This window comes from Benincasa hispida, chromosome 11 (genome assembly GCF_027475165.1).
Source record: "Benincasa hispida cultivar pf3 chromosome 11, pf3_genome.v1.1, whole genome shotgun sequence".
NCBI lineage: Eukaryota > Viridiplantae > Streptophyta > Magnoliopsida > Cucurbitales > Cucurbitaceae > Benincasa > Benincasa hispida.
In genome coordinates this window covers 10,531,846-10,603,934 of record NC_143488.1, presented here as the reverse complement: position 1 = coordinate 10,603,934, position 72,089 = coordinate 10,531,846, and the positions used below count along the sequence as shown (strand labels likewise).

General features: G+C 35.1%; 3 protein-coding genes and 2 long non-coding RNA genes across 6 annotated transcripts; 2 read left to right on the top strand and 3 right to left on the bottom strand.

The window, feature by feature from the left end:
• The first annotated feature begins 1,197 nt into the window (after window positions 1-1,197).
• On the top strand, window positions 1,198-10,149 carry LOC120091603 (protein PIN-LIKES 7-like). Its single transcript, XM_039049705.2, has 9 exons — window positions 1,198-1,259; window positions 8,005-8,162; window positions 8,271-8,350; window positions 8,486-8,610; window positions 8,684-8,805; window positions 8,886-9,077; window positions 9,167-9,301; window positions 9,365-9,465; window positions 9,549-10,149. The coding sequence occupies exons 2-9, from the start codon at window positions 8,028-8,030 to the stop codon at window positions 9,913-9,915; spliced, it is 1,257 nt and encodes a 418-aa protein (XP_038905633.1). The 5' UTR covers window positions 1,198-1,259; window positions 8,005-8,027; the 3' UTR covers window positions 9,916-10,149.
• Window positions 10,150-24,948: 14,799 nt separating this feature from the next.
• On the bottom strand, window positions 24,949-60,182 carry LOC150032379 (uncharacterized). Its single transcript, XR_016524367.1, has 2 exons — window positions 59,627-60,182; window positions 24,949-25,196 (listed from the first exon to the last, which is right to left on the bottom strand). It is a non-coding gene; the product is annotated as an uncharacterized LOC150032379 (long non-coding RNA).
• On the bottom strand, window positions 36,198-36,967 carry LOC150032380 (uncharacterized). The gene is made up of 2 exons (XR_016524366.1): window positions 36,518-36,967; window positions 36,198-36,435 (listed from the first exon to the last, which is right to left on the bottom strand). It is a non-coding gene; the product is annotated as an uncharacterized LOC150032380 (long non-coding RNA).
• Window positions 60,183-60,401: 219 nt separating the features above from the next.
• On the top strand, window positions 60,402-62,571 carry LOC120092152 (protein PIN-LIKES 7-like). 2 transcript variants are annotated; one of them, XM_039050376.2, is made up of 8 exons: window positions 60,402-60,683; window positions 60,782-60,861; window positions 60,947-61,071; window positions 61,156-61,277; window positions 61,352-61,498; window positions 61,586-61,696; window positions 61,792-61,892; window positions 61,969-62,571. In XM_039050376.2, exons 1-8 carry the CDS (start codon window positions 60,549-60,551, stop codon window positions 62,330-62,332), a joined length of 1,185 nt encoding a protein of 394 aa, XP_038906304.2. In that variant the 5' UTR covers window positions 60,402-60,548; the 3' UTR covers window positions 62,333-62,571. The 2 variants fall into 2 exon arrangements, with proteins under 2 accessions (XP_038906304.2, XP_038906303.2); XM_039050375.2 differs by having other exon boundaries at window positions 61,352-61,696.
• A 556-nt stretch (window positions 62,572-63,127) lies between these two features.
• LOC120090985 (uncharacterized) lies at window positions 63,128-68,519 on the bottom strand. Its single transcript, XM_039048732.2, has 2 exons — window positions 67,954-68,519; window positions 63,128-65,022 (listed from the first exon to the last, which is right to left on the bottom strand). The coding sequence occupies exon 2, from the start codon at window positions 64,935-64,937 to the stop codon at window positions 63,816-63,818; it is 1,122 nt and encodes a 373-aa protein (XP_038904660.1). The 5' UTR covers window positions 64,938-65,022; window positions 67,954-68,519; the 3' UTR covers window positions 63,128-63,815.
• Between the last annotated feature and the right edge of the window lie 3,570 nt (window positions 68,520-72,089).

Below are 72,089 nucleotides of genomic sequence, written 5' to 3'. Positions count from 1 at the left end.
CCTTAAGTGGGATATCTCTCTAAATGGGATTCAAGAAATATATCGGAGACCATAGCCCTAAGGTCTCTTTATATACTAGTTCCATTAGGGTTCCATTAAACCCTAATTAACTAGGAATAGGCTTCTACCCATTAAGTCCATACTCAATTAGGAATCCAGGGCCTTAATTAATTAGATCACATAATAGGGTCCAATCCAATAAAATAACGATAAATTATTAATCCACATACATAGCCCATACTTTAATTAAACATATTATTATTTAAATATGTCTAACATATATGACATCTTTGTTCCCAAAAATGAAAAAGAAAAAGAAAAAAGATAATCCGGTAATCTATTATCCATGATTGATGCTATCATGTCGGTCACGATTAGAGCACTTTTTACTTTACTACATTAGATGGTGGGGTGCACTCAAAAGTCTAGAAGTTTATCTCAAGAATATCAATTAGGTTTCTTCTTTTATGTCGTGAAATAAAATTGAAGCTATCATATCGGTCACGATTAGAGAAAATACTTTTTTCTCACTCTCTTCATTATAAAATTTATTGTGATTAACAAAATATAGATATAAACTTGTTAATTATTTTAATTTTTTTTAGCATATTATTTGGTGTTGATTTTTTGTGAGGAAGCACATTAATTAGTTGAATTCATACTTTTTTTTTTTTTTAAAAAGTACATTCTAGTAATCAAATATACGTATCAAAGTGAATAATGATTTGGAGTGATGAAAGTAACACAATTTTCATGTGTAACCCAATTCTTGGAAAGTAAGGAGCCTAGTAGCTAGGTTTGGAGAATTTGTTTTAAATGGAGATATATTTAATAGTAGATAATGATTTTTTTCAATACAATAAGTACAAGGTAAAAAAGAAGATGTCAATATCAGTGAACCGCAATGTATTAAAGAAAAGAACACATTACCCGTGAATTTATTCTCAATCCGAATAAAATTAAAAAATGGAAAGAAACTTTTTATATATATATATATTTGTTAAAAGAAAAGTGAGGATGTAATTATTGATTATAATAATAATGAATCCAAACCCTTAAAAATTCCAGACGTATTGGAGTGGAAGCCCCCCACAATAATTAATGGCATGGGGCCGTTTAGTGGTAAGTTGTCTTGTAGTGGGGAGGGTGTTAGCTTAGTAAGTTTTGTATATAATTGAAATGCAATTGGAAGAGTTTGGTCGTCAATTATCAGTGATCCATTTTGCAGTGAAGGCACGGCCTTCTCTCCGCCTCTTCAGGTTCGCCCCCTTGCCTTCTCATTTCCTCCTCCCCATTCTTTTTTATTTTATCTAATACTAATCCCACATTTATATCCTTAAATCTCATTTCAATAATTAACTATACTCCTAATTCACCCGCTTAATTCAACGATGATTTACATTTAGAGGTCGAAATCATGAATTTCTTTTAAAGGTTATTATAATTAAAGTGTGGGATGGGAAATAAACCCCAAACGTTGAGATCGATAGTATAAACATTACGTTGAAATTTACTATAATATAAATACTCTATCCTATATGTCTACTTCATTTAAGTCCAAAATCATAATCAAACACAATTTTTTATTTTCCTTTTATATTTATGTATAATCTTTTTATGACAGAAACTCATTCAATTTTAGAATTTTCCTTTTCTTTTTTAATTCTCTATTCTTTTCTTCTAAAATAGATCCATGCATAATCTTTCAAGGTCTTTTTTTTTTTTTTTGGACTATAACATGGGGATGGAAAATATAAGATCATACTTTTTAGTTGAAAGTATGTATTTTTATACTAATTAACCTTTTTTTTATATATAAAAACCACATGTCTATCATACAAGACATTGAAAGTTGAGAGTTTAAACACTTTTCAAAATTTAAGAATTCTTGGTCATCTAGATAAATTTATCACTCTTTTTCTAGTAATACTTGAGTGCCTTCTAAGATGTTTTTGAGTTGTTTGGAGTGCTAAGATGATATAGGATGTTTAGAGTTCTGATGTCTGGACAGTTTTGATGTCTGTGTTTGGGGAGCAGAGTTGTGTTGTCTGTGTTTGGTTGTGTTGTCTGTGTTTGGATGTGTAGAGTTGTTATGTCTAAGTCTATATGTATATGTTTGAGTGTGCAGAGTTCATATATCAATGCTATCTAGTTCAATTTTTTGTACTACAAAATAATTTGGCTATATGAACATTATTTTTTTAATCTTATCATTTAATTATTGTATCAATTTAGTTTTTTGTATTCAATTATTGTCTTTTAAATAATTCTTTATTGTTGTTGTTTAAAAAAACTCACTCAATATTTAAGATTAATCGTAAATAATCAACAAAATAACAAAATTTAAAAATATGAAATTTAATTCTATGTCAGGGATGAACATACCATTTTTCTTTTCTAAAACTTTTTTTTTCCACTTTTTAATACTATATATATATTTCAATCATGACTTGAATTTTGAAAAAAGTTTTTAAAAGTAAGACAAATAAAAAATAAAAATAAACGAGTGAAAGTAGTATTTATAAATTTAATTTTTAAAAACTATCGAGAACTAAAGGGTCATGAATGGTCAATTAAATATTTTAGTGAGGCATTTAAAAAAAAGGTTTTACTTCTGTTTGATTTTAGGGATTTCGTGAGTTTTTTCTCATATATATATATTCACTAATGAGTTTTCTATTGAGGTTTTATAATGGGCTTTTGAATAGTAGATTTTGAATATTGATGTTGTATATGAAGATATTTTTTTATTTTTTTATTTTTTTGAGAAATTGTGTACAAAGATTTAATCCAAAATATTGTGATTTCTGTAATGGGCATTATACAGATAAATAATTGATATACTAAGCAAATAAAAATGAAAACTTGAATGACATAATTTATAGATAATAAATTATTAATGTACTTTGTCACAAGACATTGGAGGAACGATGTATGTAAATTGAACGTAAAAAATAAGAAAAGAATAAAGAAATAAAAATGTAAGTGGGTCATAGAAAGGGATGAGAGAGTTACGATCAGGTATGAAAATGGAGGAGACATAGGAAGTGTGGGATGAAGAAGCTGGGAGAATTGTTAAATGTGGGTTACTGTGCACATGTTAATGAAGTGAAAATGGTAAAAGGTTTTGTTAAATGTGGAATACTGTGCACATGTTAATGAAGTGAAAATCACATGTTATGAAGTGGGATTTTGTTAAATGTGGGTTACTGTGCACATGTTAATGAAGTGAAAATGGTAAAAGGTTTATCGGTGGATCAAATGGTGATATAGGGGCTATATGATCTCTCCATATAGGATGTTGAGCCCCAAACAAGCTCATCATCACTCACCACTCATCAAAAAAGAAATAAGAAGAATTTACACGTAACAAATTATGATTGGACAATTTAGTAGGATGCACAAAAATAGGTAAGTGTTGTCCTAGATGCACCTATTATTTTTCTTCTTTTTCTAGAAAACAACAATTAGGTTTTATATCTCTCTCTTTTTTTTTAATTATTATTTTAGTTTTTTTTTCCTTTTTTATTTTTGACGAAAATGGTTCTTTTTATGTTTTTTTTCAATTACACTTTTATACTTTGAAGTTATAATTATTGAGCATTTAAACTTTTAAAAGAGTTTAATTAATTCATTGACTTTCAATTTTTGTATCTAATAAGTTCATAAATTTTAAGATTTAATAGATCTGGGACAATTTTGAATTGTCTTACAAACTAATTGATTTGTTGAATCTAAAAATTAAAATTTTATGTCTAATAATGTTACATTATTCTTTAATTTTTGTAACTAGTAGGTCTATAAATTTTATAAAATATCAAAATTTTAAAACTAATTTTGTAATTCAAAAGTTTACCAACTAAATAAATGAACATCCACATTGATAGCTACATTTGTAACTTAATCTAAGTTAGGAATGAAAGTTTTTTTCCACAAAAATAACTGAAAATGTCAAGTGGGATTGTGACCAATAACAATAACAATAGATGAATAGGACCACAAATTTTCACATGGTGCACTTTAATTTTGTGTAGTTGTGTACTTTTTGTCTAATACAATACATAATTTAACATGGGATGTGAAAGTTCTATTTGTTTTTCTCTTTACGCATTTAAGAAAGTATAAATCGTAAAATATGAGTGAATATAGCAGTGATCTAAAAGGGAATAGTGCCAACAGTAGTATTTAAGTTCTAGTTTGTATTCTGAGTCATTGCCACACTATTTTATGTCTTAACTTTTGTCCAATATTCTAACAAAATTTTATTTCGATATATGATAGTTTTGAAACGTTTATGAAAGATAATGGTAATATTACAATTTAAAAAAGAATATGAATAATTTTTAAATAAAAATATAAGTCTATCGACTTTTTTATGTGATTTAGCTAGCAACATAATTGGAATACAGTAATACTTGGTTGTATCCATCTCTTAAATTTTGCTAAACTTGATATTACTAAAATTAGTGAGTCTACACAGTTTTTTCTATTACTTTTTGTTAAAATTAGTGGCTGATGAATTAGCATAAATTAAATAGATGAACAAAATTAAAGAAATTATTACTATTGTTATTATTAACTAGATTCTTTTCTATTAAAGAAAAAGAAATGTATTTTTCATGCTGCAATCATTTAGAAAATGATAAATGAAGTATTTGAAATTAAAATTTCAATTTTAACATATTCATATTTAAATAATTGCAATTTCTTGAATTAAAAAAAATGTAATGCCTTATAGCATTAAAAAAAAAACTAGGGATAAAAATTATGTATAAACATTAAATTGGATGTTTTCAAAATTCATATACCATTTAAAAATAATTTTGTTCAACTCGGTTTTGTCTGGTCTTAGCCACAATTAGGAGTGCAACAAAAAATCAAAAAATTTTAAAACCAAATCAATTCAAATCGATTCATTGGTTTTGTTTGATTTTTTAGTATAAAATTGGATATCTTAATTTTTATTTGGAGAAAACTAAAAAATACTAGTTCGGATAAGTTTTTTATTGAAAAATCCAATCAAAATCGAACCAATCCGACGGTAGATACATAACTTTAAAAATAAATACTAACATTAGGTATCTTTTAATATTTTAATTGTTATGGTGCCTATATATTTATTTTTTGGGAAAAAGATCAATTATTACGGAGAGAAAAGTGTCAAGGAAAAAAAAGAAACAAAAATGTATAATTTCAATGTTTAGAAAATAATAGATTTAATTTTAATATAAAATAGCAAAAAGGATCCATTTGATACAAAAGTGTAAATAAAAATAAAGAATTAAAAGAAAAAAAGAAAGCGTAAAAAATCGAAAATAAAATCGACGATAAACCAAATCAATTAAAAATCAATTTATTGGTTTTATTAGAAAGCGTAAAAAATCAAAAACCAAATCGACGATAAACCAAATCAATTAAAAATCAATTTATTGGTTTTATTCTTTATTGGACAATGGTTTAGATTTTTTTTCTTTGTAAAATTGATTGGTTCAATCGGTTTTTTTGTTAATATCAAAATCGATCAAACCAAACTGACTATCACTCCAATTGTGGATCATATTTTTTTACATCATTAAGATTCAAGGGTCTAATCGATAGTCAATATCAACTGTCTCAAACTTCTAAAAATATCAATCTATATATAAACCTCTCAATACTTAAAATAAGTTAAAATGCCAATAATTTATAATATATTCACGTTAGTGATTTTTGGTTACTTCTTTTTTAAAATGTTCTATTGAACTTTTTAATCATATTATAAAAATGTCGGTTATCCCTTATGATGACGTTGAACGCATTATTATGTGAAAATACTAATAAAAATGTGAATTTGGACAACAAACATAAGTTTTAAAATGGTCAATAAAAAACCACTGTACCAAAATAAATTATTTGAATTACAAATTTAGACATCGAACGTTTAAAACTACAAATTGAATCCATGGACTAGGAGTATGCAACAAACCAAAAGTCGAGGAATTGAACCAAATCCACTGGTTTGGGGAAAAAAAAAAAAGAAAAGAAAATTTGAGATATTCGATTCAGTTCACAATTCGAGTTAGGGATAGTCATTCAAATCGTAAAAATCAAACCGTTTCTAAAAATCGAATCGAACTGAACTGAAAAACTCAATTAAACCGAAAAATACGGTTCGGTCCGATTGAAGAAATTTTGAAATTGAATTAATTCGGTTTGGTCCGGTTTTAATTTTGAAAACTGAATTTGAAATCGAATTGAACCATTTTCAATATATATATATATATTTAAAAAATGAGTAGAACCGAATTTAAACTTGCATTGTTTTTAAATTAAAGAAAAAATCGAATTTAAAATCAAGCCGAATTGAACCGTTTTTAATTAAAAAAAAATAAAACATATACTTTTTAAAATACCAAAACCAAAATTGAAACAGAACCGAACCACATATATGAAAATTCATATATCATTTATTCATATATGCGGTTCGATTGGATTTGGTTTGAACTAATAAATCGGTTTGATTCGATTTCACATATTAAAAAATTCGATTGGTTTGATTTGACCTCCAAATCGAATCGAATGTTTCTACCCCTAATTTGAGTTTTTTCCAAAGCTTGAAAATCGAACGAAAATTAAGACAAAAAGAATAATAAAACTCAAAGTCCAACTTAGCAAAGCCCAATCCACAAATGTAAAATCTAATTTTTTAGTATATAATTTATTTCTAGTCTTCATTTCTCTCTCTAATGAAATTTACCTTCAATCGACCACACTCCCTTCCTCTCAAGCCAGCAACGCTATCCGATCCTCATTAGCAAAAACTTTTTAAACATACAATTAAAAGCATCAAATTAAAATATTAGAGATTTAATTAACATTTTCACAAAATCAGAAATTAAGTGGACAAATTTGAAAGTTAGATGTACAAAACTTGTAATTAATCAAAAGAAAACTATCTTTGCAAAACAAATTATTTATCTGCACCCTAGTGGATGGCCGTGGGGCCACGATGCCAAATCATTCCATTTGCAGGTCTATTGTTGATTGACAACGGAGTCGGGATGGGACATATTCTCCATCTCCATCCCACCAATTAGAGATGGGACAGAAGACGGAGATTCTCTGTAAAAAAAATGGGTCCCTCTACAATTTTTTTTTTTTCGTTTTTGAACAAAGAGAAAGACAATACATATAATTATATATATATTAAAAAATAAAAAAATAAAAACTAATCGAGATCGAGATTGGAGTAGAGTCGGAGATGGGGTAGGATACCCTCCCATCCCTGCGGGATCCGATCTACGGAGATTTTTACCAACCTAGTCTCTCGTTTCATATCATCATTCTTTTAAATTACTTTTTTTTTTTTCCATTTCAAACATGGGCAACAGAATTAGGGTTATTTAGATTGGGGAGGTTCTTTTGAAATTTAATCGTGTATAAATTACTAAGCGATTGTGTATAATTTACTAAACGATCACATAGTGATTTACTAAACGATTACTGTTCAACGGACGCATTCTGACCGATTTAATTTATTTTTTTAATGCGGCGTAGGGAAAAAAATAATAAAATATTCCCGAAATGCGTTAAACAGACACATTCTAACCAGGTTTAATTTTTTTAATGTAGGGTATGGGAGAAAAAACAATAAAATATTCTCGAATGTGTCTCTAAGAGACGCATTCGGATGAGGACAAAAAAACTACCTCTTTTCCCCTAAATAAGTTGGAATCTCCCTCACCAATTAACTTTCAAAATAACTCCAATCTAAATAATCCATAGAATTATGTTGTTTAAACATTTTTTTTTCTTTACAGTATTGAGAATGAAGGTGGAGAGAGCTTAAAACATATCATTAAATAGAATATACCACGTGTTACAATATTAGTGGATGATAAATAAGCATAAATACAATAGAAAACACATATTAAAACTAAAAAATATAGTGTGACATTACATTATTAAAACATTTAAATTCTTTTATTCCAAAGTTAAAAGGAAATATTTGATGATATTGAATAGGTTAAAATAGAATTTGAAGGAAGATGGGGTTGTTGTCTCTATTGGAGGTGGCATCCATGCCCAATATACAAGTCCTCCTTATTTGTTTGTTGGGAGCTTTCTTAGCCACTGATTATTGCAACATTCTTCCTCCCCATGCTAGAACTTCTCTTAATAAGGTAATTCAACTTTCAAATATTAATTTATTGATATTACAATTAATTGCATGCATTAATTTTCTGCATTTCCTTGGCTTCATTATGCTTTAATTTTTATGTGTTGTGCAGATTGTGTTTGGTGTTTTCACTCCCTGTCTCATGTTTGCAAATTTGTCCAAGACTGTCACATTTGAAGACATTATTTCATGGTAACCCAACTCTTTTTCATCAAACATTATTAATTCCACTATTAAAATGAATTAATGTGATACATTTGATGAATGAAGATAATGAATTAATTAATTCAGTGTTTAAAGGAAAATGAATGAATTAATAATATATAGGTGGTTCATGCCGGTGAATATTGGTTTTACGTTTTTATTTGGAGGAATATTGGGATGGATGATTGTGAAAATCTTCAAACCAAAGCCATATCTTGAAGGCCTGATCGTGGCTTCCTCTGCTACTGGTGAGTTAATTAATAATTACTAATTTAATTGAACTAATAATGGGTTGGATAATATAATGAATAATAAATATAGGGAACTTGGGAAACCTTCTTCTGATCATAATCCCTGCCATCTGTGCGGAGAAGGGGAACCCTTTTGGCGATCATGACACGTGTTCTTCTCGTGGACTCTCTTACGCATCCTTTTCCATGGCGGTAATAACCCAAAAATAAATCAATTTTAATTTCCTGAATTTTGATTTATATATTAAAAAAAAAAAGGGGGGGAATTGCAGCTAGGGGGTTTTTACATATGGACTTACAGTTACCACCTGGTAAAAAAATCCTCCTTACGCCTCAAAGAATTTGAAGAATTGGCATCCCCCGAGCAGCGCGGCGATGATTATTTGCAGAGTCATCTTCTGCCTCAAAAAGCTGCAGGTGAAGACGACGTCGTTCCTTCTACCAATAAGCTCGCACTAAAAGAGGTATTTGATTAGTTAATTGATTGATTAATCAATCGGGTAGGTGATTATATGTGTTTTTAATTAATTATGAAACTGGATGGTGGTTGCAGATTGAATCCCAAGAAGCAGGCGTCCCCATTCTAGAGAAAGAGTCAGAGAAATTAGGCGTAATGGTATTGGGTAAATTACAACAAATGTTTCACGGTATCATGAAGGAGTTGATGGAACCACCCACATTAGGAGCTGTAAGTTGTATCTTTTTCTTTTTCTTTTTCTTTTTTTAATTTAATTTAATTTAATTTGTTTAGATTGTTGGATTTATCTTCGGAGCGGTGACGTGGCTGAGAGATCTACTAGTTGGGGAGAGTGCTCCATTGCGAGTAGTCCAGGATGCTGTGAAACTACTGGGGTATGCGTGAGATGGTGTATTTTAGTGGAAAATGATGATGATCGATTAATTATATTGATTAAAAAGGAAATGAATGAATACAGCGACGGAACAATCCCAAGCACGACGCTGATCCTAGGGGCGAACCTGACACAGGGGCTACGGTCGTCGCGAGTGAAGCCAGTGATCATCCTGGCGCTGGTTGTAGCGCGATACGTTGCTCTCCCTGCAATAGGAATAGTGATAGTGAAAGCGGCGAGAGGGTTGGGGTTTCTGCCGCCGGACCCCATGTACCAATTCTTGTTGATGGTTCAGTACACTCTCCCTCCAGCCATGTCCATCGGCATTATGACCCAGCTCTTTGGTGTGGCTCAAGAGGAATGCTCTGTTATTATGTTCTGGACCTATTCAGCTGCTGCCGTTGCGCTCGCTCTTTGGTATGCACTTTTCATGTGGATTTTGTCTACCTAATTTTCATTTTTACTACCTTTATACTGTTTATACCATTGTAATGCAACCCATATACTTTATGTGGGGCCTATTTGGAGATGATGTTTCCAGTGGCTGTGAGTTCAATTAGTTTTTGTGAGATCAAGTGAGTGCTTGTAATTAATTAGCTTTCTTCATTTATATTTGGTGGTAACTGCTGCACATATTATATTGTAAATATTGGATGGATAAAAATATACCTTCCTTGTCACATCACATCACATCTCTCTCCCTATCTTATTACTCTCTTATTTAATATTAATTCTGTTGTTAATTAATGCTCAAGCAGTAATGAATATCTTCAAAAGAGAAATGGAAGGAATGTAAGAGAAAAGGTAAGAATCCTTACTTAAAAAATACGGTTTTTATATATATTTTTTAAAAATATTGTTCGAAATTTTACAATAGAAAATGGGATCAAACAACATAGTAAAAACTACACTTTTGAGGTTTAGATTAAGTTGTATTTGGGTAAATTCAATTAACATTCGTTACACCGTTGTGTTTTAGTCATTTTTCGGTTCATTACTAACATAAAGTTGACTTGATACCTATTATTTCGATCATTAAAAAAATGTAAAAATATTTCTTAAATAAAAAAATAAATAGGCATGATATTTGCTTTTCGATAGTAATTAATGGAAAAACGGAAGGAGTGTCTAGTAAGAACCAAATGTAAACCTAAATAGTAAAATTGTTAGATTTAAAAATCTAAATGCAACCTAACAAAATTTTAGAGGGCCAAAAGTATACTTTTTTTAAAATTTTATTATGAAATTATGAAACAACACCAAAATAGTTTACCAATAGTTTATCAAGTTTTACCTGCTTTTAATTTGTATATGTATATATATACTACTTTTTATATACATAAAAATGATTGTATTTAGTGGGGTATATAGGTTATTTTTTAAGAAATGTGGTGTATAGATGTGAATTTTTTTACAAGAATTTGAGTTGGGTCAAGGAAGAAGATCATGTCAAATTATCATCGAGCTAAACTCACTTTAGCATATAGATGTAAACGTTAGACTTTCGACTTTTTAGTCAAAGATGTAATTATACGTCTTTTAATTGATTGAGAAATTTTGTTTGATTTTTTATTTACGCCTTCTTATAAATATTAAATTATTATAAAGTAGTTCTTCCTAAATTACTTTAAAACTGGAAGTCTGTGTAGTTCGAAGCGGAAGCGGGATCTGTCTCAATTTTAGTTTCTCACATAATGTAAATTACAAAAAGTACAAAATATACATTCAAGACAAAATTACAGCATGCTTAGAGAATTAGTAAAGAGAGGAATTACGGTTTCAGATTTTACTGACCTCTTGAAGAAAAATCTTCTTCATGCATTTCTCTCAAGGTGATCAACAAATCTCCTTAAATCACGATCTCAACAAACAGCAGTACTACCAAAATAAATCATTGGGTACCACCACAAGAAAGACCTCTATATTCTCTTTAGGATTTAAGAATTTTTCAGTTGATTCTTGAGGAAGAGGAGCAATCAATTGCAGACTCATACCTTCTATGTATTTTTGGCAAAGAAAAGATAAATATATTCCAACCACCACTCTCACGTATAACTAAAGAGAGAAAAAAGGGAGGAAAGTTATTTTAATAACTCTCTCATTTTAATTTAAATTCAAATTAAAAAATAAACAATAAATTAAAACTACTTTTAATTTATTTAATATAATAAGTAATCAACTTACTATATAATACATATATTATACCATATTTTATATCTAATATAACATATAACCTATAGTTTATATTATATCAAATATACCATGACCTATAATTTATAATTCTCTCATTAATATAGTATTTAATGTGAATCAAATCCATATTAAATTAATTATATGAATCCAATTCATGTAATTAATATTTGAATTATATTCAAATATTTATTTCCTCTCAAATAAACTTTATATTATAATGTATCAAATATATTATATTAATTATATCACATATAATTAATTCCTTCAATTAATTTGAACATTTCAAATTAAACCAAAATTAATTGATTCTCAATAATCCCAGTTGAGCTACAGAGGGGATCTTATGGACCTACATATTGAAGCTTCAATGGTACTTGAATAATTAATTAAACTCTTTTAATTAAATTACCCAACATCCATTAACTGTCGGTCACTCCACTAAAAACCAACAGATGCACTCTTCGCATTATAGATATATTTCTATGTCCATTGGATAAAACTAGTCAATAGTGTGATGACCCTTCACAAATTTCTCGTAAGTACAACTCGACCAAAATTACCGTTTTGCGTTTATAGTTACATCTAATTCCTTAAGTACCACTGATCCCTCTAATGAACAATAAGTCATAATCCAACTATGACCAAACCCTTCTCGGGCCAAGAGAGGGTGTGGCACCACATTGTTCAAGCCCCAAAATCAGCCTTTAAATGAGCAATTTATCTACTTACCCCGACATTAGAGAATAAGTGAATTTCTTCTTGTGAAGTGTTGGGATTGGTGTTCTAATTCTCCCGGAGTCTCATAGTTTGTAAACTTTGTACACATTGTTATTAATAAAATAAGAGTTATTTTATTTGCATTTACTCATATCCAATAAACAAAGTATGTATATGAGATATACAAGTGGATCAGGTCTTAAGTAATAACCTAAAAGGTCTATAGTATGCGGATTAAGGAGGGATACCTTATCCTGGTGAGACTACGGATACGACCCGCTTTGTAGAGGTTTACAAGTGTTGGGAACTATTATAGATGGTCTGATCCTGACCATTCATGTGGAGACATGCGAGTGGGGGTGTCCTATACAAAGAGTTTGTATAAACCGAGCCACGAGATGATTAGTCTCTTTATATAACGTCGTTGATAATTGAGACTTACATCTCAACTTAAACGACCATAGGTGACATGACCTTAATCCTGAGTGTTTGAGAACTTCTGCCTTTGAGGACGGTCCTTTGATTAGTATGGGTGAGAGTGACCAGATTGTTGGGGTTGGTGCCTAAAGTCTCGTGTCCTGTAATTTGTAAACCATTTGTACTAACGCTTGTGTTATATAATATATGATATTTACTTCACATCTTGTTTTTTTCTCATTTTCATGTTTTATTTACTTTACCACAAACCAATAAACATAAAATCCCTAGTTATCTGTATGGAACTTAAGCATGTATGTGGACCAAAATGGTCTGTAGTATATGGATATAAGAGGAAAACCTTATCCTGCTAAGGCTACGGATGTGGCCCGCTTTATGGAATGGTCACAAGTGTTGTGACTTGTCACAGATGGTCTGATTCTGATCATTTGTGTAAGGGGACATGCGAACGGGGGCGTCCTATACAAAGAGTTTGTATAAGACTTGACCACGAAATGTTAACGTCATGTTATATAACACCGTTCATGACAAAGACTTCATTTCACTAGGATGACCATAGATAACATGACCTCAATCCTGAGTGAGTTGGGAACTCTTGCCAATGAGAGCGGTCCTTTGATTTGTATGTGTGCGAGTGACAAGGTCGCCGATTCAAACCTATCATTTTGGGGATTTGTCTGATTTGGGAGTTAGGAACTCAGCTACGAATTCACTCTTTCCCTGAAGCAGGGGTCAGTAGATAGATAGCTCCCTTAAGGATTAATTCTAGGGCTTGAACAATGTGGTGTCACACGCCTTCTCTTGGCCTAAGAGGTGTTCACACATAGTTGGACTATGTTGTATTGTACATTAGAGGAATCAGTGGTACTTAAGAAGTGAGATGTAACTATAGGGGCAAAACGGTAAATTAGCTCAACTATTTTTACGAGCATCTGTGAAGGGTCATCGTACTCATGATTGGTTATATCCGATGGACACAGAAATATATCTGAGATAAGAAGAGTTCAACTGTTGGTCTTTAGTGGAATGCCTAACAGTTAACGAATGGTGGATCTCGTGGCTAAAGAGTTTAGTCAGCTATCACAAACTGTTGGAGCTTCGAGCCACAAGTCCATTAGGTCCCTTGGGTAACTTGGATAAAGTCGAGAATCAGTGTTTAGGTCAGTTTGAAATGTTCAAATTGACAAGAGTGAGTTCGATTATATAAGATATAATTGAATTGGTTGATTATATATGATATAATTAACTAAATGTATGAGATACATTATTTTGGAGGAATTTAGATATAAATATGATTTATATCAAGTAGAGGAGAAATTACTATAGTAGATATGTGATATCAAACTATAGGGTAAAAATATAATATGATTATATTTTTTAATTATTAAATTGGTTAATTATATGATAATTGGCCTAAAATTTCTCTCGGACGTGCGTTATATTGGGATTGGTGTCCTAATTCTTCCGGAGTCTCGTTTTTTTGTAAAGATACACATTGTTCAATTAATAAAATAAGTGTGATTTAATTCTAGCATTTACTCATATCCAATAAACAAAGCTCCTTGGTTATCTTATATGAACTTAAGCATGTATATGTGATATTCAAGTGGATCATGCCTTAAGTGATAACCTAAATAGGTCTGTAGTATAAGGATTAAGGTGGGATACATCGTCCTGGTGACACTATAGATACGAGCCGCTTTATAGAGGTTTGCAAGTGTTGTAAACTACTACAGATGGTAGATTCTGATCATTCATGTGGAGACATGCGAGTGGAGGTGTGATAACTTGTAGAAATACAAGTTATTTATGCCACTTTATCTAGATATTGCGGCCAAAAGTTAGTAAATATGCGCCGATTGTATGAAAATCAGCCTAGTATTACAATAATTATAAATGTTTGCAATTACACCCACTAACACCATAAAGATGGAAGACAAGTCAAATTTTACTCTGTTTTGCAGGAGACCAAGTCACCGCTCGCGCTCAAGGCTCACGAGAAACTGTTCAACGCATCTTCTGTCACATTGCGCTCGTCAATCAACAATGAAGAGACGATTACTGCAATAACGACGCAATGCGACAGTCGATCCAGAGTTGTGTTTCAATCGCATGCAGTAATAAAAACAACACTGCATGCGAATCCATGATCGAAAGATGCAGCTGAGCAACGCAAAAGCAGAGGGTTGAGATACGTGTACAACTAACGGTTGTGCAGAATTGACGGTCTGATTGCATAACAGAAGGAATAATATCCCTCCATCTTCAGAATTACCATGACAATCAAGTGGGGACCATAAGGCCAGAGTCAAAGACCTGCACCTATAAATACCCCATTGATTTCAAAGAAAAAGTATGCTACGAGATACGGGGTAAATATTGCAAAACTGTTGAGAGAAAAGGCTGAGCTGAGTGCTTAATTGAAGAATCCGGGAAAAAGACGAGATAAGGCCGAGAGGTGAATCTCAGATCTAACCTGCCAAACACCCGATTGAAAGTTCTGTGCAAAGAACTCTGCTATTGGTGGAGCAAGCCTGAGAGGGAAGCTCTTCCTACCATCAAATCCATCCTATCCGGCAAGCAAATTTGATGGTAGGAAATCCATCATAAATTGCGAGATAAGATCTGCTTGCCGGATAGGATGGATTTGATGGTAGGACTTGTTTGTATCTGTTTGTATCTGTTTTATCTCTTTCATCGTTGTATTTCACTTTCTCATTCTCTCTTCATTCACACACCATGTATCAAACACTTAATAGACTATTAAATGTTTCGATAGCTTTCATTTACCATTTTCTATCTATTTCCGTTCACCCATCAATCACTTTCTTCATGATGTCTTCTTAATTCCCTGATGAGCAATATGAATTAACTAAGTACTTAATCTGTGTTAAAGATATAAAATGCGTTTTGCTAAGGTATGCTAGACAGCATCTTCACCTGTGAGAGTAGAAGTGAAGATGCCATTCTGATCTATCGAGAGAAGATCAGAAGAATGTGTTGACTAAAGCGAGTAGTACTTCTAGACATGGAAACAACCTTGCGTTTATTACGTTAGTCTCTGTTTCACCACAAACATGTGGGAGCGCGTCCGATCACTGAAAGGTGTACGCCAAGAAAAGAGCGGAACAACATTTGTTGCTTCAACGTAATTGAGAGGTTGCGTTGTTTATATTATTTGTCTTTCTCTTTCTATTCTATTCATAAGACTTGCCACTGCATTCCACGTCTTTGAACAACTTTCACAGCCAGCCTTGACCCCAGCATCTTGTACATGAAGCTTGTATCTTGTATCATCTAGCTTAGGTTTATTGTATTTCATTTTATTATTGCATCTTTACCGCTTTACTTTATTTTATCGCAATTTATATACCTGTACAAACACATTTTTAAAGATTGAAAACCTGGTCGCATATATCATGAACATACCATAATTACCCAAACCAGTCCCCGTGTTCGACCTCGGATCACACTGAGAAACTTGCGGTAGAATTACACTTGGTTATATCGTATGGAAATTTGTGACAACGCATGGCATACTTATGTGAACACCCATCATTAACGCATATCTAGTGGTAGTATCGCATCATTTCGAGCATATAACATCATTAATCATACCTATCAAAACATGCGTTACAAGTTTATCTTAATTTTATGCGTTACAGGGTGTCCTATATAAAGAGTTTGTATAAGACTTGAACCATGAGATGACTAGAATTTGTATATAACGTCGTTGATACTAGAGACTTGCATCTCACCTAAACGACCATAGGTGACACGACCTCAATCCTGAGTGTTTTGGAAACTCCTGCCTTTGAGAGCGATCCTTTAATTAGTATGGGTGAGAGTGGCCAGATTGCCAACTCAACATGCCTACCTTTTTGGGGACTTGTCTAATCTGGGAGCTGGGAACTCAATCCACAAGATGGAAATCACTTCTTTCCCAAAGCAAGGATAAGTAAAGAGATTTCTCCCTTAAAGACTGATTCCGGGGCTTAAACATAGTGGCCACAACTTCTCTTTGGAAGAGAAGACTCAGTCATAGTAGAACTATGACTTATGTTTATTAAAAGGAACAGTGGTACTTAAGGAGACAGATGTAACTATAGGGGCATAACGATTATTGGCCCAACTGTACTTACGAGTGATCTATGAAGGGTTGTCGCCCTACTGATTGGTTAAGATGGACATATAATATATCTGTGGTAAGGCGAGTTCAGTTGTCGGTTCTTAATGGAGTTCCTGGCAGTTAACGGATGGTGGATCCCGTGACTACAGAGTTTAGTCAGTTATTCACGTACCGTTGGAGCTTCGAGCTACAGGTCCATAAGGTCCCCTTGGTAGCTCTATGGATTCAGTTGAGGATCGGTTCTTAGTATTGATTTGAAATGTTCAAATTGACTAGAGGAGTGGAGAATTAATGTAAATGAGATTTACATTAAGTACCATGGAATAGAAAAAGAACTATGGTTTATATGTTTCATAAGATGAAATATTAAAATTATAAGTTATAAATATAGTATGATAAGTTGGTTATCATTTATATTTAATTATTGGATAATTAATTCTTTTTCTTTAATAACCAATTGAGTGGGTGATTATTGTTTTCATGGTAACCATGAGATAAAAGAAAAATGGTTTTCGTAATTTTAGTAACTTTTGGTAAAAATATTTTTGAATTTTTCTCTCGGTAAAAAGAATCTCATGGTAGTCATCAAGTAAATATAGATTTACTAAACGACATCTTTGGTGAGTTAAACGATTGCACAATATTTATCAAACGATCGCACAGCTTTTGCTAGACAATCACTGGCCCAAAGTAAACGATCGTGTAGTGTCTATAGGTGACAAACCGAGCTACACGATGAGCTAAATGATCGCATAGCTTTAGATAAACGATTGGTCATCGACCTATACGATAGGTCTCCGCCTTCTTCCATTTTCCTAGTCGTGTACACGATCGGTGTTTCCTCCTTCGCTATCTCATACCAAGTTCGAATAGAGCCCACCCTCTGGATTCTCACACCGAGAATACCAAGGTAGCCTTGTTGGTGGTGTCAAACTCAACTCGACACTGTCGAGGTTTTGTGGAGGCCGTTCGTGTTGCTAAGGAGTTCGTGGCCGAGGCGATCGTTGTGGACGAGTGCAAAGTGTTCGTGCTATGTTGCGGTCGTGTTGATCGAGCGTTCGAAGTTGCTGTTGTTCAAGCGGTCGTGCGCAAAGGAGCATGGAGACGCATCTTCAAATGTTCGTAGAGTTTCTCTTTGTTCATTTGAGTTTTCATGCTGTAATTTCTATATCAGTTGCATAACCGTTTGTTTTGTATACGACTGTAATATATGTTGTTTATTCATGATTGTGATTTGGAATGTTCTTAATTCCGCTGCTCATGGAAATCTCAAGTCTGATTTCCTTTAATTGGTATCAGAGCCAGGTTCTCTGATATTCCAAATTACAACTCTAAATTGAACTCATTTTACAGTCGCGGTGGGTTTCTGCATTTGTGGTTAATCGTTTTCTGCATCCATGGTTGCGTTGATGAATGTTTCGGGTTTAAATTTCCTTTTTGTTAAAGCTTTTGGTATTACAAAGTGTTAATTGTAAGGGCCCCTGTGTTTTTTTAACGAAATTAACATTGCAATCGAGTCTGTAATTCAAAAGGTTTGAATTAAGCTTTGACGCATGGCGATGCGGTTCTCAACGAAGAAGAAGACCAAGCGTTGGTCGGATCGTGTAACCCAAGATAAATGATCGTTGGGATTTAATTGAGCGATCCCTTAGATTTTTCTATACGATCGTGTAGTATTTTCTAAACGATCGTTTATTTGATGCTAAGCGATAGGGTAATCGTTTACTTTATCGGGTAGCATTGGTTATGCGATCACATAGGCACTAGAGGTAGACGATCGTAGTGGGAGCATGCGATGCTCGTTGGTTAGTAAAAGGTGCGCACTAGATGATCGTGTTGTTAGTAAGCTTCATCGCTTTGTTAATACCTATGTGATCACACGTATGCGATACGGAGGCACTAGCTAAGCGATCGCTTAGGCGATGGTGCTTCTCGGAATCGTAGTCGTTTAGACGATCGCAGAAGGTGAGCGTTGTCCGGAGTGCGCTAAGCGATCATGTACTTCAGCCTTCATCGCTTAGTAAAGGTACACGATCGTGTAGTAACAGCTAAACGATCGTTTAGATTTTTCTAGATGATCGTATAGTAAATGTTAAACAATTGTTTAGCTCTGGGAGCGCTGGTAAACGATAGAACGAAGTGTTTGTTTTATCGTGTAGACGATTGCGGGGTGCTTAGTACATGATGTTGGAGAAACGATGCTTTGCCCGAGCAGTTCAAGACTCAGTTCACTTGTTTGAACTGGAGACCCTTGTCTTTGTAATAGTTGGTTTTTTTGTGTTTTAAAGGCAATTTTACCCGATTCCTCAACTTTGGTTATTTATACATGTGATGTATGGTACTTATATGCTAAATTGTTTGACATATAGTTAAATCCCATCTTAGGTTGTGCAATTATTCATGCATCATGTATTATAAATGTTATAATATTGCATGAAGAAATTACTTGAAAGCATGCACATGCATCATGAAATATAAGAGTTATATTTTGCATACAGTGAGCATTCTCATGCATCATCCTTTTATTTTAAATGTTATAATCTAAGGGTGAATGGAAGCATGTTTTGCTTGTTTCATTGTTGTTTTGTATAAGTGTTATATAAAAGAAGTAGCAATGAATGGACAATGCATTGAGCATGACACTTAGACTATTTATAAGCCTTATGAATGTCTTGCATGTGTTAGCTTAGCATTGTGGTGGTTTCCATTTATAAGTGTTATAAAGGAAATTAGACCTAAAATCAATAAATCAGAGTTGCATGCGGACTTAGGGTGAACTTAAGTTTTTTTTTTAAAAGGGTTTTCAAATTGAATTGAGATAGACCTAAGTTCAAGTGGTTCTAAAGTGTTTAGCAACCTAGATTAATCTTTTAAAATCAGTTTAATTGGATTAAATTGGCTGGAGTAAAATATTATATTTGTTGTAAATCTATCTATAAGTGACCTTTTGTCTGATTGAGGAGTTGGGTACTCAATTACACAAAACAAAATTCCCTCCTGCCCCGAAGCAGGGGTAAGTAGATAAATTGCTCCCTTAAGGGCTAATTTCAGGTCTTGAACATAGTGGCGATATCCTCTCTATGGAAGAGAGGACCCATTCATAGTAGGACTATGCCTTATTGTTCAGTAGAGGAATCAGTGGTACTTAAGGAGTTAGATGTAACTATAGGGACAATACGATAAATTGGCCCAGTTGTACTTATGAGCGATTTGTGAAGGGTTATCACACTGTTGATTGGTCGATATGAACACAGAAATATATCTGTAGTGAGAAGAGTGTAGTTGTGAGCCTTTAGTGGAGTGCCTGGCAGTTAACGGATGATGGATCTCGTGACCAAGGAGTTTAGTCAGTTATTCACGTACCGTTGGAGCTTCAAGCTACAGGTCTGTTGGGATTGGTGTCCTAATTCTCCCGGAGTCTCTTAGTTTGTAAACTTTGTACATATTCTTATTAATAAAATAAGAGTTATTTTATTTGCATTTACTCATATCCAATAAACAAAGATCTGTGGTTATGGTATCTAAACTTAAGTATGTGTATGAGATATACAAGTGGATCATGCCTTAAGTAATAACCTAAAAGGTCTGTAGTATACGGATTAAGGAGGGATACCTTATCCTATTGACACTACGGATACGACCCGTTTTGTAGAGGTTTACAAGTGTTGTGAACTACTATAGATGGTCTGATCCTGGCCATTCATCTGGAGACATGCGAGTGGGGGTGTCCTATACAAAGAGTTTGTAAAAGATTGAACTACGAGATGATTCGTCTTTGTATATAACATCGTTGATACTTGAGACTTACATTTCACTTAAACGACCATAGGTGACAGGACCTTAATCCTGAGTGTTTTGGGAACTCCTGTCTTTGAGGATGATCCTTTGATTAGTATGGGTGAAAGTTGCCAGATTGCCAACTCAACATGCCTACCTTATTTGGGATTTTTCTGATTAGGGATCTGGGAACTCAGTTACACAAGATGGAATTCACTCCTTCCTCGAAGCAGGGGTAAGTAGACAGATTGCTCCCTTAAGAGTTGATTTTAGGTCTTGAACATAGTAGCCACATCCTCTTTTTTGAAGAAAGAATCTAATCATAGTAGGACTATGACTTATTGTTCATTAGAGGAATCAGTGGTACTTAAGGAGTTAGATGTAACTACAAGGGCATAATGGTAAATTGGCCCAGTTGTACTTATGAGCGATCTGTGAAGGGTTATCACATTGTTGATTGGTTGAATGGACACAAAAATATATCTATAGTGAGGATAGTGCAACTATTGGTCTTTAGTGAAATGCCCGGAAGTTAATGGATGGTGGATCTCGTGACTAAAGAGTTTAGTCAGTTATTCACGTACCGTTGGAGCTTCAAGCTACAAATCCATAAGGTCCCTTTGGTAGCTCAATTGATCAAGTTGAGAATCAGTTCTTGGAGTTAGTTTGAAGAGTTCAAATTAACATAAGAAAATTCAATTATATATGATATAATTGGTGTGATGTATGAGATACATCAAGTGAAGGACTAATGTAAATATGATTTACATTAAATACCATAAAATAGAAAAAAAAGTATGGTTTGTATATTTCATGAGATGAAATATTAAAACTATAGGTTACAAATATAATATAGTAAGTTGGTTATCATATTTATTTATAATATATTAATTATATGATAATTGATTCTTTTTCTCTAATAACCGATTGAGTGAGAGGTTATTGGTGGTTTTATGGTAACCGTGAGATAAAAGGAAAAATATTTTCCTAAATTAAGAGTTGCCTCATTCGGAAAGTAACTCACGGATAAGCTATCAAGTGAAAGTGTTTCACTAAGCGATAGCTTGTAGAGACTAAACAATCGTGGAGCTTTGACTATACGATAATCATTCAGCTTATCGTAGCTACACGATCGTGTGGTTAAGTCTATACGATAGGTTGTCGTTGACTGAACGATTGAACACTTCGTCCATACGATAGACAACATCTTGTCTCCCACTTGCTCGATCGTTGCACTCCAGTCTCTTCCTCAAGCCAAGATCATACAGATCCCACAACTCCTGGATTCTCACACCGAGAATACCAAGGTAACCATTGTGGTGGTGTCCTCACTCACTTCGTGTATCGAGTTGGACTCGATTGTCTTTGTGGAGGTTGTTCGTTGTGTTCGTGTTGTTGTTCGTGTTGTTCCGATCGTTGTGTTCGAGTGTTGTCTTGGACACTTATAGACTGTTCGAGGGATTCTTGAAGAATGTTTCTTCAAAGGTATGCATACTCTATCTCTTGAGTTCTATCTAAGCATGTTGTAATTTCTTATTGTGCATGACCTGTTTGTTTCCGTTCTTGTACTATAATTGTTTATATTCAATTCGAAAGGAATATGGAAAGATCATTCTGCTGCTTAATTAAATCCTCATGTTTAATTTCCTTCAATTGGTATCAAAGTCAGGTTGTTTTGATATTCCAAATTTCATTTCTGTTTTGAACTTCTTTTACAGTCGTGGTGGGTTTTCTACATTGTGTTTAAGAGTTAAATGTGTTTCTAGATGTGTTGATGAATGTTTACGGGATGGTTGCCTTTGTTTAAAGCTTTCTTTATGATAATTTGTAAGGCCCCCTGCGTTTTTGGGCATAATTAACAAGCAATTGAGTTTGTAATTCAAAGTATTTGTGTTTGTTAAGTTGTTTGTGATGAAGTTTTGAAGCATGGAGATGTGGTTCTCATCGAGGAAGATGCCAAAGGTTGGTCGTTTTGTGTAGCCTCAGGTAAACGATTGTTGAGATTTTTCTAAACGATCATGTAGAAAAGTTCTATGCGATCGTGTAGTATTTACTAAACAATGGGGTAACGCGTTTACTTTATCACGTAGCGTTAGATGCACGATCTCGTGGACGCTGGAGGTAAACGATCATATAGAGCATTTGATGCTCATCGTTTAATAAAAGGCGCACGCACTAAACGATCGTGCAGTTAGCATGCTTCATTGCATAGTCACTGACTACATGATGACATTGTGTATGATACCTTGACCCTTGCTCAACGATCGTTTAGACGATTGTGCTTCACCGCATTGTTGTCGTCTAGTTGATCGCTTAAGGCTTGCGTTGCACATTGCACACTGCACGATCGCATGCCTCATGCTTCATCGCATAGTCAAAGATACACGATCGTTGCTAAACAAAAATTTAAGCTCGAGAAGCGTTGGTAAACAATTGATTAAAGCATTTACTTTCTCGTATAGGTGATCACAAGGAGTTGGTACACGATCATGGAAATGCGGACTTCGCCCAGGCAGTTCAAGACCTAGTTCGCCTGTTTGAACCGGAGACTCTTTACTATTTGTAATAGTTAGGTTTGATTTTTGAGGATTTTGAGGCTAATTATCCCGATTCATCAATTTTATTTAATATACATGAGATATATGTTGTTTATATGCCATAGTGTATGACATATAGATTCAAAACTCACCTTAGATTATGCAATAATTCATGCATCATATATTATAAGTGTTGTAATATAGTTTTTTGGCATGATGAAATTACAAGAAAGCATGTGCATGCATCATGAAATATAAGAGTTATATTTATGCATGCAGTAAGCATATTCATGCATCATCTTTATAATATAAGCGTTATAGTATAAGGGTGTATGAAAGCATGTGTGCTTGGTTCATTGCTTGGTTGTATAAGTGTTATATAAAATATAGCAATTAATGAACACTGCATGGAGCATGACGCTTAAGCTTGTTTATAAAAGTTATGAATGCCTTGTATGTGTAGCTTCACATTGTAGATGATTTTGGTTGTTTCCTGTTATAAGCATTATAATGGAAATTAGAACTAAAATCAATAAGAAAGAGTGGCAAGCGGACTTAGGCAAATTCATGTTTTAAAAGGGTTTTAAAATTGGATTTAGATAGACTTAAGTTGAAGGTTCTAATGAGATTAGATACCTAAGTTAATCTTTTTAAATCAGTTTAATAGGATTAAATTGATTGGCATAAAAGATTAAATTTGTATTAATCTATCTATAAGGGACATTTTGTCTAAGGCGGGTTCTGTCTAGGCTAGGGTACTTAAGCTGACGGAAATGGAACATCCCTAACTGGGAACCTACTTGGAAAGGTGAATTAGATAGATTTGCTACAAGCATGCGACAGTTGATCAAAGACTTCGATAAAGAGTTTAATGAATGATGATAAAAAAGTTGTTTCAACTTTCCAAGGTAAAAGTTACTCTTAGACAAACCTAAAAAGCTACTTAGTTAAAATTCTTAGCCATATTTTTTTCTAAGTAAACTAAACCCTAGGTTATAAAATACTCAGTGAGAGGAAGAGATGTATATGATATGTCAATGATTTCACTCACGCTTTTCCTTGAATGTTCACACCGTGAGATTCATGCTTGGCCTCGTGGTGCCCTAGAAGCATCACCCTTTGGATGGTGTTTGCATGAGTCAATATCAAGGTGGACGGAGAGAGTATTTATAGTAATTGGGTGAAGGGTGTGTTTCAACACATCGTGCGGTCTCTTTCATTGGTTCGCACCGTGAGATCATTCTTGCACTCCCTCGTGGCGCCCCGAGAGCGTCCCCCTTCAGATGGGTTTTGTGCAATTGTCAATATCAAGGTGAACTCTAGAAATGGATAGAGTCACTTTAGTTTTTGCCCCAATCGGATTTTTTCCCTTCGGATTGGCTACTTGGAGTGGAACTCTAGGGCCTAAAATGACGGGTCGCACTTACAGAAATTTGTTAAGTAAGTTAATGATTTCTTTACCAAATCAATGACGGTTAGTCGTGACAGGAACAAGAATTATTCTGGTATTAATGACTGGTTGAGTATATCTCAATTCAGAGGAGGGATAAATTGACCACCCTTCGAATACTTTTGTCCTAAACCTTTTGTAACGACTCGACCCCTTTTGGACTCAAGTTAGGCTATTACTAAATACATGCATGCTTGGAACTTAAAATGACGCCCTTTTATAGTGAAATAAATGCTAAATAAATGAGGTAAATTCAAAAGACCTTCATTAAATTCAAATATTAAAAACAGATGATAGGGTATCCATAAATCATAAATGGTAATAAATAGGTCTAAAAACAAATCTTAATAGTAAGTTTCAAACATCAAAACTAAAGGTTGAAAAAAAAAACATGAAAAGAAATCTAAATATCATGAGCGGAAGCATAAAACTGGTCCCAGTGGCTCAATCACGAATTCTGCTTGTCAATCGCCAAGCATCTTTACCTTTACCTGAAAAAACAACATGATAAAGGATGAGTATAAAATACTCAGTAAGTAGCCCCACTATTGAGGTCAGGCTAGGCATTTATGTCCTCTAAATGCTTACCTCTGGTGGAACATATAAACTGCTCTAGTCCTCATGAGATACATACATATATGAAAAATTGATTTCTATCCTACTATAGTTAAGTATGCCCATTACCTCTAGTAAGTCCCGTAGGACCATCAATCTCTAGTGATTCTTGAAGGAAACACAACCTTTGGTGAATCCCAAAGGAAACACAACCTCTGGTGAATCCTGAGGGAAACACAACATTTGGTGAATCCTGAAGGAAACACAATCTCTGGTGAATCCCAAAAGAAACACAACCTCTGGTGAATCCGGAAGGAAACATAATATTTAGTGGGCATCTAACTAATCAGTAAGGACACTATCATACTCTCTGTTGGGGTTGATGCCCTAAAGTCTCATGTCCTATAGTTTGTAAACAGTGTTTACAAACGCTTGTGTTATTAATATATGATATTTACTTCACATTTTGATATTTTGCTCAGTTGCTTGTTTTATTTACTTTACCACAAACCAATAAACATAAAATCCCTGGTTATTTGTATGTGACTCAAGCATGTATGTGGTGGAATACAAGTGGATCATGTCTTGAGTGATAAACAAAATGGTCTGTAGTATATGGATAAAGGAGGAAAACTTTATCCTGATAACGCTACGGATGCGGCCCACTTTGTGGAATGGTCACAAGTGTTGTGACTTGTTACAGATGGTCTGATCCTGATCATTCATATTGGGGACATGCGAGCGGGGGCATCCTATACAAAGAGTCTGTATAAGGAATGACCACGAAGTGTCAATGTCTCGTTATATAACACCGTTCATGACAGAGACTTCATTTCACTAAGATAACCATAGGTAACATGACCTCAATCTTGAGTGAGTTGAGAACTCTTGCCATTTAGGACAGTCCTTTGATTTGTATGGGTGCGAGTGGCCAGTTCGCCGATTCAAACCTACCATTTTGGGGATTCGTCTAATTTGGGAGCTAGGAACTCAGCTACACAAGATGAAATTCACTCCTTCCCCGAGGCAAGGGTAAGTAGATAGATAGCTCCCTTAAAGGCTGATTCCGGGGCTTGAATGATGTGGTGCCACACACCTTCTCTTGGCCCGAGAGGTGTTCACACATAGTAGGACTATGTTGTATTTTTCATTAGAGGAATCAGTGAGATGTAACTATAGGGGCAAAACGGTAATTTGGCCCAGTTGTACTTACGGACATCTATGAAGGGTCATCGTACTCATGATTGGTTATATCCAATGGACACAGAAATATATCTATGGTAAGAAGAGCTCAACTGTTGGTCTTTAGTGGAATACCTGACAGTTAACGGATGGTGGATCTCGTAACTAAAGAGTTTAGTCAGTTATTTACGGACCGTTGGAGCTTCGAGCCATAAGTCCATTAGGTCCCTTGGGTAGCTTGGATAAAGTCGAGAATCGGTGTTTGGGTTAATTTAAAATGTTCAAATTGACAAGAGGAAGTTCGATTATATATAATATAATTGGATTAGTTAATTATATATGATATAATTGGCTAAATGTATGAGATACATTATTTTGGAGGAAATTAGATATAAATATGATTTATATCAAGTAGATGAGAAAATACTATAGTAAATATGTGATATCAAACTATAGGTTAAAAATATAATATGATTATATTTATTAATTAATTAATTGGTTAATTATATGATAATTAAGCCAAAATTCACATTTGGATGTGGGTTAGTGGGGCAACGTCGGTTATTGTAACCGATGAGTTAAAATGAGAAATGTTTTCATTTTCCATCGCCCGTCGTTCAATCGCCCGAAGAGAAAAGTGAGAATGTTTGGTAGAAAGCAAAACGATTGCTTAAGCATTTCGAGAGACTATACGATAGCTCCTCGCACCTAAACGATCGTCTACCTCGCGCCTAAACGATCGCACGCTATTTCCTATACGATCGGATAGCTTCTCTAAACGATCATATAGTGTGTCAGTTTTAGCTAAACGATTGTATACCTTTTCCTAAACGATCGTTCAGCAAATCTTGCACGATCGTGTAACTTCTCCTAAACAATAAGCAGTCTGCTTTGTGGTAGCATTTTTTTTCTTCCCAATTGCTATCGCCTACATGATTCGTGTTTCCTCCTTCCTCTACCAAATTCAATAAAGCCTACCCTTTGGGTTTTCACTCCGAGAATACTTGGGGCTCTTTAATGGTGGTGTCGTCCTCGTCGCAGTCGTGTGTTCGCGGTTTTTCGTGTTGTTATTGTTGACGCTGCTGCTGGCCGTTGGTAGATCGATTGGAGGGTTCCGCTGCTTGGAGTGCCGAAGTGTCAAGAACGTCTTCAACTGGTATGACACTCTTTCCCTTGTTATATCTCTGTCTTAGCATGCCATTAATTAAGTTTTGTTTGCATAACTGTTTTATTGAATGTATAATATTTATTTCGGTCACGGTGAGATCGGAGCGATCCGAATGCGCTCATGGAACTCTACGAAATGAGATCCTTCAATTGGTATCAGAGCCAGGTTTTGATACTCCGACTTCTGTTGCAACGAAATAACATTTACATTCATGGTGGGTGCATTTCTACGCTGGTTTAATAGTTAAATTTTGTTTTGGATGTGCGGATTAATGGATGTTTTCGGAAAGATTAGCCTCAGTTTAAGTTAAATCCTTTTACATTTGCGGTTGTTTGTAAAGGTCCCTGCGTTTTTAGGCAATAATAATCGTTATCGAGTCTGTATTCAAAGTGTGCTTGAAGTTTATAGTCATTCGTCGAAGAAGCAGATTTGTGCAAGCGTTGCATAAGAGTGGTACGCGATCTGGGCAACCGTTGCGGTTCTTCGAGGAAGGAGGCAATTTAGAGTTGATCGCATCGTGCAGACGATGTTCTACGTGATTGTTGTTGATCGTATCGTAAAGATGAAGGAGTAAGCGATCGTTGTTGAATGCATCGGTTAAATGATGGGGTATGTCAAGAGTTGATCGTATCTTGTTGACGATTGGGTACATGATCGCCAAGTATCATTTAACGTGGGCGCACGCTAGACGATCGTTTAGGTCAGCAGGCTTCATCGCTTAGTAACTGACTAAACAATCGCTTAGCATCACAAGGTAAATCGTTTACCTGGTTGCACGCCTCGTGTATACGATGAGATGCTCGCGTATCATTTAAAGCACACACGCTAGACGATCATTTAGGTCAGCAAGCTTCATCGCTTAGTAACTACCTAAACGATTGCTTAGCATCGCAAAGTAAATCGTTTACCTGGTTGCACGCATGGTGTAGTCGATGAGATGCTCGCGTATCGTTTAAAGTGCACGCACTGACGATTGTTTAGGTCAGCAAGATTCATCACTTAGTAACTGACTAAACGATTGCTTAGTAACGCAAGGTAAATGATTTACTTGTCGTCACGCTACACGATCGCATAGAAGATCAAGCTTCGCAGCCTCGTCGTCGTCTACACAATCGTTTACTTATGCTTCTATCATCTAGTTCGCGCTAAACGATCGTCTACCTACTGGAGTTTAATGCATGATGAAAACCTCATAGCAGTTCAAGACCCGGTTTGCCTGTGAACCGGTTTGCTCAATGAAAAATGTAATAAATAGGGTTATTTCATTCCGGTTTTTTGTAAAGGCTTGTCCCAGTTCGTTAATTCTTTTGTTTATTACATGCGATGTATGTTTTTATATATCATATGGTATGCACATATAGTAAATCCCACCTTAGGTTATGCCATGGTCATGCATCATCTCTTTATTGTAATTGTTAAAATTTAGAGAAACATGATTTTAATTATGTAGGAGCATGCTCTACATCATATAATATAAGAGTTATATTTATGCATGCATAAAAAGCATTGACATGCATCATCTTTATATTATAATTGTTATAGTATAAGGGTGAATGATAGCATGTTTGCTTGGTTGTTACACGTTACATAAAATTTATATATAGTAATTACCGGACATTGTATGAAGCAAGACACATAGGTTATTTAATAAATGTTATAAATGCCTCTTTGTGCGCAATGGTTTTAGGTGTTTCTTTTTAAAAGTTAAAGAGAAATTAGAACTTAAAGAAATAAGAAAGACTTGCATGCTCACTTAGGTTTAATTCGTGGATTTAAAGTGTTTAAAACTTAGATCACATAGACCTAAGATCATGGTTCTAATACGATTAGCAACCCTAAGACTTTAATCTTAGGATTAAATTGGCTAATAAAAGGTTTAAAGTGTAACAAATCTATCTATAAGGGACCTTTTGTCTAAGGCGGGTTCTGTCTAGGCTGGGGTATTTATGTTGATGGAAACGCACACCCCTACCTGGGAACTTACCTGAAAAGGTGAATTAGATAGATTTGATGCATGCATGCAAGTTAAGCACAGTCCATTAAAGTGTTTAAATGTGACTACTTGAACTTGTTCATATTTCATAGACAAATGTTGTTTATGAAAAGAGTTTAAAAAGACAACTTAGACTAAAATCAGTAGTCAGATTGTCTAGGTTAATGAATCCCTAGGTAGAACATTTAGTGGGAGGTACTTGGGGCATAAGATGCTTCACTTTTAACGTTTCTCCTAAATAGTCCACACCGTGAGATCTACCCTCGACCTTGCGACACCTTTGGCGTGTCCCCCCAACGGATAGTGTTTGGGTAGGTCAATATCAAGGTGGATGGAGAGAGTTTTCATAGTAAATGGAAGCGGGAAGTGCGACAGCATATCCCTCAGTCTCTCTTTTTAGGTTGAATAAAGTTACTGCGCATCGCCTCGAGGCACCCTAGGAGTGTCCCCCTAAAAGATGGCAGTTTTATGCGTTGCTTTATTTGATCTCCTACAAGAGGATAAGGTAACTTAGTCTCATGTCCTAATCTGCTTTTTCCCTACAGTGGGCTCATTAGGGCAGGACTCTAGCACCGAAAGCGAGGGGTTACACTTACATGGAATAGTTAAAGGTTAACGATTCTGGACCAAAAATGGTGGCTGTTAGGTTCAGTTCCAAAAGTTGGTTCTGCCTAATGGTTGAGAATGTCTCATCCCAGCGACGGGGCAACGAATCACCCCACCGGTGGCGTTTGTCCTGCCTCACTGGGCATCATTACAAAATAGAAGTCTATAACTTAGGGTACTTGAAACTGTTTTGCAAAACTGATTGGTTTAAATGTGGTTTAATAATTTTTTGTTCGTATTTTCAACAACATTTTCAAAATGGCAACAATTACGCTAGCATTGTTAAGCGCCGAAAAACTTACTGGCGATAATTTTGCAACATGGAAACACATGATCACGACGATTCTAATCATCGAGGATTTCATGTTTGCTCTCACGGAGGCTTGTCCTCCTATTCCAGCTCCTAATGCCTCTTGAAATGTTTGGGAGGCATATGAGCAATGAACAAGGGCGAATGAGAAGGCCCGAGCCTACATCTTGTCAAGTCTTTCTGAAGTCTTGGGCCAGAAACATGAGCCTATGGTCTCAGCGCATGAGATTATGGAGTCCCTACGAGGGATGTTTGGACAACCATCTGAACAACATATGCATGAGGCTCTTAAATACATATTCAACTCAAAAATGGAATACGGCACCTCTGTTCGTGAACATGTGCTTAACATGATGGTCCACTTTAATGTGGCAGAGTTGAATGGGTCTACCATCGATGAGAGCAACCAGGTTAGCATAATCCTGCATTCATTGCCGGAGAGCTTCCTGCACTTTGTTAGTAACGTGATTCTTAACAAAGTGAAATATAACCTTACAACTCTCCTCAACGAGTTGCAAACATACCAATTTTTACTGAAAAGTAAGGAGAGACAGAAGGGTGGGGTAAATATTGCTTCATCCTCCAGGACATTCCACAGAGGTTCGACCTCATGAACAAAGTATGTACCTTCTGCTTCTAAATCTGTAAATGGAAAGAAGAAGAAGGGTGGTAAGGAAAAAGGGAAGGCACCTGCTAACCCACCGCCTATCGCTCCAAGTAGGCATCCACAAGTTGCTAAGGGAAAGTGTTTCTACTGTAACCAAGATAGACACTGGAAGAGGAACTGTCCTAGGTATCTGAAAGATAAGAAAGCAGCCAAGGCTAAGGCCAAGGCTGATAAAGGTAATGTGATTTACTTATGCTTGAAACTTGTTTAGTGGAGAATGATGATTCCATCTGAATAATTGATTTAGGCGCCACTAACCATGTTTGTTCTTCTTTTTAGGGGATTAGATCTTGGCGACAGCTAGAGGCTGGTGAGATGACGATGCGAGTAAGCACTAAGCACGTCATCTCAGCTGTGGTAGTGGGAGGATCCAGTTAGCTTTACAAAATAGGTTTATTGTTTTAAATGATATAAATATTGTTCTTGAACTAAAGAGGAACCTCATTTCTGTAAAGTGTTTATTGCAATGTAAATATATTATCTCTTTTAATTTGAATAAAGCGTTTATTCATAAAGATGATGTTTTATTTACACAGGAAATTTTGAATCGAATTTATACGTGCTAAGGTTGTTAGCAATTAATTCCCCCCATAATACTGAATTTTTCAGAACTTTCGTAATTCAATCAAAACGACGATGTATTTCTCTAAAAGAAAATGTCCAACTTTGGCATCTTCGTTTAGGGCACATCAATCTCAATAGGATTGAGAGATTTGTGAAGAATGGACTTCTAAGTGAGTTAAAAGAAAATTCATTACCACTGCGCGAATCTTGCCTTAAGGGTAAGATGACTAAACGACCTTTTACTGGAAAAGGTTATAGAGCCAAGGAGCCTCTTGAGTTAGTACATTCTGACCTTTGTGGTCCGATGAATGTGCGAGTCCGAGGTGGCTATGAGTATTTTATCAATTTTACTGATGATTACTCAAGGTATGAGTATGTTTATCTTATGCAATGGAAGTCTGAATCTTTTGAGCAGTTCAAATAGTTCAAGGCTGAAGTTGAAAACACATTGGATAGACAGATTAAAACACTTCGATCGGATCGAGGTGGAAAGTTTTTGGACTCGTTATTCCAGGACTATTTGATAGAACAAGGAATCGTTTCCCAACTCTCAGCTCTGGGTATACCTCAGCAGAATGGTGTAGCAGAGAAGTAGGACCTTGTTAGACATCGTTCGCTCGATGATGAGTTACGCTTCCTTACCGGAATTGTTTTGGGGTTTCACAGTGTAGACTGCGGTCTATATATTCAACTGTGTTCCCCAAGAATGTTGCCAGAACACCTCTAGAGTTGTGGAATGGGCATAAAGCTAGTTTACATCACTTCTGCATTTGGGGTTGCCCTGCACATGTGCTTAAGGCTAATCCCAAGAAGTTCGAACCACGGTCAAGGTTATGCCGCTTTGTAGGCTACCCCAAAGGTACACGAGGGGTTATTTTTATGATCCGACGGAAAATAGGGTGTTTGTTTCAATAAATGCTACTTTCCTGGAGCAGGATCATATAAGGGAGCACAGTCCACAAAGAAAAGTCGTGTTGCGTGAGCTTTCCAATGAAACTACTGACACTTTAACAAGAGTTGTTGACGAGGTTGCTACATCAGCAAGAGTTGTTGATGGGAGTTCATCTAGTAGGTCAGTTTCACCTCAAGAGTTGAGGGAACCTCGACGTAGTGGGAGGGTTACGAACTCGCCCATTCACTATCTGGGTTTCACGAAAATCCTTGTTATGGTAGCAGATGACGACGTTGAGGATCCGTTGTCTTATAGAAAGCCAATAGAGGATGTTGATCAGGATGGCGACGTTGATGAACCTTGTGTCTACAAGAAGATCATCAACGCTTTAGTAGTCTTCTTAGTGTTGTACGTAGATGATATCCTACTCATTGGGAATGATGTAGGTCTACTAACTGCAGTTAAGAACTGGCTAGCGACCCAATTCCAAATGAAATATTTGGGAGAGGCTCAATTTGTTCTAGGTATACAGATCTTTTGAGATCGTAAGAACAAAGTGGTAGCACTATCTCAAGCATCATACATTGGCAAGATGTTGTTCAAATACTTAATGCAAGACTCCAAGAGAGGCCTACTACCGTTTAGACATGGAGTCACTTTGTCTAAGGAAATATGTCCGAAGACGCCTCAAGAGGTTGAGGAGATGAGACAGATTAGTTTAACCCAGGCCATTTTAATATTGCTGACCCGTTTACGAAGGCTCTCACGACTACAGTGTTTGAGAGTCACCTACGGAGCATGCGTCTACAGAATCGCCCGTGGTTGGACTAGGGCAACTGGGAGATTTTCTTGTACTGGGATTTTATGCCTTAGTTTATTGTTTTGTACTAAGTTTTTTGTACACCCTACTTTGCTTTAGGACAAGTGGGAGATTGTTGGGGTTGATGCCCTAAAGTCTCATGTCCTATAGTTTGTAAACAGTATATACGAATGTTTGTGTTGTTAATATATGATATTTACTTCACATTTTGATATTTTGTTCAGTTACTTGTTTTATTTGCTTTACCACAAATCAATAAACATCAAATCCCTGGTTATCTGTATGTGACTCAAGCATGTATGTGGTGACATATAAGTGGATCATGTCTTGAGTGATAACCAAAATGGTCTGTAGTATATAGATAAAGGAAGGAAACCTTATTCTGGTAACGTTACGGATGCAGCCCGCTTTGTGGAATGGTCACAAGTGTTGTGACTTGTCACAGATGATCTGATCCTGATCATTTGTGTTGGGGACATGCGAGCAGGGGCGTCCTATACAAAGAGTTTATATAAGACCTGACCAAGAGTGTCAACATCTCATTATATAACACCGTTCATGACAGAGACTTCACTTCAGTAGGATGACCATGGGTATCATGACCTCAATCCTGAGTGAGTTGGAAACACCTGCCATTGAGGGCGGTCTTTTGAGTTGTATGGGTGCGAGTAGCCAGTTCGCCGATTCAAACCTACCATTTTAGGGATTCGTCTGATTTGGGAGCTGAGAACTTAGCTACACAAGATGGAATTCACTCATTTCCCGAGGCAGTGGTAAGTAGATAGATAGCTGCTTTAAAGGCTGATTCCGGGGCTTGAACAATGTGGCGCCACATACCTTCTCTTAGCCCGAGAGGTATTCACACATAGTAGGACGATGTTGTATTGTTCATTAGAAGAATCAGTGGTACTTAAGGAGTGAGATGTAACTACAGGGGCAAAACGATAATTTGGCCCAGTTGTACTTACGGGCATCTATGAAGAGTCATCGTACTCATGATTGGTTATATCCGATGGACACAGAAATATATCTGTGGTAAGAAGAGTTCAGCTATTAGTCTTTAATGGAATGCCTGACAGTTAACGGATGGTGGATCTCGTGGCTAAAGAGTTTAGTCAGCTATTCACGGACCATTAGAGCTTCGAACCATAGGTTCATTAGGTCCCCTGGGTAGCTTGGATAAAGTCGAGAACCAGTGTTTGGGTTAATTTGAAATATTCAAATTGAGAAGAGGAAGTTCGATTATATATATTATAAAATTGGATTGGTTAATTATATATGATATAATTGGTTAAATGTATGAGATACATTATTTTGTAGGAAATTAGATATAAATATGATTTATATCAAGTAGAGGAGAAAATACTATAGTAGATATGTGATATCAAACTATAGGTTAAAAATATAATATGATTATATTAATTAATTAATTAATTGGTTAATTATATGATAATTAAGTCAAAATTTACGTTCGGACGTGGGTTAGTGGGGTAACATCTGTTATTGTAACCGATGAGTTAAAATGAAAAATGTTTTCATTTTCCACTGCCCGTCGGTTAATCACTCGAAGAGAAAAGTGAGAGCGCGCATTGGTAGAAAGAAAAACGATCGCTTAAACATTTCGATAAACTATACGATAGCTCCTCGCGCCTAAACAATCGTCTACCTCGCGCCTAAACGATTGCACACTATTTCATATACGATCGGATAGCTTCTCTAAATGATCGTATGGTGTGCGGGTTTTAGCTAAACAATCGTATACCTTTTCCTAAATGATCGTTCAGCAAATCCTATACGATCGTGTAACTCCTCCTAAACGATAAGCAGTCTGCTATGCGATAGCGTTTTTTTTCCTCCCACTTGCTTATCGCCTACATGATTTGTGTTTTCTCCTTCCTCTACTAAATTCACCAAAGACCACCCTTTGGGTTTTCACTCCAAGAATACCCGAAGCTCTTTAGTGATGGTGTCGTCCCCATTGCGATCATGTGTTTGCGGTTTTCGTGCTACTATTGTTGATGTTGTTGCTGGCCATTGGTAGATCGATTGGAGGGTTCCACTGCTTGGAGTGTCGAAGTGTGAAGAATGTCTTTAATTGGCATGGCACTTTTTCCCTTGTTATATCTTTGTCTGAGCATGCCATTAATTAAATTTTGTTTGCATAACTATTTATATTGAATGTATAATATGTATTTCGGTCACGGTGAGATCGGAGCGATCCGAACGTGCTCATGGAACTCTACAAAATGAGATCTTTCAATCTCAACATCACAAGTAATGGTTCTATAACATACATATACACCTCAACATCATGGCTCTACAACATACATATATGCCTCAATATCCTCATATCAAATACAACCTCATGGAATCAAGTATCAACTCATGCTAGCATACAAGTATCTACGTATACAAATAAGTCTTTCAGATCCTCATACAAGAACATACATCGGTTATACTATACTATCCGTCTATCATGCTATCGTTCTGTCATAATATTCATCTATCATGCTAGCATACATCTAGTGCATGGCCCGTGGGTAATTCTAGTAGTAGGATTACTTACCTCAAACCGCAAGTCCAAATATTTCCCTCAAAGTAACTACTCGATGATGAAACTCAAATTAAACTAACCCAACATTTAATTCACACTAAGGCCCAATTCCACCCATCAATTCATGCAATCAACCCCAAAAATAATTTAAGTGTGACTTGATCAACGGTCACTTCCAAGCTTTGGCACCAAAATCTCCACTAAATTCCACAAAGAAAAAATACATTAGGTTCTAATGGACAGCAACCTTAAACCTTCGAAATACAAAAGTCAGGTCATTACTTAATCCAATCATTAGTGGATGTCCAAAGATCAACCTCAAGAAAAACAAATGTTACCAAATTTCTTGTTGGAAATGAACCCAACCTGCTGAACAGCACATTGCACACTTCAAACTACTCCAATATTTGATCTGAATTCTAAATATAATAGGTATCAACCAAAAAGGAAATCCAAAATTTAATTGAAAAACAATAACCTTCAAAACTCAACCAATCTTACTCAAAACTACAAGATCCGGCAAAAACCAACGACGGCTGTGGCGACGGACGGAGAACAGAGGGCGTGGACGGAATGGATGAAACGATACAATGCTAACTAGACGAATGGTGCGCTGGAGCAGACGAACGTGCGGCCGATCTGGCGCACGAACGGTCAGCTTCAGGGCTGGCAGAATCCGGCGTGACATCAAACGGGAACGGCTAGATGGATCTGACGTGAGCGAACCGGCGTGCGGGTGCTGAGTGACTGATGCTAAGGTGGTGAGAGTGGCAGCAGGTCTTTGGTTAGGAATCGTGGCATCGCTTGGCTCGTTCACACATGAAGGTCGGTGCGTCTTCAACGACAACTGGATGCGAGTGGGAAGAGCAGTTGATGGCATCGGACTCTAGGGTTGGGTGGTGCGGAAAGTTAAGGGGGCGTGCGTGAGGAAGAAGAAGAAAAGGGATTTTGTTTTATATAAAATAATAATAATAATAATAATAATAATAATAATAATAATAACTACTTAAAAGGAAATAGAATAAACTTTTATTATATTCTTTTCCTTGTTCTACTTTATTTTATTAACTTTCTTTCCTTCTCAAAATGAAATTAATTTCTGTTATTAATTTCTAAATTGAATAATTTCTAACGTCAAAAATTAAATTTTCGCAATTACACTTAAGTCCAAAAATTCAAAAAATGCCATTCATTAATAAAAATAACTAAAATTACATAAATAATAAAAATTCGGGGAGTTACACCTTTGAAGCGTCATTGCAAAACTAGATGTCACATAGGGTTCATTTCAGTTTTGCTAAACTGTATTGGAAGTTGTATGTTTTTCAACGAGTATTTGCTTAAAACCTAATCTAGGTCAATGTGTTTCTTTCTCAGCAACATGAATGTTTTTCTGTTAAATGCCTCTAGTTTGACCGATTACATAAAGTGGAAAGAGTTCAAGATTAAGGAGCGTCCTCAAGTCCTTACCCTTGATGCATCGCGAAGTGTTCGTCATGCATATAATTTGTGGATGAAGGCTAATTCATTGGCCCAACTTCACATTTTGGCTAGCATACCTGATGTTTTAGCCAAAAGGGTTGAGAACATGGTCATTGCACGTGAGATCATGGACTCGTTGCAAGAATTGTTTGAACGTCCGTTCTTACTTTTTGAGCACAAAGGGATGGATGACAAAGAAACCAGTAGTGTCAGTTCCCAAGATAACCTCTAGTTAGAGAAAGCAAGTGTAGCTGACTCTAATAAAGTTCATCGACGAGAAGTGTTCTCTGAAATGGAACTTGGAGGTTATTTAGGTTATGATACTGATCCCACTACTCTTCAGAAGAGGAAGAAGTCTAAAGATAGTAAATGTGATTTATTGGTCTTTGAGACGTATTTGGTAGAGAATGATGATTCTATCTGGATACTTGATTTAGGTGCTACTAACCACGTTAGTTCTTCCTACCAAGGATTTAGTTCCTGACAAATGTTGCCACAAAGAGAGTTGACTTTTCGATTTGGTACTGATGAGGTTGTTTCAGTTGTTGCTGTAGGGTAAAACCTATAGGGTGTAAGTGGATCTACAAGTGAAAATGAGGTGTAGATGGAAAGGTGCAGACTTTTAAGGCTAGATTCATGGCAAAGGGTTATACCCAGATCGAGGGAATGGACTGATTTTAATTTGAATTGTTCAAATTAATAAGAGGGATTTAATTATATATGATATAATTAAATTGTTTCAATTATATATGATATAATTGTCAGAATGTATTTGATAAATTATATTTTAAGGGGAGGAAATAAATATTTGAATGAGATTCAAATATATTTTTTATGAATGTGATTCATAGTTATGTACCAAACCTGACATTTGTTGGGGTTGATGCCCTAAAGTCTCGTGTCCTGTAGTTTATACGATGAAATAATGGTAAGGATTGCGTTAGTGGAAAATGCGTTGAGCATGCAAGTTTTCTCAGTACAATCCAAGTGTAAATCCTACTGAGTTGCCTGGTAAGCCCAGGGTCGAACTCAAGGACTAAGGAAAACAATATGCGGTAGTAATTTTTAGATCACTTTGCAGTAACAAATAAATCAAGAAGTTGGTTGGTTTGTTGATTACATTATAAAATGTATGCGGCGGAATTGAGAAAAGAGCAATTATGCGACAGATACACTGAGTATTCGGAGGAACGAGTTGAGAAGGTCTTTAGCTAGCGTTTCCCGAGAATGCGTTCAAGCTATGCGATCATGCTACACTCATGCGACCGCAACTCATTTTCCAATGCAAATGCAATGACTCCTAATTTTAGGATGCATGCGATGAATGTGATAATGTCTATAGAACTTATTCCTAAGTCTCTACTTCTTGCCTATGCAATGACGTCTTGCAAGGACAAGGCGACCGCATACAATCATATCCTCTCTTTAGGGTGCACGCGATGCGTTAATAGCAAACAGAGCTTATTCCTAAGCTTCTATCTCTTGATTATGCGATTTTAATCTAGCTCTCCCGAGCCTAGATTCTAATCTGACTTTTCCAAGCCTAGATTCTATCCTTAGACTACCCTTCCGAGTATCCCTAATGGACAAATGACGCATACATAATACAAGATAATCGCATAGAATGAAGATCCCAGGTTATGCTAGCTAATTGCTTCTCAACCCATTCGACATATTTAACTACTCATGCATAATGTACAGAGAGTGAACAGATAAAAATATGCTATTTTCATTTTTATAAATAAGTTCAGATTACAAAATGACAATGGAAATAAGGGTAGAGAACCTGGTAGCAATTCCTTGCTTCCCAAGGATTTTACACTGTGTTCTCTATTCCACCAAAATAATGTTCTTGCTTTCGCAAGAGTTGGCCCTCTCTCTACTTTCGATGCTCCCCGACACTCGAGTTCACCGTGACGATATCTCGGTGTAATCTCCCCTCTTTTGCTTCCACTTTCTAAGTAAAAGAAAACTATGAACAATGTTACTTCTATCTATAGGGAAAATTCTCTAAAACTAAACGAACTCCTTCACTGAAGATGGCCTCTAGTATTTATAGAGCTTCAGGGTGAAAGGCTTATTCTCTCTTATAATTGTATTGATGGAATGGTATTAATTCTCTGTCTGATGCGCCAAATATTTTCACCGAAAAGTTGAGTATACTTGCTACAGTAGGTCGCTAACAGCTTGTCAACTTAATTCGGAATCGACCGTCATCAGCTTTCTATCCCATCGTGATTTATTAAGCTTTCACCAAGATGCATCCACCTTGATGCGCCGGCAATATGCGGCCACCTTCTCAAGCATATTTTCGAATGCAAACGATCGCATAGCCTTGCGGTCACAATCTTTATTTCGCGAGTGCAAATGATCGCATAGCCTTGCGGTTGCAATCTCTTATGCGTTCGGACGTTAATTTCTTCAAATTGCATTTTTGCCTTGCATTAACGCATTTTCCTGCACAAAAATACATAAGTTAACTATTTTAATGTGATGGACGCATGCGATCGCAATGTTGTGAACTTAATGCTTTTGGACGCAATGTTGTATATTTTTACCATCGCAATCCTATATTGTTTTATAACTTAGCACTGTAATAACGTGCATTTCTGCCCGTTATCACCTATACAAAGAGCTTGTATAAGACAGGACCATGAGATGATTAGTCTCTTTATATAACGTCGTTGATAATTGAGACTTACATCTCAACGTAAACGACCATAGGTGACATGACCTTAACCCTGAATGTTATGAGAACTTCTGCCTTTGAGGGCGGTCCTTTGATTAGTATGGGTGAGAATGACCAGATTGCCAACTCAACAAGCCTACCTTTTTGGGGATTTGTCTTATTGGGGAGCTGGGAACTTAGTTACACAAGACGAAATTCACTTCTTCCCCGAAGCAGGGGTAAGTAGACAGATTGCTCCCTTAAGGGTTGATTCGGGGTCTTGAACATAGTGGCCACAACCTCTCTTTGAAAGAGAGAACCTAGTCATAGTAGGGCTATGACTTATTGTTCATTATAGGAATCAATAGTACCTAAGGAGTTAGATGTAACTACAGGGGCAATATGGTAAATTGACTCAGCTATACTTACGAATGATCTGTGAAGGGTTATCGCACTGTTGATTGATTGATATGGACACAGAAATATATCTATAGTGAGAAGAGTGAAGCTATTGGTCTTTAGTGGAGTGCTCGACAGTTAACAGATGGTGGAACTTCAAGCTACAAGTCCATAAGGTCCCCTTGGTAGCTCAATGGATTCAATTTGAGAATCAGTTCTTGGGGTTGATTTGAAGTGTTCAAATTAACAAGAAGAAATTCAATTATATATGATATAATTGGTGTGATGTATGAGATACATCAAGTTGAGGAATTAATGTAAATATGATTTACATTAAGTATCACAAAAATAGAAAAAGAACTATGGTTTATATGTTTCATGAGATGAATTATTAAAATTGTAGGTTAATATAAGATGATAAGTTGGTTATCATATTTATTTATAATATATTAATTATATGTCAATTAATTTCTTTTTCTCTAATAACTGATTAAGTGGGAGGTTATTGGTGGTTTTATGGTAACCGTGAAATAAAAAGAAAATTGTTTTCCTAAAAGAGAAGTAATTTCATTCGAAAATAACTCACGGAGAAAAGCTATCAAGTGAAAATGTTTCACTAAGCGATAACTGAGAGAGAATAAATTATCGTGGAGCTTTGACTATACGATAGTTCATCAGTTGATCGTAGCTAAACGATCGAATGGCTAAGTCTATATGGTAGGCTACCATTTATTAAACGATCGAGCATATCGTCTATATGATAGACAACTTCCTATCTCCCACTTGCTCGATCGTCTACATGACCATTCTCCTCCAGTCACTTCCTTAAGCTAAGATCATACAGAGCCCACAACTCTTAGATTCTCACATCGTGAATACCAAGGTAACCATTGTGTTGGCGTCGTCACTTAGTTTGTGAATCGAGTGAGACTCGATTGGGTTCGAGGAGTTGTTGGTCGATCGTTGTGTTCGTGCTATGTACCGGTCGTTGTGTTCGACTGTGCTATTCTTAGACACTTGGAGATTGATCAAGGGATTCATGAAGAATGTTTCTTCAAAGATATGCATCCTCTATCCCTTGTATCATCTTAACATGCTGTAATTTCGTGTTGTGCATGATCTGTTAGTTTTTGTTTCTTATACTGTAATTGTTTGTGTTCAATCTGAATCTAATTTAGAACGATCCTTCCGCTGCTCATGGAAATTCTAATGTTTGATTTCCTTCATGAAGTTGTGTTCTCAGCTCTTCAATTAGACTAATCCTTAAAATGGTAGGCATAATGAGTCGGCGAACTGGTCACTATCACCCATGCAAATTAAAGGACCGCCTTCATAAACAAGAAGTTCACACCTCACTCAAGATTCAGGTCATGTCACCTATGGTCATCCTGGTGAAATGTCGATCTCTACTATTAATGGTGTTATATAATGAGACTATTCATTTCGTGGTCTCGTCTTATACAAACCCTTTTCGTAAAGAACACCCCTACTCACATGTCTCTACATGAATGATCAGGATCAGATCATTTGTAGAACTTTACTACAATAGTAACATCTATAAAATGGGCCTATTTGTAGTGTCACTAGGATAACGTACTCAAACTTATCCATCTACTACAGACCATTTAGGTTATCACTTAAACACGATCCACCTGTATGTCTCCACATACATGTTTAAGCTATAGAAGATAACCTTGGATGTTTGTTTTTTTTTTTTTTTTTTTTGTGAGTTAATGCTACTAAACGTCAAATAAAATACCTCAGATTTTATTAAATAAATAAATTGTTTATACAATACAATTACAAACTACAGGACCCACGAGACTTAGGTCATCAACCCCAACAATCATCCACTTGCCCTAAAGCTAGTGAAGTGTACAACATAAAAGTCATACTAATACAAAACTACACAAAACAAGAAACTAGGGCATAAAACACTCCCAATACAAAATCTCCCACTGGCCTTACACTAGATACGACATGTCCTGTAGACCCAAACTCTGCAAGTGACCCTCAAACACCTTAGTCTTGAGGACCTTCATAAATGAATCAACAACGTTGTGCGTTGAAGATATCTATGTGATGATCACGTCCCCTTAATGCACAATCTCTTGAATGAGATGATACTTCCACTTTATGTGCTTCCCGTGTTTGTGACTTCTAAGCTCTCGGGAATTAGCCACAACACCAGTATTATCACAATAAAGGGTGATGGGCTTTGACATATCTAGAATCACTTCCAGATCTATCAGAAATTTCTTAAGCCAGACAACCTCCTTGGCAGCTTCACAAGTTGCTATATACTCTACCTCCATAGTGGAGTCAGTAATGCACCCTTTCTTAATGCTCCTTCAGATTGCAGCCTCTCCATTAAGAGTAAACACTGATCCTAAAGTGGATCTCCTATAATCCCTATCAATTTGGAAGTCAGAGTCCGTGTATCTTGTAAGGATCAAATCCTTAGAACCATACACGAGCATGTAGTCCCTCATTCTTTAAAGATACTTGAGGATGTTCTTAACAGAAATCCAATGATCAAATCCTGGATTAGACTAATGTCTACTGATTATCCCCACTGCATAGCAAATGTCAAGTCGAGTACATAACATCTTATACGTCAAGCTACCAACAGCCGATGCATAGGGGAACCATCTTATTTCCCTAACCTCTTGAGGTATCTTAGGACATTGTTCCTTAGACAAAGTAACTCTTTAGAGTTCTGCATCGAAAACTTGACAAGCAATTTGTCAATGTATGATGCTTGAGACAAGGCCAACGATTTTTTCTTTCAATCTCTAAAGATCTGAATGGCCAAAACAAACTGCACCTCTCCCAATTCTTTCATTTAGAATTGAGTCACCAACCAATTTTTAATTTCATTCAGTAGACTTACATCATTCCCAATGAGTAGGATATTATCTACATACAGCACTAGGAAAGCTACTTAATTGTTAATGATTCTTTTGTAAACACAAGATTCATCAATATTATGATCAAAACCATAAGATTTAATTGCAGTATCAAATCTTAAATTCTAAGATCGAGAAGCTTGTTTCAATCCATACATGGACCGATTAAGGGTGCAAACCTTTTGCTCTTGACCTTGGGTTATGAATCCCTCAGGCTACTGCATATATATGGTCTCCTCAAGATTGTCATTCAAAAAGACAGTCTTAACGTCTATTTGCCAAATCTGATTGTCATAATATAAGGCAACGGACAAGAGTATCTGAATAGACTTCAACATGGCAATAGATGAAAAAGTCTCCTCATAGTTGACTCCTTCAACTTGTGCATAATCCTTCGCCACAAGTCTAGTCTTGAAGGTTTACACCTTCCCGTCAGCACCCCATTTTCTCTTGTATATACAATTGCAACTTATAGGCTGTTGGGATAAAATCCCGAGCGGAAGCGTGCGAACATTTTGTATCTAGAAATTCCATTTTTAAAGAAACAAAAAACAGTGTTCTAACAGAATATAGAAAGATAAATATGTTAAAAGCATGCTTGAGAAGAAGGAAAATATGAAGGTAGAACCATTTTTACCTTTGGAGATTTTCGAGTTCTTAGAATGATCCTCTCGCTTTTCTGACAAACACGATCTCGAACATGAACTTCTCCTCGAACAATATTGAACATGACCACGAAAATAACCTTGTTATTCTCTAGAATTCCAATAGAAGGATGGGTGGTATCCAACTATTGAAAGAGGGTGAAGAGAAGAGAATTCTTTGAAGAGGGTAGAGAGGATTTCTTTGGTGGTTAGGGTAAAAAATGCAAAATGAAATTTTGCCTAAGGGCCATAAGGAAGACTTCATATAGAGAATGGTTAGCCCCTTCTCCAAGTCTTTCTCAATTTATCCTTGTACACAATTAATTAAATAACACTTATTTTATTAATTAGCACATTAATTAAATAACCATTTATACATTAAATCCAATTTAACGTATCTATTTAATTACTTTAAACATTGTATGTCTATGTGTAATATCTTTCTATTAATTAATTAATTCTTTGTGAATTTAATTCACTTCATTCAAATGTTTCTTTCTAACTTAATTTAAATTATAGATCACATCCATAATCAATTACATATTAATCATATTAATATACAATTTCCTCAAATTGTTTTGAATAATTCAAATCATTCCTCTTTAATATCCTTTAGTGAGCTAACAAGGGGACTTTGTGGACCTGCAGATCAGAAGCTCCAACGATATGAGATTAATTGGCTAAACTCATTAACCAAATTAATCAATATTCATTAATTGTGGGTACACTCTATTAAAGACCCACAGCTACACTTTTTCACTGTAGGTATATTTCTATATCCACCGATATAGACCAATAACAAAAATACCAATTGAAGTGGAGGGCTTCTTCTAACAACAAGGAACTGGGTCAACTATTCAATCAAATGAGATTGAGCATGTTTCCCATCTCTTCTCGAGAAACAAGTGGACTATTTCTTTGCAAAATTGTGCTCGATAGGCTGAGTTTGAAGCCGCTATCGTTTGGTTCGAATAAGTCAAGTCCCTCTTTGTTTTGTAGTACAATACTTTACTTTACTAGATTTCGTTTCATTTATCATATTTATCATTTAGTTTAGTTTTAATTTAGGTTTATGAAATTTAAATAAAATAAAAATGTTACGAAATTCATATTCACTGCATTCAGTATAAGCTCAAGACACATAAGGGCTCTAACCATATTTCAGCTCGTGATCAATCCATAGATACCGATAGAAAATAAATAGGCACTTATAATAAGTACATGTTCGAGCATGATTGACCAACTCCTTATCAATTCCGATTCATTTCAATATGAACAAAAATGTAATAGATTCAATTCAATTGACAAAAAAAAAAGTACAAAACAAGGGAATATATTGGTAATCGATTGAATAAAAGAATTTTGATTTTAGACAGAAAAAATCTTCAAATAGAATTGAAGGGGTCTTAGAATAGATTCAAATAATCTATCATGATTCTATGAGTGTTCGTAATGCCAACTAGGTCAAATTACCATTTTACCCTTAGGTTACCTTTGACTCCTTAAGTACCGATGCTCCTTAATGAACAATATGTTTATGGTCCAACCAATAAACAAAAACCCTCTTGAGCCAATGAAAGAGCAACGCACTTTGTTCAAGTCCTAGAGACACCACTTAAGGGAACACTCATCTACTTACCCTGAAGTCAGGAAGGAGTGAATTTCATCTTGTATTTCCAAAATGATAGGCATTTTCAGTCGATGATCTGGACACTCTCACCCATATAAATAAAGGACAATTCCTCGTGAACCGGAGTTCATAATACATTTAGGATTAAGACTAAGATTCTTAGGTCATCCAATTGAAATAGGAACCTAACTAGTTAATGACATTACATCTAGTGGTTACTATTTCGTAGTTCGTTATTATGAAAACTCATTGCATAGGATACCTCCACTCGCATGTCATTTACACGAACGCGTTGAATCATTGCATTTGTATCAAATACAAAGTGGGTCATATCTATAATGTCACCAAGATAAGGTACCCAGCGTTATCCCTATATTATAGACCCTTTAGGCTGTTTTTTGAACATTGACACCTATATGTCTCCACATACAATTCAAGTCTCATAAGGCAACTCTGGATGTTAGTTTATTGGATTTAGGATTATTAAAACAAAATAGAAAACAACACGATATAACATTTATTGAATTAACATCGATAGCTCTTTATTGATGATGGTCAATTGATAGCATTTATTATCTACGAGTTTTAGGGCATAAAACCCAACATAGGTTTTACTCCATCAGGTTGATCTACAAGATCCTAAACCGAATGGAAGTACATAAACTCTATTTCAAGATCCATGACTTTGATCCATTCATCTTTGTCAGCATCCTCTATTGCCTTATTGTAAGACAATGGATCCTCAACATCACCGTCAACTACAACAACTAGGGTTTTTGTTAAACCTATATAACGAATAGGCGGGTTCACAACTCTCCCACTACGTCGAGGCTCCCTCAACGTTTGAGGTGCATGTGACCTACTAGATGAACCAATTTCAACAACTCTTGTTGAGGTATTGAGCTCTTCAACAACTCTTGTTGAAGGTTCAGTAGTTTCACTGGAAAGTTCACTTAACACTATCTTATTGCGTGGCTTATGCTCCCTTATGTGGCCTTCTTCTAGAAATGTAGCGTTTGTTGACACAAATACTTTATTATCCTTAGGATCAAAGAAGTAACCACATCTCATTCCTTTAGGGTAACCTGCAAAAAGGTACAATTTTGAACGAGATTCAATTTCTTAGGAATTGCCTCAAGCATGTGTATTGGGCAATCCTAAATCCTGAAATGACGTAAACTACCTTTACGACCATTCCCTCCAAAGGTGTTTTAGTAACACTTTTGGATAGAACACAGTTCAAAATGTAGGTTGCAGTCTGTAGTGCATAAACCAAAAACGAGTCAGGTAAGGAAGCATAACTCATCATGACCAAACCATGTCCAACAGGGTTCATTTTCTCCTTTTTGATACACCATTCTGCTAAGGTGTACATAGTGTTGAGAGTTGGGATAAAATTCCATGTTCTATCAAATAGTCCTGGAATTTTAGAATTATATATTATCTACCTCGATCAGATCGAAATGTCTTTATTGTTTTATTTAATCCATTTTCTATTGGGGTTGATGCCTTAAAGTTTCGTGTCCTGTAGTTTGTAAACAGTTTGTACGAACGCTTGTGATGTATAATATATGATATTTACATCACATCTTGTTTTTGCTCAGTTGTATGTTTTATTTGCTTTACCACAAACCAATAAACATAAAATCCCTGGTTATCTGTATGTAACTTAAGCATGTATATGGTGACATACAAGTGGATCATGTCTTGAGTGATAACCAAAATGGTCTGTAGTATATGGATATAGGAGGGAAACCTTATCCTGATAACGCTATAGATGCGACCCGCTTTATGGAATGGTCACAAGTGTTGGGACTTGTCACAGATGATCTAAGCCTGATCATTCATGTAGGAGACATGCGAGTAGGGGCGTCCTATATAAAGAGTTTGTATAAGACCTGACCACGAAGTGTTAACGTCTTGTTATATAACACCATTCATGACAGAGACTTCACTTCACTAGGATGACCATAGGTAATATGACCTCAATCCTGAGTGAGTTGGGAACTCCTGCCATTGAGGGCGGTCCTTTGATTTGTATGGGTGTGAGTGGCCAGGTTGCCGATTCAAACCTACCATTTTGAGGATTCGTCTGATTTGGGAGCTAGGAACTCAGCTACATAAGATGGAATTCACTCTTTTCTTGAGGCAGGGGCAAGTAGATAGATATCTCCCTTAAGGGCTGATTCCAGGGCTTGAACGATGTGACGCTACACACCTTCTCTTAGCCCGATAAATGTTAACACATAGTTGGACTATATTGTATTATTCATTAGAGGAATCAGTGGTACTTAAGGAGTGGGATGTAACTACAGGGGCCAAGCTATACTTAAGAGCATCTGTGAAGGGTCATCATACTCATGATTGGTTATATCTTATGGACATAGAAATATATTTGTGGTAAGAAGAGTTCAGCTGTTGGTCTTTAGTGGAATGCTTAACAGTTAACGGATGGTGGATCTCGTGGCTAAAGAGTTTAGTCAGTTATTCACATACTGTTGAAGCTTCGAGCCATAGGTCCATTAGGTCCCCTGGGTAGCTTAGATAAAGTCGAGAATCAGTGTTTGGGTTAGTTTGAAATGTTCAATTGACAAGAAGGAGTTCGATTATATATGATATAATTGAACTGGTTAATTATATATGATATAATTGGCTAAATATATAAGATACATCATTTTGGAGGAAATTAGATATAAATATGATTTATATCAAGTGGAGGAGAAATTACTATAGTAGATATATGATATCAAACTATAGGGTAAGAATATAATATGATTATATTCATTAATTATTAAATTGGTTGTATTATTCATTAGAGGGATCGGTGGTACTTAAGGAGTTAGATATAATTATAGGGGCAAAATGGTAAATTGGCCCAACTGTACTTACGAGCATTGATAACGGGCTAAAATGCACGTTATTACAACGCAAAGTTATAAAACAATGCAGGATTGCAATGGTAAAAATATACAATATTGCGTCCAAAAGCATTAAATTCACAACATTGCGATCACATGCGTCCATCGAATGAAAACAACTAACTCATGTATTTTTGTGCAGAAAATGCGTTGTCGCAAGGCAGAAATGTGATCCGAAGAAATTAACGTCCGAGCACATTAAGAGATTGCGACCACAAGGTTGTGCGATCATTTGCGCTCGCGAAAATCTGCTCAAGAATGTGGCCGCATAGAGCTGGCGCATCTGAGTGAAAGCTTAATAAATCACGATGGGACAGAAAGCTGATGACGGTCGATTTCGAATTATGTTGACAAGCTGTTAACGACCTACTGTAGCAAGGACACTCAACTTTTCGGTGACAATTATTCGGCGCATTAGACAGAGAATTAATGTCATCCCATCAGTGCAATCATAAGGGAGAAGAAGCTTTTCACCCTGAAGCTCTATAAATACCGAAGGCCACCTTCACTGAAGGAGTTCACTCAGTTTACAGAATTCACCATATAGATAGAAGTTAGCCTTGTTCATAGTTTTTCTTTTACTTAGGAGGCGGAAGCGAGTGAAGGGAGATTACACCGAGGGATCGTCCCGGTAAGCTTGGAAGAGTGTCGGGAAGCGTAGAAAGTAGAGAGAGGGCCAACTCTTGCAGAAGCAAGAACATCTTTTGAGCAGAATAGAGATAACGCAGTGTAAAAACCTTGGGAAGTAAGATATTGCTACCAGGCTCTCTACCCTGATTTTTAATTGTCATTTTGTACTCTGAATCTATTTATAAAATGGAAATTGCATCTTTATATTTGTCCACTCTCTATACATTACGCATGAGTAGCTAAATCTGTCAAATAGGTTGAGAAACACTTAGCTAGCATAACCTGAGAACTTCATTCTATACGATTATCTTATTTTATGTATGTGTCATTCGTCCATTAGGGATACTAGGAAAGGTAGTCTAAAGATAGAATCTAGGCTTGGAAAAGTCAGATTAGAATCTAGGCTCGGGAGAGTCAGATTAGAACCGCATAATCAAGAGATAGAAGCTTAGGAATAAGCTCTGTTTGCTATTAACGCATCGCATGCATCCTAGAGATAGGATATGATTGTATGCGGTCGCCTTGTCCTTCTGTGCATCTTTCGTCATCGCATAGGCAAGAAGTAGAGACTTAGGACTAAGCTCTATAGACATTATCGCATTCATCGCATGCGTCCTAAAATTATGAGCTACTGCATTTGCATTGAAAAATGAACTGCTGTCGTATGAGTGTAGCATGATCGCATAGCTTGAACGCATTCTTAGGGAACGCTAGATAAAGACCTTCTCAACCCGTTCCTCCACATACTCATTGTATCTGTCACATAATTACTCTTTTCTCAAATCCGCCGTATACACTTTTATACCTTCAACAACAAACCAACCAACACTTTATTTATTTGTTACCGCAAAGTGATCTAAAATTACCATTGCATACTATTTTCCTTAGTCCCTGTGTTCGACCCTAGGCTTACCAGGAAACTCAGTAGGATTTATACTTGGATCTTGCTGAGAAAACTTGCATGCACAACGTATATTCTACCATCGCATTCTACACCATTATTTCATCGCATAAAATAACGCATCAAGCATCTGTGAAGGATTATCGTACCATTGATTGGTTATATCCGATGGACATAGAAATATATCTGTGGTGAGAAGAGTGCATCTATTGGTAGAATGTCTGGCAATTAACGGATGGTATATCTCGCTAAAGAGTTTAGTCAGCTATTCATGTACCATTGGAGCTTCGAGCCACAGGTCCATAAGGTCCCCTTGGTAGCTCAATGGATTCAAGTTGAGAATCAGTTTTTGGGTTAGTTTGAAGTGTTCAAATTGACAAGAGAAAGTTTGATTATATATGATATAATTAAACAGATCAATTATATATAATATAGTTGACATGATGTATGAGATACATTAATTGGAGGAAAAAGGATACAAATATGATTTATATCTAGTGGAGGAGAAAATGACTATGGTTTATATGTTACATATGATGTGATATTAAACTATAGATTATAAATATAATATGATTATATTATTTCTAATTAAGCAATTATAAGATAATTATTGGCGGTTTTTTCTCCATAACCTAATGAGATAGTGGGAGGTTGCAATCAGTTTTCATAACTGAAGGATAAAATGAAAATGATTTTCATTTTGCAAAGAGATCGATTAATCACTACACGAATTAGTACATTGCCCATTGCTTAGCAAATGAGAGCATACACAATTGCTCAAAGTTTACTAAACGATCGTGTACACGCGCAACTTACCTAAACGATTGCATAGTATTTGCTAAATGATCACGCACGCGGAGCGATTTACCTAAACGATCGGCCCCATTTACTACACGATCGTGCACCTTTTGTTAAACGATCAAGCACCCGCCTATACGATAGACTTCAGACATCTCTCACTTGCTTGGTCGTGGTAAACGATCGTTGTTTCCTCCTCCCCTCTACCAAATCTAATAGAGCCCATACCTCCCAGATTCTCACTTCGAGAATACCGAGGTTTCCGAGTGGTTGTGTTCTCCTTGCTGCCAGTTCATGAGAAGTCCGTTCGATGGTAGACGACAGCGAGTTTGGTGGATGATAGCCTTGGCGAGCGCAGCGACTGCGTGAGTTGCAGATTCCTGACGAGAGCGAGAGTTCAAGGGAAGAAGAATTCTTCAATTGGTATGTCTCTCGTTCTTTTGCATATAAGTTTGAAAGGCATGCCGTAATTTATTGTTAAATGCATAACTTGTATGTTTGATTGTGAATGTGGTGTTTTTGTCCCAATGAATTTAGAACGATCTTGCTTCCACTCAGAGGTACTCTTTGATAAGAGTTCCTTCAGTGTCTGCATGGTTAGGGCCCGCGAGAAAATAGCGATAGGTTCCCAGTAGTATGAGTGTGAAAGTTACCCCTCTAAGTAAAAGAAATGCTAATTACGTTTGGTGTGTGTGAGTTTATAAAAAAGCACCCTTGTATTAGAATTGTCTCTATCCAATGCAAGTAGGTATATCCTAGACCAATAATTGAACCAATGTATGGCGATGAGGAATTGAGAGTTAGATATAGCCTTTCTACTAGTTTTAGCCTTTAAATAAACTAGAACTAAGTAGTCATTTCCTTTATGGATTTACAAGAAAAAAGATGTTTTCTTTTCAAAAATAGACTTCAATTCTTTGTTAGAAATATTTTAAAGGTTTAAATGCCCATTTGTATCATTCGTTTACTTGATTGTTGAAAATAGAGATAGAATCGAATTTTTAGTAAACCACATGAACATATTAACATTTTTTAATGAGTTCTCTAAATAAATGCACGATTGATATTCATGCTTTTACTTGAATGTATGCATAGTTCTAGTTTAGACTTGCTTGGGACGACTAAGAACTAAGTTGGGGGTGTTTTGTTAGGTTTTTAAAGGATGCATATTTTCTATGTTAATTCCCCCAAAATTGTATTGATTATTTGCTTTAATTGCTAATTTTGTAGGTAAAACGGTCCCCGAGGCATTTAGAAGTCATTAAGAGAAGATTGTACCAAAAAGAATGCAAAATAACCAAGAAAATCGACAAATTGAAGAGAATCACGTAAATTACCAAAATGCCATTGAGGATCGAGTTTCACCATCGAGTTGCAACATCACGATCCTAGAAGAGGCGTTGCGCAACGCTTGAAGAAAAAACGCTTCATTCTGTTGCAAAACACGGCAGTGTTGCAACGCAAGCCCAACGCTTCTTGGCTTTTCATCAATTTAGCGTTGCAACGCTACGCCAGCGTCGTGATGCTACCCTGCAAACTATAAAAGGTTTTTCCTTCATTTTTGTAGGGGGAGGGGAAGAAAATTCCATGGAGGCTGGGATCTCTCTTCGATTTCTTTCACTTCTTTGGTAATTTTTGTTCCAATTTAGGTTAGATTTTATATTTTTGTTGAAATGTAAACAAAACTCTTGTAATTCTTCATAAAGTTTGTCTATGAATTTGTGAAGATTGGATTGAATCTTGTTTCTAGATTTCAAGGGTTCTTGCAAATTATTTTGAGTTTTCTCTTTTTCCTTAGCAATTGCAATCTGATTTTTGCTCTCTTGAATTTATGCTTAATCTTGATGCATGTTGAATGATCTTTATCTTGAACATGTATAGCCTAGATCTTGGTTTTGTCACAATCATTGTTGAATACGTTGTTTTCAATGTGATCGATGTCTAGCCAAGATCTACAAGAGGCAATAGTAATTTTGTGTTTGATGGCTATTCCTAGGATGCATTAATTACTAGATTTGGAGAAAACTTGGTTAATTAAGTAAGCTATCTTAACAATTAATCAATGCAATTGAATCCTAGAACCTAATGCGCATGTTTTCTATTCTATATGACCACTATCGAACCCAATAGAAGTAGGAGCATATAGGTTGATTAAGGTTTGGCCTATCCAACCTTAATCAATGATTAGGACACTCTCTCGACTAGGTTATTGCTAGTTGTCGGCCTTTGTAGAGACTAGCTTGATCGATTAAGTGAGTAGTTGTGAGCATAATCCGATTGTCAATTAACTTTTAGAATTCGATGATCGGAATTGCATTGAACATCTAACTTGAACTAGAAGCAAGATTATTCTTCACTTATTTACAATCATCTTCTATCTTTTGATTTTTCGTATTTTTTCAATTTTATCAAACCCCCGTTTTATTGCTTTAAATGTCAAGGTAGTTAAGAAAGGATTAGAATTAAAACCTTCCTTGTGGATCAACCTTTTACTTCCGTTTTAACTACAAACTAGTATTAGTAGATGTATGAATTTTATAAATATTGTTTGTTTCGGATTAGGTAGACCTAACGACACCTACTTAGCCACCGAACACTCCATATGCACGCATCGCATCTAGCCTCCTCTAGAGTCTTCCTCCTAGACTCAAGTTTCTCATGCCTAGCCTAGACTTCTTTAGGCTCAAGCCCTTGTAGGCTTATCATGAGTAGGCTTCTTCTCCATGCTCTCCAGGCCTCATTACGCCTGGACATCTCTAAAGCCTCCCTCCTAGGTTGAGACTTCTTATGTCTAACCTAGGCTTTTTTAGGCTCATCATGCACTCCACCAAATATGGCCTTGTATAGCCTTTTAATATTGCTTTTTATAAAATTGACTATAAAAGAGAAGGAGGAAATTTGTTTTAAAAATTTTTTAAAGTTGCGCGCTTAACTCTCAAATTTTACAGAAAGAAAAAATAGGTATCATTAGCTTCTCACGATCTCTTCTTCCCTAGTTTTAGTCTCACTGCTTTTTTCTCTCAACTCCCCAACTTCTTTATCTTAATGATAGGTAAAGGATTGCGAAACCCTATCCGACTACAATACTCAAAAGGAATCCACACTCCACCTTGTTCTAGGTCTCAAAAGAGTCACCAAGAAGCGTAAAAAGAAGACTTACACCAAGCCTAAGAAGATCAAGCACAAGCACGAGAAGGTGAAGCTCACTATCCTCCAGTTCTACAAGGTCGATGGCTCTGCAAAGGTGTAGAGACTCAGGAAAGAGTGCCCTAATACTGAATGCAGCGCTTGAACTTTCATGGCTAACCACTTTGACTGATACAACTGCGAAAAATATGGTTCGACCTACGTTTACAACAAAGCTAATAGTGATTAGATTTTATCTTTTGTTTTAATTATATTTTTGTTTTATCTAATAGATAGGAAGAGGATTTGTTTTCAATTTCAGAGGGTTGCAACATCGTGAATTTCAAAGAATCAGGGTTACGACAACAAATTCAATTTTCAGAGGAGTAAGGTTGCGACTTTGATTTCTAGAAGACGACCAGGGAATTTGTTTTTATTTTTAGAAAAGGTCTGTGACTTCGATTTTTAGATGTTGGTTGCGATGTTGGTTCTAATTTGTAGAGGTGAGAGGAATTTAATTTTGATTTTTAGATGGAGAACAAGTTTTGGGTTTCATTGTTAGAATGAAGCATATTAGACAAATTAACTTTCTAATAATTGGATGAGAAACTTTTCATAGGCATTTAATGTGGTGACTATTTATTTTCAAGTGCTTTGTTAAATGTTTGTTAGTTCTAATTCTTTGAATACTTTAATTCTTATGTTCCATAAAGCTTTGGTTTTTTAAATGTAATTTGGCTTTAACTTTGGAAGATGATACAGACTGATAGATCATATATGTTTCGCAGTAGCTTTTAATTGAAAATTTATAAATTCTCAGTTGATTTTTTAGGATTTTTGTTTGTTAAGTGTAACAACAATGTAACTAGTCGGATAGTGAAGAAGGCAAGGATTCAATCCTCTTCAAACTAAACAACTTTAAAGGTTTTTTTTTTCCTTTTTTTTTTTTTACAAAAAAAACTATTGAAACAAAAACTAAAAAACCAACCCACATAAAAATAGAAACTGAACCTTACATACACATCTCTTATTTGAATGGAAGATGATGTGTTAAAAAAATGTGATTGATTACATATGTTGACATGTCTTGTGAAATTTAGATTCTTGATTTGATCATTATTTTTTATTTTTTTCTTAATTTAAGTAACATTTTATAGTTCAGAGGGTGGCAAATAAATGGATCTTAATTTTGAAAGAGGGAGCTAAATAATTTCTTTTGACATTTACAAGTTTATTGTGTGGTTTTGAAATTTAAACGTTTAAGTTCACAATATAGCTGGTTCAACATACGAAGTGTTAAGTACACTATTAGTTCCTTAAATTTATTTGTCTAGTTTCTTTTTTTAATGTTTGTTACTAACTTACTAATGAGAGCTTAGAACATGTAGATTTTAAGCCAAGTTTAGGCAACACGTTAGAAATTAGAACATATTCTCATTCTCTATTTTTATAGATTATTCCTCGAGTTATTTGTTCTAGATATGGTTTGGTTATTGGCACAACGAGGGTTTCATCTTATAAGCATAATAACTTTTGCACATCCTAGAATCAAATTGTCTGGTTAAAGAGACTCACCTAAGTGAATTGAAGAGATTTTATAGATTATTTACAACACACTGCTAGTAAGTAAAAAGAACCTTATTTCTTGTTATTTGTTACAAGTTTCTATGTACTAAGTTTTTGTAATGAGAAGAAAATGACAACACTATATGTCTACGATTGCTTCGCCTTTTTCTTCGCATCTCAAATTTTGAGGGGAGTGTTACTTAATACTTAAACAATATATATCCTTGAATTTCAATTTGGAGAAGCTTTCATGGTTTGTAAATTGATAGGTTACTTAATACGTTATTGACTGCTAGCTTTAATTTTGGATGAATTTTATTTTGGAGAAGCTTTCATGATTTCTAAATTGATAGGTAGTTGATACCTAACTTCTAATAAGTTAGTATTTTGTTTTGTTTTGTTTTGTGTGTTTTAAGGGAGTTTTTACCCATGGAAATGAGTATGATATTCTTGTTACATGTCAAATCACATTTGTAGGGGAATTTAGAAGTATGCAAACAAGAGGGAAATATTGATCATGAGGTACAAGTCTTGATCGAGTGAAAGTAAAACATTCCTTGTTCTTCCTTTGTTTTTTTTTTTTTTTTTGTCAATGCCTGTCCATCTGCCAAAGCCTCGTAATTCGACGATGTCAATCACAACAATCCTCTCCACTATGCTCTTCTCCACAACTTCATCTATGGCCAGGTGATTCAACTTCTTGTTGCAATTTTTAGGGTATCTTTTTTATTCTCTTTACTTTGGTCGTGTGATTTGAAATTATTGTTCGATTCAAGGTTTCATGCAGGTTGGATAGGTAGATCGAGTTCTGTGTGCGGGAGATGTTGTAGTGAAGTACTTGAATAAACAACTAATATGATTATAACTTGAAATTCAAAAAGTCATTCAATGCTCTGCATTTGATTTGGTATTGCCAACCAATTAATTTTTTTCGACTCTAATGTACTCTTTGCTTTGAACTAACACTCAGTCGTTTCTCTTTTTCAGCCTGCAAAGTTCGTGACTCGGACCTCAAAGTCTACTTTAAGGTTGTTTTATTTGATTTTGTAGTGTTTGAATGTTGCATTTTGTTTTAGGATCAAAATTTTCTCATAAAGAGTGATATAAATGATAACATGTTTGTACTACACATGCAATTTTCTATTTACTTTAATGTTCTGTTTTCTGATCCTATTGAATGTCCTTGTAATAGTTTTCTACTTCTATCTAATATATAAAATTACTTGATTGAAAGTCATATTTCTTAATTGGTGAAATTTATTAGATTGTTTGTTAACGATGTTATCGTAAAAGGTTTGTTTCTCGATCTAAGAGGTTTTGCAATTTTTTATTTACTTTAAAGTCTCTCTTACTATTAACCTCTAGGCTTCATTGTTGAAGGGTTATGTATCAGTTATGAGTCTTATGATTTGGGGTTCTACACAAAATTTTGGATAACTTCCTATTTTAAACATGTTTCTTAGATTTGGATATGGAGTTTTTTTTTTTTTTTTTCTCATTAGTTAAGGATTGATTCATTCTTTTCAAGCTTGATTTTGAGTTTATGTTTCCCTTGTTTCCAAAGGATGTATTTTTTAATTTTAATTCAATTTTGGTTAATGGGTGTGGTATGGGCATGTGGCTAGTGGGACCATGAGGAGAGGTTTGTGTAGGAGTTTTTTATGGAGATATGAATTGTTTCTTTACTTGTCAGTTCTCTCGATTTCAATACTATCTATTTGAAAGAGCTTGAGTATTTGATCACAATAGCGAAGCATGGGAGGCTCAAAACTTATTGCAGGTATACCAAAATTTATTTCCATTTTCCATATGTTTCTTGCTAACTTGTTCATATATGGTAGATTTTGTTGAGATATTCTCAAACCTTGAAGAGGCATCTAGAGTTGTGAGACGTGTGTTTTATGGTCAAGGAAGACCTGCGATGATTCCTTCCCAATTAGGCTCATTATATTTGTTTTAGAAACTTTGATGGTTGTGTAATTTAATGCTTCTTTACCTACATTTTTTTATATGTTAGGATGTTTTTTGTACAAAATTTGTGTGTAATGTCTTCAATTACTAGATAGTCACTCGGTGGTGTTGAAGTATTTTTGTTTTCTAATCTTGATGAGTAGGTTCTTTCTTCATTTGGAGATTTATTTTAGTTATTAAACTAGTCATGTTTAGGTTAGGTTTTTTCTTGCATTCAAAGTAGTTTTAACATTTATTAAAAATTTCTTAATTTAATTAATTCACTATTGTTGGCATTCACATATTCATATATTTATATATTTATGTAGGTGAATGGAATGTTATCTTATTCAAACTAGAGTTGACAGAATTCTCTGCGAGGTCGGATCCCCGACCCGATCGGGAAGGAGAATCCCCGATTTGACCGGGGACAAGGGTCAAACCAGAGATTTAAATCGGGTCCCCGGTTGGGGACGAGGAGAGGATCCCCACCCCGTCCTCGAACCCGAACCCGATCCCAGTCCCCGCCTCGATTTTTTTTTTGTTAATATAATATATATATATATATATATATATTTATATATTATATATATATATATAATAATAATAATAAATTATATATTACTAAAACAGTAGCTCAACTATATTTTAGTTTTTTTAAAAATAAAAAATAAAAAATCATATATACTACATTTAATTTTTATTAATTTATAATTTAAAAAAAAACATGCAACGTTTAATTTAAACAACTATATTAATAATAATACTAATTTTCTACATAAAATTTAAAATTTCAATATAAATATTAAATTTAGTTAATTTTAAATAATAAAAAATTAAATTAAATTAAAAAAGCGGAAATTTTTTCCGCGGGGGCCCAAATTCCCGAACAGGGATTCCCCAACTCCCCAAAACAGGGAATGGGGCGGGGATGGGGATGGGGAGTACATCCCTGCCCCACCCCCGCCCCGTTTTCATCCCTAACTCAAGAAAAGGAATAAAAAATGATAGCTCAACGACAACAATATTGAAATTTTGAACATTTGATGATTTTTTTATTTTGTGAACAAATTTATGTTGGTGATTACATCCCGTAAATACTTTATTTTGTATCGTTTGGATAACTTCTTTTTTCTAGATAATTATTGACTACTTCTTTTTGTAATGTTAATAGATTATGAAACTTCAATTATGAATAAAAGTTAATGTTATTTAATGTGTTATGAAGTACTTACTATCTGTGGATCTAATTAAAAATGAGTAATTGGAATAAAGTTTATTAAAATTTAATTAACTTAATGATATTTAAAAAAGAAAATGATTTTATTTTTAACACCAAAAATAAATTATATATAAAAAATAATTGTTGAGAAAAAAGCTACACCTTTTATAGCAGTAAAAGCTATAACAAAATTTATATAGAAAAAAAAAGCTATTAAAAGATTATTATAATAATTATAGTAATTAGAAAAGAATAAAAAACTTATTATAGCATAATATTAAAGCTCTAAATACAATATTATAGCATTAAGAAAATGTTATTATAAATTAACGATAATCTATTATTTTAGTTATATAAACATACTATAACTTAATAAAAAAAAAACGCTATTTGATATTTTTATAGCAGCGTAAATAAGTTATACTTTCATACTCTATACAGCATCCATTATAGCTTTACAAAAATGTTATAAAAAGTCTCAAACTTTTAATAACATGCATTGTCAAAATTTTCAGAAAATACTATAGAAAGTCTTTTATAGTTTTTTTTCATGAGCTATCATCATATTCATTATTTCTTATAGTGATAGGACTATAGGCTTCCTACCTCTCTAGACTTTCGGACTTGACCTGTCTCAATAAATCTACTCATAATTTCTTTTCAGCGAGGTGGCTGCTACATTGGAGTCATTTAATTCTTATAATATATATGTTGAACTGGTAAAGTAATTTCAGGTAGGATGGTTTTACCTCTGAACTTGTACTTACCAGCTTGTGAAAACCTCGTCCATGAGATTGGAAGAACTTGAAGTTGAAGAATCAGAGAAGCAGTCGAAAGCACCCAACCACGCCTCCAATGGGGACCTACAAAGCTCACCTTCTCCTTAAACAAAATGGGGAACAACACCCTGCTGGCATAGGTAACTACTTCAAAATGTGAAGGCAAGCACAACCATTGGAGTGATTGGAGTTCCGTACTTTGCATAGCCGGATCCTCTTTACCATTTCTTGTTGATGGTTCAATACACCACACCGTCGGCCATGGCCATCGGCACAATGACTCAGTTGTTCGATGTGGGTCAAGAGGAATGCTATGTTATTACACTTAAAAGTGTAAAAAAAAAATGTTTTTCCAGCATCCTCACCTTGTAATATATTATAGATACAAACCCATTGTGATGTAGTAGAACTTCAAGAGTTTTATTGAGCAGGCATGGCACACATTGCCTTTACAACTACTCCAAGGGACAACATAGCCACACAGAAGAAATGAGCATTAAAAAGTCAAAATGTTGAATAGACAATGCATGGAGAAGATGATTTGATGCAGGTATATTATAATTAATTGATAAAAATAGTATATATTTGTGTGCATTTGGGGGAGGTTTTAATTAAAAGAAGAAAAAGAAAGGGATGAATGGGACCAAATGCAAAAAAGACTATAACACACAATAAAAATCCAAAACAATATGTTGTCCTGTAGCTAGGAAGGCTCTATCTTTCTGTGTTGTGTATATGGTAAAGTAATAGTATGTAGAAATACATATATGCTCTTCTTCTTCTTCTGAACACAGCACAGGAGGCTAATACTTCCCTTTCTTTTTCTCACCTTAATTTAACTCCATTTTTCTCCATATAGTATCCCACTTGGAATTTGGAAAAAAGCAAAAAGAAAACCAAAATTCATGATATGGGTTTGTTGTCACTATTGGAGGTGGCATTCATCCCCAATTTGCAAGTCCTTTTGATGTGTTCAGTGGGAGCCTTTTTGTCCACTGATTACTGCAATCTTCTTCCTGCCCATGCTAGAATTTCTCTGAACAAGGTATTTTACCCTTTTTGCTCTAGCTTTCCCATTATTAACAATAATCTTTGCCATTTCAACACTGATTTACTTTGTGGTTTTTGTTTCTTTTATGGCAGATTGTGTTTGCTGTTTTCACTCCTTGTCTCATGTTTGCAAATTTGGCCAAAACAGTCACTTTCCAGGACATTGTTTCATGGTATAACCTTAAATAATTAACCCATTATATTCATTTCAATGCTTTTCATTTCACTACTCATTAATCTCCTCGACAATATATATAGGTGGTTCATGCCAGTCAACATTGTTCTTACCTTTCTATTTGGAGGGCTTTTGGGATGGATTGTTATCAAAATTTTGAAACCCAAGCCATATCTTGAAGGCCTTGTCATGGCAGTCTCTTCTACTGGTTGCTTTTCTTTCCTTCTTTATTCACTCTAAGCTTTTGGGCTAATTTTAACAAATGTTTTCTTTTGTTGGTCGAAATCATTAGGGAACTTGGGGTACCTTCTTCTCATCATTATCCCTGCAATTTGTGATGAAAATGGCAGCCCTTTTGGCAACCACAATACTTGTGCTTCTCTTGGACTCTCCTATGCATCATTTTCCATGGCGGTAATTCATTTTGAACTTTTGAGGATTTTAATACAAATTTGGAAACTAATATGTTGAGTTGGTTGAAATTTCAGCTAAGTGGGTTTTTCCAATGGACTTATACTTACCACCTTCTGAGAAAATCTTCCTTGCGAGTGAAAGCAATTGAAGAAGCCTCAGGTATTGCCCACCTCCAAACTCATCTTCTCCATAAGCAAGATGGTCCTGTTTCAGTTGAACAGGTAAATGCTTCAAAATTTACACAACCTTTGAGATTTGTTCATGAAGAAGCTGCTTTAATTTTGATCTCTCTTCTCTTCTACTTCCAGATTGAATCCCAAGAAGCAGCGGCCAGTTCATTGTCTTCCATTTGGGCTCAAACACTACACATTCTGCACACCATTTTTCAAGAGTCAATGACCCCTCCATCCTTAGGAGCTGTAAGTAATAAGTAGTGTCCTGGATGTTTTCATACAACAAATAATCAATTATGAATGCCAAAGATTGAGATAAAGAAAATAACATTTATGATTAGATTGTAGGATTGAGTTTTGGAGCGGTGTCATGGCTAAAAAATCTCGTAGTTGGGGAGAATGCTCCACTTAAAGTAATCCAAGACTCTGTTCAACTACTTGGGTATGTGCTCTGTTTTATTGTTTTCAATTCTAGAAAGGATTTTTCTTTATGATATTATATGTATGTTGCTGTTCAGAAATGGGACGATTCCTAGCACCATTCTGATACTAGGCGGCAATCTAATTCAAGGGTTGCGATCGTCAAAGGTGAAGCCAAAGACGATGGTGGGAGTGATGGGGGTTCGGTACTTGGCTCTGCCTGCAATTGGGATTTTGGTAGTGAAAGTGGCAAAGACATTAGGGTTTTTAGCGCCGGACCCACTTTACCAGTTTTTGTTGATGGTTCAATACACCACGCCACCGGCTATGTCCATTAGCACAATGACTCAGTTGTTCGGCGTTGGTCAAGAGGAATGCTCTGTTATTATGCTTTGGACTTATTTGACTGCTGCTCTTTCTCTTGCTCTTTGGTCTGCACTCTTCATGTGGATCTTGCCTTGATTCAATCTTTTCTTTTGAAGAAACGAAACCACCTCGCCCATCTTGTATTCTTTTGCTATATGCCAAAAATACAGAGATATGTGGCATAGAATAGAGAATAGTGATCACATGATGATCTATTGGGAGAGAAGAGAAGGATATTACAATTGTCTCTCTTCTCATTCAGCTTCTTTAGAGGCCATCTTATGTTGTATACAAGTTCAAGAATTGTTTTTTTCAACATAGATTCTTTCCTTTAACACCTGATTTTACCCTCCTCCCACATTCTTTATACTAAAAAAAGGAAAAATGAAAACAGATATTTGAAATCAAAGCATTTGATGGGTTGGTTATACATGCATATAACAACTATATCTTCCTTTTTTCACTCATACAAAAATAATCTCTTAAATTACAATGTTCCATATATACATCACCATTTCCACTCGGTCTAAAAACAAGAGCATAAGTAAATAATATAGTTCATACCATGTTGAGATAATAAATTTATCAGGGGTATAACTATTCTTTTAAAACCATCTCAAAAAAGTTGACAAGAGGATTGTTGTTGCTGAGCTGGAAAATTATGTTGTCAGTACTTTGGTAGAACATTTGATCCGCCAAAAGAGATCTCTTGAATGCCAGGTTCTCGACAGAATTTCAAACCACAAAACCATCTAATCCGTCCCATCGATTATTAAATTAAATATTATAAATGATAACAGAGTTTTGCAGCTCATCTGTGTGACCATCAACACAAGAATAACAGAGAAAAATACTTCAAATACAACATTAATTATTGGAGCCAAAACAATATATTAATAATATAAAGGGAAGCTTTCATTAATATATAAGAGCATTACATTGACGAGGATAGGGCATCCTCCACTTGAAGGGGAAAAGAAAAGATACAAAGTATACGATCTTAATATTAGTTAATCAACAATAGTAATTCTATGAGAATGTAGAAGACTAGATGCCCCAAAAACGGAAAGAAAACAAACAAACAAACAAACGTTTCACTCTTTCCACAAGTACAACACAATTGTTTGAAATTTTCTTTCAATCCACACTCCTACAAATGAGGGCATCATTAAGTAATATATGGATACAACTGTAGCAGGACCATAAAACAACCATCTACAGATCTTACTTACATATACATGGGGATTGCTTGTAGTATATTCAGCATATATAGTGAAATCAAGACAAAAATGCCTCCTGAAAAACAAGGAGTGTTCAAGTATTCGGTTTATCGTAACCCTCCCTCTCTTATTTGGACTTCAAGCTCTGTGTCATAAAGAATATCTTTCAACTTTGGAGAATATTCAAACACATGATATGAAATTTACAATTGGTCTGTCCCAGTTCATGGTGAAACAAGATATGCAGGATCAAAAGGAAGACAGATGGAGTAAAGTCGTTTCTATAAGAAAAGCTGCACGGATCCTACCTCAACTATCAACTTCTATTAGCAGCGACCTTATACCATATGTCATTTCAGTCATGACTGCACAACTTTGTTTTGTTTGACAGAAAGGGGAGCTTTAAACTCCTGGCATTTCCATACTGATGTAGAATCTATTGGCATCACACCTTCAGTAGGGCTATCTACAGAATGCAAAATAACTTTTCCAGATGTGGGAGACCCCGTGTTTTGCACAGTCAATATTGGGGAACTTCCATTATTCATGTCATCCTTGAAAGTTGCTTGGTCCCTGAAAGAACAAATACTCAAGGGCAATTTTTTAAGCTTTACTCTTCCCCTCTTTTTAACAGTGACGCTAATATCGTCACACATTTTCTCCTTCTGGCTTGTCTCTTCTTCTCCATTATCCGTCAGAGACTGATTATTCTTCTCATATTTACTAGTCTTCTCATCAGCTTTGAGATTGTATACTTCCTGAAGGCTGCACTCAGAGTCAGCCTCGTTAGATTTAGCATGCCCATTGCACGTAGTTGTAGAGTCCAACTCCTGTCCACATGTGGAAACCCTAATTTTCTCAGAGCCCGTTGAGCTTTTCAATTTCTTGTGTTTATGGCCTCTAACATCAGAACCAGATGAATTCTTCAAAATTCTAGGGGAGCTATTTATTGCCCGATGCAATTTGCGGGCTAACTCTTCATCTGTCTTAGTATTCTCAAGAGGTTGATATTTTGTGTACAGAAACTGAACTGGTACATGTTTCTTCAGCTTATTCTTTCTCATGTTTATTTCTTTATAAGCTGCTTCTTCAGAAATTGAGGCAACCAAGTCCATGGCACTCTTTGCAGCTGTAACAGCCCTTGCTGCAATCGCAGCCTTCTCTTCAGCAGCTGCCCTAGCAGCCTCTGCAGCCTTCACAGCTGCAGCAGCAGCTGATCTCGAGGCCTCCACTATTTCCTCGGGTGATGGGTTAGAATTTGAATGAGCACTCAACAGACTGTTAAGCCGTATATTAAATTCAATAGATGTGAAGCCACAAGAAGGAGATGGAGGAGGAGAACAAGCGGAGGCAACTGGTGGCGGATTAAAAGTACCATCACCATCGGCACCTTGCTTTCTCAAGCCAGCAAGAAGACGCTTCCTTGGAGGTAAGAGAACATCGGAATTGAGGTGATTCACGTCACAAATGTTGGCCTCCATTCTTCTCCTTCCAAATTTTAGCTTTAAACATAAATCACTAATGTGTCTCCACACGGACAAGGAACTGAGTAATCATTTACTTATGCTGAAAAATAATCAAAAGAATAGAAAATTAGTATCTAATTCTATCACAAATTCCACTCTACACGTTCCATCAGACTCTAAGATCAATTAGAAAAATCGAAAACTATAAAATAACATCCAGATCAAAAGATTTACTCAGTAGTCAAAAACTATAAATTTGAATTTGAATGTAACACCCTAGAGAGAATTGCCAAAATTTACCCTTTAACTAACTCTACTGACTATGATGCTTTAGGAAGGGGGGAAAAGAACAAAAAAAAAAAAACAACAACAACATACTAAAGTAACCATAAACACCACAAGATAAACAAATTAACTACAAATCCAACCAAGAGAACTAATATTCAAAACACTTTCTAATCAGATTCAACAGAACTTTCCCAAATGCTAATACATTACATAACTAACCAACTTCAGCTAAAGTCAATCTCAAACCAATTCTTGAAACAAAATAACTCAACTAAAGTCTAATACAACTGCCTAACTCAAGGGCAACCATGACAAGACTTGAATCTGGTGGTGGCAACATGTACTAGTAAGTAGCCCACACTTGAAGGGTCACCAAACAGCATACAAGCAACCATTGCAAAATACATAACAATTATACAATTATATACGCATAATAAATATGGAAGGTAAGTAAACAATTACAACATGCTAGGCACATTAATCAACATATCATACAATGCATACTTCTTATTTAAGATCTTTAGGCTCATTCGACACTCAAGTTAACTTTTACAAGACTGCCTGCGGCTAAGTCCCTCGAGACCTGTTGGCCCTTTAACCGTTCTCAGTATCTCAATGTTCTCTACAGTGCTTACCGTTCAACCCTTAGTCGTAGCTAAAGCCTTAAACTGTACATCAACCCTTAACCATACCATACTCAAGGTCTCAATGTTCTCTACAGCGCCCATCGTTCGCACTAAGGTCTCAAATTGTGCATTGACACTTAACCATACTCAAGGTCCTGATGTTATTCTCTACAACGCTCAGTGTTCAACCCTTAGCCGTGCCTAAGGTCTCGAATTGTGCACCGGCCCTTAACCATATGCAAGGTCCGGATGCTTCTCTAATTCCAACAGTGACATCAATATTCACCCAACTTTCCTTTATAGACACGGTTCTTGAACCTCTTTATCACACAAACTCACCAAAAGGCATGAGTCCTATAGCATACTTCTAAATCATGCCTTATGCCAAAAGCACATGAAACCACATTATGCTTTCAACATTAACTCATGTAATTAACCAAGCAATCTCAACAAACAAACATTAGATCACAAGATCACATAATAACACTAATCAACACAACGAGCATCTAGACATGCTTAGCCATAACAGAACATATAATAATTTCAAGAATAGTTTATACAAGGCATATATATACATAACAAAGATAAAACCTGTAACATGCTAAACATACAACAAACAAACCCGATAGGTAGAAGTCTTCTTACCTATTGTTCAAGAGTGCTCCTATGCTTTTCAAAAGACTCATGGATTATTAAAACAAGATTCCAATGCTAGAGCTTGGTTAGAAACCTTATTTAGAGTACGACCTTACTTGAACAGGATCTGTTCTATATGTTGTACATATGTGTCCTTGAGTTCTAAGAAACCTTATTTAGAGTCTCAAAAAGCATCCGTAATGCATAATCTTATCCAAAGCAACCGTAAACCACAATACAAACACTTTGAAACAAGTACAAACTCCAACCAAAGAGTTCCCAAGGATTATAGACTAAACTACAGCACCCTAATTGAAGTTGAAAGGATCAAAATATAGTTCTAATGCCTAAAAATCACCAAAGCAGACTTGAAGCCTCATTGGAAAGTGTTCAAATAATTCTGAAACTATTCCGAAACTACAAATAAGAGCTTCCAATTGTTAGAGACAAATCTAAAGAACCTTAAACTAATTCGAAAGGAGATTTAGAGTGTTCTGCCCAATGAAACTAACCCAAATGAACTTAAATCCTAACTAGAGCATGTCCAAATACGCTTAACATAAAAGCTCGTATTTCTCAATACAGCTATTACAACAAAATTGTGAAAAAAAACAGAACAAAAAGAAACCTTGACAACTTACACACTTCAACGGAAGCAAGTTATTACAAACAATTTTTAGATCAAACTATTAAATCTTAAGATAAACATTTTTTGAAGTCCTGCACCAGAACGCCAAGTTTCACTTTCTTTAGAACTATCACATGATCCTTCATCTAAAAGCATTTTGGAAAAACAAAGATGAGTACAAAAATACTCGAAAAGCAATTCCCATATCAAGTTTTGAAATTACTTTAGTAAGTAGAAACACAAATCACTACAAAGCTTTCAATCTAAACTTTGCTGCAAACGGTAACTTCGAAATCAAAATCTTTCAAGCAAATATGTTTTCAGAGCTAAATGTTTCAACCTAAAACTTTCAAATAGTCTTTCAACAAAACCAAACCATTCAAATAAACTTTCAACACCTTTAACAAGGAGTACTTTAGACTTTTTATAGCATTAATCTTTCAATACTTTCAAATACAAAACTTTCAATCAGTCAATACTTTCAATCAAACAAAACTTCCAACTAGCCAATACTTTCACACAATGATTAGGTGTTAGAACTCGGTTTGAAAACCTTAATTGAAACCGAGAGATTTTTCAATAGGAATATTCTTGACCAAAACCCACCATAAACCTTAATTAGTCACTCCAAATTAGTCCAAAACTACAACCACCAACCTTTAACAAGTCAAAGACTGATCTAGGACACTTTAATCGAGTCCGAACTAATCCGAAATGTGTTCAACCTTGCTGAACCTTAATCAAATAGTTAGAAATTTACCCAAACACGACAACAGATGAGTTCCAAGAGTTCAGAATAACATTTAGCCACTTAAATTCAATTCGAAAAGAAAATTAAAGCGACTATCCTTACCGAATCTTACGAAAAGGCTCCAAAATTTGCAGATCTGGACCTTAAACGTTACGGGTACACTAATTTGAAGCCAATCGGAGTGTGGGTCAATGCCAAAGCTCGTCGAACAAGTGAGGAACTCTGCTGTGAAGCCTGTTCAAAGTGGGTCTCGTGTTGCAAATCAGATTCGAGGGTGAGGTTGCGCAGAGATGGGTCGCCGGAGCCTATAAGACGTCGTTGGTCGCGTGGTGGCTCGTTGTTCGCCAAAAGATGAACGCGACGGAGGGAGGAAGAATTTCGCCACTCGTGCACGTCCTGTAGAGAGAGGAAAAACACGAACCTGATCCGCGCATGGAGTCGCTGCAGACCTGCAGCTGCTCGAGGGTTTCTGAATGCTCGCCGGAGAAGAAGATTGAGAGGAAGATCACCTCTCTAGGGTTTCTTTTTTATTTCTCTCCTTTTCTCTTTTTTTTTTTTTTTTTTTTTCCTTCTTCTTCTATAACCTCATAAATAGAACCATTTTCATTCTCAAATAATAATAATAATAATAATAATAATAAATAAATAAACAGAACCATTTTATTTTCTTCAAAATCTTCTCTATTTCTCCCATTTAAACTGTTACTAAACTTTTAATTAGCCGACAAAATTTGTACAGTCAACTTCGAAATAAAAAATTCAATTCTCCTCCCACGTATTGTAAAAAAAAAATCTCAAATTTATCTCAACATTTCGAAGATATATATAATTTCTAAAAGATATAGTTATATTTCATGTGCATCAAATATGTATTTTGTAGCAAATTGTGAATTTAAATTTTAATTCCAATCATTTTTTAAAATGTATTTGATAATATATTTATGAACCATAAGACTAATAATAATTACTCACTATTATTCAATGAATTTATTAACTTATTTTATGGTAAACAAATTGTATAATAATTATCTTTTAAAATCATATAATATATAATATATTAGATATTTTAATTTAACAATAATAATTTAGTTTATTACATGAAATACTGTATTAGTTAATGTTTTTATCTTTTTAGTATAATTCTACATTTTAAGCTTTTAAATTCATTGATTTAAAACATAAAAATGTTGTTTTCAGAATTTGTACTATTTCGATCATATAATCCGAAAATGGTTTTCCAAAAAATAAAGTTAAAACTACCTACCAAACGCACATTAGCTGAATTCATGAAAACATAAAACAGAATGTGAGTTGCCCACCAAACATATCCTAAATATCTTAATTAATTCATTTTAAATCTAATTAATCTCCATTAGACAGCAACTCAAACAATTCAAATGAGTTCAATAATTAACTGTAATTAAAAAAGGTCCATTTAATCAAATTTAAACCAAATTGAATTAACCAAGACATAGAGAAAAATAAATGCCAATGGACACAAAATTTACTGCATCTGGAAAATTAAATGGTTACACTTAATCTTATAAGAGAGGTGGTCAATAAGTGTGCAACTCAAATCTAAAGTTGAAATAAAATAGGTGTGCTGAATTTGTGTGGTTGTGGCCACCACACCACGTTTAGAAGTCATGGGTTGGTCTTTGGTTTGTTGGAAATGACTTCTAGACTTAGACCCATAGCAAAAGTTAAGGGAGTGGGAGAGTTTTGTCCCACATTGAAAAATTTAGCAATGCCTAAATGATATAAATACAAAGGCATGCAATTCTTAGATGAATAAGTAGTTGTAGGGTATGCACAAAAACAAAGCTTTTTATAATTTTAAGCAAGTTCCCAAATAATGGTATTTTATTCAAAGTCATTTGGAGATAGTGTGTGATTATATGTTTGTATGTTGATGATATGCTCATCTTTGGAACAAACATAAAGACAATAAGTAATATCAAGTTGTCTAGTACTTGGCCTTAAAATAAGAAAAATTGAAAATGAATTTTTTTTTTTCTTTGTCAATTACACTACATAATCTTAAGAAAAATAAAGGAGATGGTGTGTCTTAGTCTAAATATGCAAAGATCATAAGTAGTAAATATACACATAATCCTGATAAGGATCATTGCCATGCTCTTCATCGTCTGTTAAGATATCTTAAGGGCACAATAGACTACTGTTTGCATTTCAACAATTTTTCTATTGTATTAGAAGGTTATTGTGATGCAAACTAGGTAACTGACATGACAAAGTCAGTTCTACTAATGGATATGTATTTTTACTTAAAGGAGAAATATTGTGGAAGTCTGCAAAACATACTTGCATAGCTAAATTCACCATGGAATCTGAATTTATTCCTCTAGAATCAGCAGGATAAGAGGCTAAATGACTTAGAAGTCTACTAAGGGATGTACCATTGTGAGGGTATCAGTGCCAATCTCTGTACACTGTGATTCATGGGCTGCCATTGGTATTGCCAAGAATAGTGTATATAATAGCAAAAGGAGACATATATGTCTGACATGGAGCTGTGATACAATTGTTAAATGGATGAGTTATTTCCTTGGAATATGTGAGGTCTGAGAAGATTTTGGTTAATCATTTAACCAAAGGCCTAACAAAGAAAATAATTTTAGAATCCTCAGTAAACATAGTGTTGGGTTATATGTCCTAAAACTCGCAGTTTGTAAACATTAAACATATTCTATTTTGCAATAAAGATGTTATTGAGGTATATTTAGTAAAGCTGTTATTGAATATGTAAATTGCACTTGTTAAAGCCTAAATGCAATAAACTAATGAACCCATGGCTATAGCATGAATACTTAATCTTTATGCGGAGATATAAAAATAGATCAAATTTGAGTATAAATAGTCTATAAGTATAGGTATAGGGTTGGGCACCTTATCCTGGAAATACTATGGATGCAACTTACTTTGTATTTAAGAAAAACAATGTAATCCCGAATCATTCATGCATAGATATGCGAGTGGGGGCATCTTATGAAAAAGATGTTTGCATGAGACCGGACCATGAAATAGTCACTTTTCTTTATAACGTCGTTTACTGTTAAAACTGACAATTTCATTTTGATGACTTAAGGTAACTCGTTCTTAATCCTGAACTAACTATGAACTCCTATGTATTCTAGATTATCCTTTAATGTGTGTAGGTAAGAGTGGCTCAACATCGTCACTCAATAAGCCTCCCATTTTAGGGGTAAGACTAGGTAGATAGTTGAGGACATAGTTTTGCAAGATGGAATTCACTCCTACCCGATTTTAGGGTTAGCAGATAAGTTGTTCCCTTAAGTACTGACTCCTAGTCTTGAACAAGGGGCATCGCCCTCCCTATGACTGAGAGGGACTTGGTTTATTGGCAGGACCATAAACCAATTGTTCATTAGTAGATTAGTGGAGACTTAAGGAGCAAGATGCATTATAGGGGTAAAATGGTAATTTTGACCCAGCTGTAAATACGAACAACTTGTGAAGAATCGACTCATTAATCATGGTTATATTAAGTAGACAAAAATATATCTACAGTAAGGAGAGTGCAGCTATTGAGCTTTAGTGGAGTGTCCCAATAGTTAACGAATGTTGGTTAATTTGATTAAAAGAGTTTAGCCAATTAATCTCGGATCGTTGGATCTCATGATCTGTAGGTCCTTTAGATCCCCCTACTAGCTCATATAAAACTAAACCTTATAACAGTGTAACAAGTGAGTTTGAAGTGTTCATATTCGAATTAGGAAATAAACATTAAATATATGCGATATATTTAACGGCATATCAATCAATTGGGAATTGAATGATAAAGAGAGAGTTGGAGATACTTAAATAAGATTTAAATATCAAAACTATGAATAACGATTCATCGAGATTAGTGTTGGATTTAATAATTGAATATTAAATTAAATTAATTAAAATTTTAATGAATTATTGAATATTAATCTGATTTAAAAATTAATTATTTGAATTAAATTTGAATTAAATGAAATTAATCAAAGTTGATCAAAGTCAAATGTTGACTTCACCAAGCTTTGAAGGTCAAAGGTCAAAAGTTGGCTTCATTAAGTGGAAATTTCCAAAATTAGTTTTGAATTAAAATTTGACTAAAGTCAAATGTTGACTTCAAAATAGTCAAAAGTTAAAATATTGACTTCACTTAGTGAAAAGATCCAAGAATGATTTTTAGTTGAAAAATCCAACTTTTAGTGAATTAGTGAGTAATT

Excerpts from the sequence above, each read along its gene's own strand:
- LOC120091603 (XM_039049705.2), top strand. The coding sequence starts at position 8,028 with ATGGGGTTGTTGTCTCTATTGGAGGTGGCATCCATGCCCAATATACAA. Across the intron at positions 8,163-8,270 it reads CTAGAACTTCTCTTAATAAG|ATTGTGTTTGGTGTTTTCAC; the intron begins GTAATTCAACTT and ends TGTGTTGTGCAG. Across the intron at positions 8,806-8,885 it reads ACGCATCCTTTTCCATGGCG|CTAGGGGGTTTTTACATATG; the intron begins GTAATAACCCAA and ends GGGGAATTGCAG.
- LOC120090985 (XM_039048732.2), bottom strand. The coding sequence starts at position 64,937 with ATGGAGGCCAACATTTGTGACGTGAATCACCTCAATTCCGATGTTCTC.
- LOC120092152 (XM_039050375.2), top strand. The coding sequence starts at position 60,549 with ATGGGTTTGTTGTCACTATTGGAGGTGGCATTCATCCCCAATTTGCAA. Across the intron at positions 60,684-60,781 it reads CTAGAATTTCTCTGAACAAG|ATTGTGTTTGCTGTTTTCAC; the intron begins GTATTTTACCCT and ends CTTTTATGGCAG. Across the intron at positions 61,072-61,155 it reads CATGGCAGTCTCTTCTACTG|GGAACTTGGGGTACCTTCTT; the intron begins GTTGCTTTTCTT and ends CGAAATCATTAG.